This window comes from Gymnogyps californianus, chromosome 28 (genome assembly GCF_018139145.2).
Source record: "Gymnogyps californianus isolate 813 chromosome 28, ASM1813914v2, whole genome shotgun sequence".
Classification (NCBI taxonomy): Eukaryota; Metazoa; Chordata; class Aves; order Accipitriformes; family Cathartidae; genus Gymnogyps; species Gymnogyps californianus.
The window spans coordinates 4,926,026-4,990,665 of record NC_059498.1 but is presented as its reverse complement, the minus strand read 5'-3'; the positions used below and the strand labels follow the sequence as shown (position 1 = coordinate 4,990,665).

General features: G+C 46.7%; 3 protein-coding genes and 1 long non-coding RNA gene across 10 annotated transcripts; 1 reads left to right on the top strand and 3 right to left on the bottom strand.

The window, feature by feature from the left end:
• Positions 1-10,404: 10,404 nt before the first annotated feature.
• SLC35B1 (solute carrier family 35 member B1) lies at positions 10,405-14,681 on the bottom strand. The gene is made up of 9 exons (XM_050911822.1): positions 14,523-14,681; positions 14,229-14,332; positions 13,846-13,976; positions 13,279-13,309; positions 12,910-13,067; positions 12,437-12,563; positions 11,689-11,795; positions 11,264-11,417; positions 10,405-10,915 (listed from the first exon to the last, which is right to left on the bottom strand). The coding sequence occupies exons 1-9, from the start codon at positions 14,630-14,632 to the stop codon at positions 10,863-10,865; spliced, it is 975 nt and encodes a 324-aa protein (XP_050767779.1). The 5' UTR covers positions 14,633-14,681; the 3' UTR covers positions 10,405-10,862.
• Positions 14,682-15,732: 1,051 nt separating this feature from the next.
• On the bottom strand, positions 15,733-37,261 carry FAM117A (family with sequence similarity 117 member A; the record flags this gene model as incomplete). Its single annotated transcript, XM_050912065.1, has 8 exons — positions 15,733-17,434; positions 17,954-18,074; positions 18,438-18,666; positions 19,191-19,325; positions 19,656-19,769; positions 20,315-20,410; positions 23,954-24,120; positions 37,189-37,261. Coding segments are annotated over 8 exons (1,275 nt in total), but the record flags the coding sequence as incomplete, so codon positions are not given.
• A 911-nt stretch (positions 37,262-38,172) lies between these two features.
• LOC127026576 (uncharacterized) lies at positions 38,173-49,932 on the bottom strand. 2 transcript variants are annotated; one of them, XR_007767760.1, is made up of 5 exons: positions 49,782-49,932; positions 48,634-48,741; positions 45,906-46,045; positions 42,335-42,431; positions 38,173-39,763 (listed from the first exon to the last, which is right to left on the bottom strand). It is a non-coding gene; the product is annotated as an uncharacterized LOC127026576 (long non-coding RNA). The 2 variants fall into 2 exon arrangements; XR_007767759.1 differs by lacking the exon at positions 49,782-49,932 and adding an exon at positions 49,507-49,588.
• Positions 49,892-63,329, top strand: KAT7 (lysine acetyltransferase 7). Of its 6 annotated transcripts, XM_050911885.1 has the most exons (15): positions 49,892-50,079; positions 51,657-51,804; positions 53,118-53,294; positions 53,485-53,724; positions 54,294-54,376; positions 54,623-54,712; positions 55,432-55,530; positions 55,702-55,812; positions 56,688-56,879; positions 57,078-57,167; positions 58,082-58,222; positions 59,433-59,526; positions 59,712-59,858; positions 60,734-60,840; positions 61,517-63,329. In XM_050911885.1, exons 1-15 carry the CDS (start codon positions 50,065-50,067, stop codon positions 61,616-61,618), a joined length of 1,836 nt encoding a protein of 611 aa, XP_050767842.1. In that variant the 5' UTR covers positions 49,892-50,064; the 3' UTR covers positions 61,619-63,329. The 6 variants fall into 6 exon arrangements, with proteins under 6 accessions (XP_050767842.1, XP_050767844.1, XP_050767843.1 ...); XM_050911887.1 differs by lacking the exon at positions 53,485-53,724; XM_050911886.1 differs by lacking the exon at positions 54,623-54,712.
• Positions 63,330-64,640: the final 1,311 nt, after the last annotated feature.

Here is a 64,640-nt window from a genome sequence, read left to right as displayed (position 1 = left end):
TGTTTTGACACTAGTGTGCATATGAGAGTACCAAATTCTCAAATGCCTTCGCTTCGGGTATAATTCTCAGTATCATCTGAATGATACAAGACAGGTTGTTTTTTCTGCATGAAAAGAAACAGTAAATGCTAATGTACATATAGGTTTGGAGGTGTTACTTTTGTGTATATGTAAGTTTGATTTTTATGTGAAGCTGATTAAACTGATGTCTGTGAAAGAGTTGTGTGTAAGAATTTTAAATAGCTCCTGCTTTTTAATATTCACTTCCTCTTTGGTTTTAATTATTTTGTTCCTACGTTTTCCCTTTCAATTTACTAAAAATCTAGAAATGTAATTAGAGAGAGGCTGAACTCAGAGAAAGCTGCCAGCATTTCTACATCATGATTAAATGTATCAGCCATCCCTTTAGTGAGAGACTGAAAAACAGGATTCTCATAATTATCTCCCTGTTATCCAGGAAAGAATCTGCAACACGTACAGATACAGAGTTATTGAAAATGCAGCACTAATTAAAATCTCATATAGGCTCCTGATGATCGGGAGAGTGTGAAAACAGTTATTTAATTATTTCCTGTATTTGCTATCTTTGTTACAAAACCAAACAAAACCATTCTAAACAAAACCCATCTCCAATCACTGGGGAGACTTAATGAGGCTTTTATATATGCAACAGTCACACAAACATTGCTTGTTCACCTCTCCTTGTACCAGAGAGACATCTATATAACTCATTTTCCATATGTAATGCAAGAGGAATGCTGTGGTATGTTCACAAATAGTAATGGAATCATTGCTTGGTTTGAGAATATGCTTACTGTTTGTTTTAAATTTAAGACATAAAAAGAATCTTGATATTATAGGCTTTTATGGTTTCATTGTGAAATAGGAATATTTGTGTCATAGCCAATTAAAAATCTAGTATCTAATAGGTTATCCTTCCAGTCTGACTTCTGCTAGGGTATCTCCATCTTCTTGAAAATGTCATGCTCTCACCTAGCCCAGTACAAAGCCTACATTATTATTTATCTTGTCAAAGGGGTCTAAGCTTTGGCACTAGCAGAGCACACTAGAGGACAGTAAGTGCTGATATGGTTTGTGATGAAAGGAAAAGCTTCTGAGATACTGGCTTCTTTGAACCATGTAAGTCTGAGCATCCTCCAGGGAAAGGAAACTGGTGAGCTTTTTCTTTTGCAGCCCTTTTCCTCAAAATTTAATTTGCAATAGAATAGCAAGTACTGAGCTAGATAGAGTCCAGTATCCCCACTTTTCCTTCACTATAAATTAAGTAATCTACATTGTTGCATGGAGTAGGAGGGTAAGTTAAATATTACCCATCTTTTAAAACTTATAAAAGCGTAGGGAAGTTGAGCAGCTTATTCATACATATATATATATATATATATATATAAATATATATATAAAAAGACAAAATTGGGAAACCGGTCGCTTCTGGTTTCAAAGCAGAAATCCAGAAGAGTATAGGAATTAGGTGGGTTTTAGGCATCCAGATTCAAAACTATGACTGAAAACAATTCTTTTTCAACAGATGTATAAAATTACAGGTACCTAAATTTTTCAGGTTCTGCCCTTTCTGACCTGAAAGTTCACTTAAGTGTTGCCAGTTTCTGGTTATGCATGTGCTCAAAACCATCACTGCCTGAGCACTTAAGCAATTAGCTCCTACCTTCGTTGCATTTGGATCCAGTAGCACCTATGTCCCTTGGAGCATGAAAGGATAAATTTGCTCTAGCACAGCCACCACATACATACAGCTTTAAATTCAGTACAAAACACAATGACGATCAACGCTTCTATGAGAAAGTGCCTGCTGGTAGAGGTGGGACAGTCTCCTTTTTCACATACAAACCATTCTCAGGTCTGGGTTTACTGCTATGCATATTTCTTGTCAGAATTTGCTTTCCTGACTTCAAAATACTGTAAGATAACTTAACTTAGTCATTGTTGCTGTGATTAAAAACTACTTTTATTTGTGAGAAAACAAACATTGTTTAAAAAATCTTGACTTCCTTTGGAAGAACTCTGACTTGGAGATTTTAATTGCAGGGAATCTGTTCATAGTGCTATTTTTACATGTATTGGAAAAGTATCAAAGCTAATTTTTTAGAAGAGGAAATTATACTTTAAAATGCACTATTGTGAGAAAGTGACTCCCTAATGTCTTTGAGTTGGTGCTTTGTTTCTCGTTAGAAGCATCTCCTGTCTTCCCTGATGAGCCTGCTCTTGTTTTCAGTGCTGGTTTGCTTTAAGATGCTTTTGATCCTGTATTCATTAAAACCTGATCCTGCTGCTTCCCACCAGCCCTAATGGTCTGTGAAATTATTTTCCTTTCTCCAAGATGCTGTTAACTCTGCTAGCACCTGCAGAGTAGAGGAGCTCAGAACATTGTCAAAAGTCCTCCGATTTATTCAAACCAGCTTTTCTCCACAAACAAGAATTAATCTTCAATGTTATCACAGCAATCTTCCTTAGTGGAGAAGGGGGAACGGACTGCAACAGAGTCTGAAGGTTTTTATCGCTGCTGTTTTCCCCTTCTACAGGTACAGAGAGATAACTGGACAAAAGACTTGAAAATTGAGGATAAGATTCACTCTGTATAACAGAGCATGAAAGTATGAATGAGCATAAAGGGCTCAAACAGCTGGGAAAGAAAAAAAAGAGAGAAAAAAAAGAGAGCAAGTAAATCCAGTAAGAGAAAAGTAAGGAACAATGAAGAGAAGTGATGTAGTAAGGGGAGAACGTAAAAGTGCATTTGCAGTCTGGACCTTGCAGAGAATAACAACAGTTAAAGGAAAGGAAGGATTTTTAAGGTATCCACAAACTAAGAATTTTTCAATTACTCAGCATCGGGATTCATAACTAGATGACAGTTTAGTCTTGTTCTATTTTTTAATGCTGGTGGAAGAAAGGAGAGCTCTCTAAATTTGTGCTTTCGACACACTGATAAAGATTAATATTAGCTGTCAATATGCACTTTATTGCACAAATTCTAGCAAGTATTGTGACTTAAATATTGCTACTCTAGAACATTCTTACAGAACTGAAGAGTTTAATGTAGAGCTAATCAGTTCTTTGTATTTGCCTTCTCATTAGCCATGTCCTGCAATGACTATTACGGCATTAAGTTACTGCAACCAAAATGGCAGTAATGAGTATTCAGATGTTTAATTTCATTTGAAGATGCACTCAGTTATTGCATAGAAAATTGTTTTCTAGAACAGTGATTTCAAAATCAAGCATTCAGAAGCCATGAAGACCAGCCAGGTTGTCCATGCAGTATTTTGGTCCTATTGTAGAGATCTGTATGCTGTAGTCTTTTATTGCATGATCACATTATCTTTAACCTGATTTCCTAAGGAGACAAAGCTTATGTTGTTTCATGTTCCTATCTTTCTACCCCATCCCTCAATAAGTTCTAATTCAGCAGTGTCTTCCAACAAAATTCAAAAAAAGAAGTAGAGGTCTCAAAGATCATCGAATTCTACCACATTCCATCAAAGTAGGGGTTGGCTAGAGAAAAGGGACCTCTCCAAGTGCTCTAAGACATTACACTACAGTTTAATAAACACTAGTGTATGCGCATGGGGGAGAAACTCTGAATGTGCAAAGTATGGAGAAAGCTTAAATGGGAGCCACAGTCGACCACAAACCTCAAATCTGTAGGCAACTACGTGTTGCTAATTCCAGTACTTACAGAACTACTTTTTAACTGGACTGTGCTATCCCTTTCTGTGACTGGGTAAGTTTACAGATAATGAAATGAAAAGTTGCATCCTGTATGGGTTCCCAAGATTTATGTAACTCACACTTCCTAAAACATTTACTGACTGCAAAAATAATTTCTTCCTGGGCATTTCCTCAATTATCACCTAATGGTGTCTCGCTGCTTAGAAATATTAATGAAGCTATCTTAACCAGTACCCTCTGTGATTTTAAGTGATAATATGCTTCATGCAATATAGACGGGGGGGGGGGAAGACATCTTAGAATTTATCAAACCAGAGAAAATAAAGCTTATGTCAAAACTATGCACTAATTTAAAGTGCCCAACTTGATACATCTCAGGCCTCGTTATTTAGAGAAGCTGGTCATTCAGTTGTGCTTAGTGTGTTCAGATCTGAGTTTTACATCTCTCCAGGTGTGGCTGCGAACACTCCCTTTTCGCAGATCTAGTCTAGCTGTTCATACAAAAATAAACAAAACTTGGTAATCATTGAAACACTCTAGGTTATTGGATTGCCACACAGGTCCTAAGGCAGGGGCAGAATCTGCTAATCCACACTGGTGGTGTTTCTTAATCCTGAGACAAGGATTTTGTTTTCCCTGCCACATTCGCTGTAAAACTAATTAACAAATTATAGCCTATCACGTTCACTGAATGAGATCTCTCAAGACCTTGGGAGAAAGTGACACTACAATTCTGAGAATAAAGTAAATCAGAGCAGGCTGCAAATCTGTCTGCAAAGCAGACTCAGCTCCTCAAAGCTGATAAGGAATAAGAGAGGCAGCCTTTGCCTGGAAAGCAGTTTGCATTGTTCTGAGATGCGATTTTTAGAAGTTTAGCTAATGAATGTCAAGCAATCACGCAGCCAGAGGACACAAACTCAGCTGTCTTCTTTTTCCACTACCACAGAAACTGGAGACAATGATCCCTACTGTTTGAGTGTACTTGAGAGGGCTGAGATTTTTATTGCCTTCTAATGTTTAATTTTAGGTGGGAAATAGTCCTTTGGAGGACAGTTTTCTGCTGTCAGTGGGAAGAGGCCATTACCGATGGGCCTAGTATGGCCTCTGTTCATGTTCCAGGGCCACTGCAAGATTCCTTAGCGTTGTCTTTAAACACTGGCTGTTAAAAAGGGGAAATTACAACAACATTTGATTAAAAGGTGTGGGGTGCTAGTCCCACCTGCAGAAAAGCAAATCACTATGTACAAGGACCATTATCAACATCTATCTTTTCTGTCCCCAAAATTATGTATGCCTATTAAAATATTGCACTTCATTCCCATTTTCAAGTTTCAGTCAAGCAAAAGACTTAGTCCTCATTCCAACTGATGGAAGGCTTCCATGACTGACCTGGCTGGATTTTAACTTTTATGGATTCTTCAGCATCTGGTCTGTGCTATTAGCACTGCTCTCGGGAGTGCCTAGTGCTGCACAGTTGTGCTGCTCTTGGAGTAACTGAAGACGCAGTAAAGGACCTGAACCTACTTCCAGGAAGAAACACACCACCATCCCTGACTCTGGCAGTCGTCTTCTGCATTCTCCTAGCAAAACCCCTCTACTGAATGAGTCAGTATCTCAATAAGTACTGTCTATGAAAACCATGCTGTCTTCTGAACAATTTTTTTCTTTAAAACAGGTTAATTGCTCATAAAAAACTTTGGAAATAGGCTGTGAGCTTACCAAAGTAACTGAACTGTGATGACGAAGAAGTTATTAAAAGCGTTCAGGATCCTATATGTGCACAAACATACAAGAAGAATGAAAGTGACATTGCAAGCACTGCAGCAAAGTATAGCAAGAGAGAGGGAAAAAAAGCTATATAACCATTTTTGCTAATTTAATTCTGAAGCTTTGAATGCACTTTTCATCTTAATTTTTTCCTTAAAATATTTAAAACCTTAAATACCTCATTCCAGTGTGACATCCAGCTGGCTCAGTTTCAGTCTGAGGCAATTATTGTTTTTCCTGTTCTTTAGATGCATCCCTGGCTCACTGTTGCTGAAATTCTATTAGTTATGAACTGTAAATCTAAGTATGAAACGGTTTATTATAAGAGTATATATTTCAAATGCATATCCCATCCCTATTGGCCTTACAAACTTCTTCCTACTACTAGTTAGCATAAAGTTACTACATGCTAAAGTGGGACTCTAAAGCTAGCATGTGTTTTCCCTGATGGGTGCTATTTTGATTCTCATGTGCTTTTCAGTCCATGAAATCTGACAGGAATTCCCATTTCCTTTGTAAGACTGTGTGGAATCCTGCAGGATAAGCTCACGTAATCACCGACTCTTAACTGAGTGGCACAGCATAAATCCTAGTTGTTGTTATTTTTAAGTGGTATCTTCAAGACTGGCAATTCATTGATTTCAAAGCAGTAACGATAACTTCCCTATCCCTTAAACTGTTGTCATTTGAGCACGAGTCTTTACTATCCTGTGACCAGAAAACTGCGTTACAGAATTATATCCACCTCTACAAAATACATGCACATACAGTATCTACCTTATTCTATGTGCTCTCTAAACATTTGGGGTTTTTTAAACATCTGCTGGTGGAGTTGCAGAAGGAGCTCGTAAAAACAAGGAAGATGAAAGGAAAAGGAACGCAGCTGCCAAGTTTTCCCCCCTGCGGATGCCACGTCTCAGTTAGCAATGAAATAAAACTTCACCTTTCTTAGCTGATACATCAACGAGTTCCTCCTGGAGGGACAAGAGGCACAAACACTGCAGCAATGTAATCTGCTGTTTATTCTCAGTTCATGCGTGACTCTTCTCATCTCCCTGGAACCACCAAGAACTGACAAGGTTCCTAGGAGATTCTGGCAGAAATGTTTTCAAAAACGTCGACTGTGATGCCAACGGCTGCTGCCGTGCAGGAAGCCAGCTCTTTGTGTTACACGAGGACGAGAGGACATGCAGGTGTGCACATACTTATTTATACCCATGCTATTTGTAATGAAGGCCATTCTGCAGAAGAAGTGATGATTGTCTTAAAGCTTCTAACATCTTGGCTTCAATGTAGTCTCTGCTGACGGTCAAAAAGAATTAAGCAGAATAAAAATGGAAGACCTTGATTTCCACATTATGTTTTTACATAAGCACAAAGACTCTAGAAGTACAGTTATATCGCTAATTAAAGAGGAACTGGTTTTTTGTTGTTTTTCTCCTTGTATTCCTTGAAAACGATTGAAATAAGAGTTCCCCCTGCTGGTAACTGGCTGAGTCATAAATGGACTCAGGGTTAGGACTCCGGAGCCAACAAAAAGTAGAAGAGAGGAAGATGGAATCTCTTCATAACTTCTCAGTCTGACCTTCACGTTTTGCACTTGCAGGGCTTTGTCTAAGGCACTTAAAAAACTAATCTCCTACTCAACTGATTTCCCTTCCTCTTCTACTCCGAGAAAGACCAGTCACATCTGCTAAGGAAGGAGCAAACTACAAGCATTCCCTTTAGTAACTCCTTGGCAAGTCAGCCCAAACTCAAAACATTACACAGTGAGTGTTGAAAGCACCTACCATCTTGGCTGCAAAGGGTGATGTTTTACACTTTACAAAAACTTTTCATTTTGGAAAATATGGCATTATCACAAAACTATTGCTTGCTTACAGCTGGGGAAAGACAGACAGATCAAGCACGCAGGACTAAAAAGAACAAGGTAGTCTTTTTTTATTTAACTAGATTTGCACCCTTCTAATAAACTGGAGACTGTCTAACAAAAGCAGACAAACTGAATCATAGCAGAACTGGTGAAGCCCAGACTGTTGGTAGAGAACCTGGGCACTGTGCTTTAATTCCCTGAAACCCCTAAACTGCTTATAGGTGCACATGCTGCCACAGAATGCTTCCTTCTTTGAATAAGCAAAATATAACTTGCCAGCAGTAGTTAAAGATTCCTTTGCATAGCCATACCCTAGATGTTACGCAGTAAGTTCTGTCAACACTTTGTACATGGCTAATCTCTTACTTGAAGACAGAAAGCCTTTCCTGATACTTCACCAGAAATTCAAGCATTGCCTCTGAAGACACTTGCACTGTTTATAAAAAAAGAACAAAGCCAAAAAAATACTAAGCATCGTTATCCCTCTGCAAAAGCTGCCTCGAAGAGGAGCTACCATTTCTAATAGGAAAAAGTAACACGAAGGATAAAAACTTTATTGGATCCTAACGCAGTTCCTTTGGCGTTTACCTGTCTTTACTTAAAGAGACAGCTGAACTCAAGCAGGACCATACACCAAAAGCCACCAGGCAGGCTTCTCAAAACGTGGTAACCAGTCTGTCACTGGGGAGAGGTATTACAGCAATCCTCCTGGCAGCTCAAAGCTGGGGACCTGTTTTGTGGCAGTGTTGTTAGAACTGTCCAAGAAGAAAAGCCAGTGCTGATTTGAAAATAGCTTCTTGAATTGCTTTTGTAGCCTCCTCTGGGATCTTGCAGTACGTGAGGTCTGGAGAGAAGACAGCAAGCTGTCCAAGGAAATCCAAAGGATTAAGACTCAAGGTAAGTACAAGAGCTGCCTTTGTTTTAAGAAATTCTTATTGACTAAGAGTCGGAGGTGCAGCAAGAACCAAGCTGGAGCAATACCAGGAATAGGCTTTAGAGCTAAAGTGGGTCAAGGGAGCCTGCAGCAATCAGGAGAGAGAAAATCTCCTTTATTTTCTTTCTTCTTGGCAGACTGATCTTTAAATCTGTGCTCTGAATACAGACAAGTTGAAGATATTGGTAAAGACAGATCTTGGCTTAGAAAATAGACCCTAGAAGCTCCCAGCTTCATTCTTTCTGCTGGTCATCTAGGCTGCTGCGGTGTGGGGAAGGGCACAGACCTGTGGCTTTGAGCAAGAGTTCCCTTGAAACTATGTTGGCTCCTTTTCAACGGTTAAGAAAAGAATTAACAAAGTCTTTGGGTTTTGGTTGGGGGTTTTTTGGGTTGTTTTTTGGTTTGTTTTTGGTTTTGTTTGGTTTTTTTTTTTTTTTTTTTAAAAGACACGGTCTCTCCTAGAGCTACACCTAGACTTGGGACAAAAGGGGGAGAAGAGTTCAGGAAGACCAGTCTCTGTACACAGAAGAGGCAATTTGGCTTGAGATGCTGTAAATAAAAAGGAGATCACTGATAACAGACTGACAGCACAGTGGAGAAAGGCTGCTGCTATCTCACTCCCTCAGTTTCTGATCATATACTTTCTCAAGAGCTTTAGTCAGTATAGAATTATTGCTAATAAGCAATTCTGCTTCGGTGGAATCAAAATAGAGCGATTTCCCTTTGATTTGTAGCACACGCTCTGGAATAGAATAGTGGTTTGTAACAGCAATGACTCAAATATTTTTAACAGGCGACATGTTTGAACAGAAATTCCAAGATTATCACGAGGAAGTGGATGGTTGAGGGAGTGATTTATAATGCATTTTTCAGGTGTTTGTATTTGCACAGTGACGGGGGAGCTGTGTCTATTCCTACATTAGATTACTAATTTAATAGAAGGGAAAACAAGTCTGCAAAACTAACAGAATTGAGAGCTCGCCTAGAATCTTTTTGCTGCTTTTGGTTGCTGAGTTTGAGAATTGGTTAAATTTAAGATGGTGCTAAGAGACAGAGGAGCGCAAGTCCTATAAACACAGAGAAAAGACAGTTTTATGATTAAATCACACAAAAGATAATTAATTCTTATCTCTGCCACAGTGTTCATGAACAAGTCATGCAATTTCTCTGCTCCCTTTTATAAAATGGAAACAGTATTCATTACCTTAGAGATACTGGGAAGCATAAGTGTCTTCAGGGAAGCCAGAATCTCCGTACAGTAGCAGATGCCAGCGCACGGTGTTCATCAGGCAGTATTCATGGAGTTAAGTCACAGACGCTTTTACTTCAGGATTCGCTACTACTGAGAACATGTTTGTTTGCTACTTATCACTTGACCTTTAAGACAATATAAAGCTAGCCAAGAGCTGAAGGTGACACAGAAAAACCCATTAATAGCCTAGGGTTTAATTTTCCAAGAAATGTGTTGAATAGAACTATAGGATAGTAAGACAGACTAAATGAAAACCAGATTTGAGGCCAAAAAAAGTTGTAAGAAACACTGGAGGGGTGGGGGAAGCAGGGGATGGAGAGCGAGAGACTTACAACAGCCGCTCAGGAAAGAGATCAAGATCCCATCTGGAGGTGCAAAAGGCCAAAGCCACAGAACAGATGGAGACCAAGTGACAGCTGGTAGAAACATGCTTTCATGTGTAAAGTTTGCTCTTTGGAGAATTTTGCTCTCCAACTCTGAAGGCATCATTATGATAACAACTCCTCCCCGTAACAACACTGGGGAGCTAGCCTGTGCTCAGGAGCGGGTGTTCGAAAGCTCACCGTGATGGTGGTTAATTAACAAGGGCCCTTTCAACATTTAGAAGCTGTTGTCACGCAGCCTTGGCATAGCGGAGCGTCCTGTTCCTTCATCAGCAGGGGGGGTGAAAAGAATTCATTTGGGCCCCACTGGTTAAACAGGTTTCCTGTAAACTTCTACATATGCCAAGAGTTGTTTCTGTTTTAGAAGGGCTCGGATGAAGGATATAATGCATCTCGGTGTTTACACATATTATCTTAATGGAAGAGTGTCCAACTGGCTGCTCCACCAACTCAGTTATGGAAAAATCATACAATCAATCAGAAGAGGGGGTTGTCTTCAACACAGGCATTTAATCCAGGGATCCTTCCAGGCTGCACCAAAGAACTAACATAATTCTAAGACTAGCCCTCTCCTTGGAGAGGGGTGTGCTGTTTCTCCCCAAGATCAGCCAACAATACTGAAATTAAAGTTCTGGAAAAGTGGCCATTGTCACTTTTTCTCTAATAAAGATATGAAGTTTTTTTTCCTGTTAAGGCAAGAATTTCATCCTGCTGCTAGGATCTAGTAATGCAGCTTTGATTACAGAAAGAAAAAAAAAAAAAGGCGGTCAATTACAGTTAAAACTAAAGTATTACACTTTTAAGACAATTTAGAATTAAAAAACTAAAAAAAAAAAATCCAAACACTCCCCTTCTGATTACCTATCCTGAGTCCAGTTTCATAACAGATTTTGAGGTACAAGACAATAAATTAAAAGTTCATTCCAACTGCAGAGATCAACCATTTCCTCAATGCGATGTCTTCTTTACTCCCTTTCCAAATTTGGCATCGAGTCCAAGGCCTGCAAAGAGACAAAATAATCCATGTGCATAGAAAATTTCTTCACGTTCTTCAAACAAACCTAACTCCCGGAACTTTGTGAAAAAAATCAGCTTAACGGCACCAATTTACTAATGGTCACTCAAGAGGCAGTGACTTACCTCGCGTGGGGGGAAAGACCGAATAGATCTGCTAGAAGTCACGTTCCTCTTTTCCTGCACTGGTAAGGCTACTAACACGCTCTTCCATCGAGAGTGTTCTAATACAATTAGATTTTTTTGACCGGCATCTTTTGTTAGCTCTCCCCTCGCTGTACATCCTCTCTAAGTTACTAGGGGAAAGGCCTCAGGTGTTTGCTTCCCATACTTACCCAAGAACACCAGGACTGTCCCCACCCACTGCATTGTACTGATGGGATTGGCAAATAGAATGACGGACGCTAAAATGGTGAAGAACTTGCGGGTTGTGGTGATGATGGAACAAGTCAGAGGTCCGAAGTATACCACAGTCATGAAAATAAAACTCTGTAAAAAACAAATAGACGCCTTTTGTCACCCTGACTGGAAAAAGTACAACATATTTTCAGATGAAAAGCCGTTGAGCCAGAGCCGAAAGAATCTTATTTCAATCCTGATTATTTGCATACAAACTTAAACCGATTTTACTCTGAAGGTAGCCTGCACAGAAAGCAAGCAACAACCAAAGCAACGGAAAGCGAAGCAGCCTTACTTTGCCGTCTCCCAACTGGGTAAACACATCCCCGCGAAGACTGTGGAACAAGGGAAGCGTATTTACCTGACCCAGCGCACTTGTCAGGCCAAACAGCAGGATGTTGTAAATGATGCTGGGGTAGCGTTCCGTAAAACTCAAGAACTCCCAGAGCTCTCCAGTGAACAGTATCCCTGGAAGAAAGAGCAAGATGAAAAGCACGAATTACGAGCCCAGAGGCAGCCGGAGCAGCCGCTGCCTACGTAGTATAATTTCAGTTTATGCTCATAACCCAACTAGGAGCTACTAAAAGCAAAGACTAAATCCCACATGGTGGAAAACGAAGAGAACAGGAGAAAAAGTGACCACCTTCCTAGTTAATTAATGAAAGCGGCAATCGTTAACTGCAGATCCAATTCTGACAAAACAACCCCTAGCAATTAATTAGAAGGGCTACTCCCTAATTGGAGCAGAAAGCTACACTGATACGGTTTGCTTCTCTGCCGGCGCCAGAGAGCCGTCGGTGGAACGCGTCGGTGGTCAGGGCTGGAGCCCAGAGCTGGCCCGCAGGCAGGGCTCCTCAGAAGGCAACAAGCGCCGGGCAGCGACACTCGGCGTGAAGCGGTGGCCTCTAGTGGGCATGAGGGGAGCTCCGCTGAACAACCCTGACTTCTTAATATACAAACCAACCAACCCACCCAAAACAAAACATAAAGTTATTTGCAAAAAGTGTTCTAGGCGCATTTTTGGAGCTTGACACAACGTCTCTTCCCGCGGGGTGTCCCAGGGCAGTCTCTAGGCGTGGCGGCTGTGGTTTTTGCAGGGTGTTCCTTACCAGCCCCCAGGAACAAGGTGGACCATAGATTAACGTTCAGCATCATGTGATTGGAACCCGTTTGGTAGTGAGCTCTCATGTGGTCCTGCGATACACCAGTCAGCCCATCCAGGGTCAGTGACAGCAGCTAAGAAAAGACGAGACAGAGATAAGAGACGGCAAAGAAAACCTTCGATCTTTATTTCTTCTCCATGGGGAAAATCTTGAGCATTCTCCCCCTTTTTTTACATCCCAATTGCCTATTAAATAGCAATTACGTGGCCTCAGAACATATGCTACGAGGGATGCGCGTGTACTCACGCACTGATCTCATACCACAGGTTAACCCTCAAACCCGGGTGTCCTCCTGCAGAAGTGTTTCCACATCAGCTTCAGGGTACGCTCGAGGTACAAAAGGCACGGCCTTATCTGCGGTGGAACTGCTTGTTCCTCCTCACCCCTGCCGGGGTTATTTGTGCGTTGGCAGTACCCACCAGAAGGAGTTCTCCATAGCCAAAGACGTGGTCATCGCTCCCAGCCCCCTTTTTAGGCTTGTACAGAAACAGGGCCACGCCTGCGACTATCAAGAGGACGCAGAGATACTTGGCCGGTGGATACTTCTTCCGCAGCAAAGTCACTCCTAAAAGCATGACTGTAAAGAAGCAACATCACAAACCGCTCCCAAAACCCTCTCGTGGGATTTTCACTTGGCCCAACAGAACACCACACAGATAAAACACCGCTCGCGCTTCCCGCGGCAGAGCGGACGGAAGGGGAGAGGCGCTGTTTTGACAGCTGAGGTCCTGCTTGAGGGCACGAGAAATCCACGCAAACATACAAGAAGAAATGTGAAATTTGCTCACCTGGAATGGGCTTACAAGATTTGCCCAGGACCTATAAAAGAAAGACTATATTAACTACTGGCATACCATCGCCTGCCGGCGACGAGAGAGATCGTGGCAATACCAGGGTGACCGTACGGGATCAGACCACGCTGACGCGCCCCTCCAATAAATACCAGATACTTCAAAAAAAGATGACAAAAAAAACCCACCACAGGGCAACCGCTAAATTAACGGCTAAGATTTCAGAAATTGTCTCAAGCCCTCCACCGTTAGCACCAACTCCCAATTAGCAAATTCCCCTAATTTCTCGGGATTGCTATTCCCTTTCTGGAACAGCCTGAGCTCTTTTAACCCCTCTCCACGCACCCAGCGCTGACTGAACCACAGCGATACAGCCCCACAAACGCAGCTACGGGGAAAACAAGCGTCAAAAATCACAGTTTCCCCTCCGCGTCACTTCACCAGCCGGTTCCTCCGCAGCATTAGCTTCATCAGCACGGTGCCCGTTTTCGGGGTACCCCGAGCGTTAGCGGGGTACCAGAGTGCTAAGCTGTACATTGACGCCGTCTCCCCCTCGCCCCCCACCTGAGTCGGGTAGCTGACGAACTGCAGAGCCGAGTTGCTGGAAACCATAGCGCCCAGGTAGGAGAGCGAGCAAGCGGCGTACAGCCAGCTCCGAGTGCGATCCGCTTTGACGGCGTCGAAAAAATGGATCACTGGAAGGAAGACGATGAAGAAGAAGAAGAAAGTCAGGAGAGCTGCGAACAGCCGCCGCCATCACGAAGCACCTTAAGGACATCACCAGAGACGCGAGGGACAATCAACGCCGACGCTCCGCCGTAAGAGCGCCGGCAACCGACCCCTCCGACGGGTAAAAAACCCCGAGTACCGCCTCGCTCCCGAGTTTCCCGAGCAGCGGAGCCCCGGGGCGCCCAGGCCCAGCCGGCAGCTCCCGAGAGCCGACTTACGGAGCCTGGCGAAGGCGGCGTTGATCACGCACTGGATGAACACCAGGGTCAGGGCGTACTTGAACTTCTCCTGCTTCGCGCCTTCCCCGTACCGTCCCCGCGTGCTGCAAGAGCGGGACACGGTAAGACAGCGGCGGGGTCCGGCCCGGAGCCGCCTCCCCGGGGTACGCTGAGACACCGGGTGGGACCCAACCCGGGGAAGGCTCCCCCGGGCCGTGACCGCGCCGGGGCCCACAGCGAGGGCGGCCGCCCCCGGGGCTTCCCCGCCCCAGCCCCCCCCGGCCCGGCGCTCACATGCTCTCCTGCAGGATGCCGTAGTAGAAGTAGCAGGCGAAGACGCCCAGGAAGCAGACGGGCAGGCGGAGGCGCTCGGGCAGCGCGGCGCCGTTCGCGCTCGTTCCCATGACGGCGGCGCGGCCGCTCAGCGTCGGGGCCACGTCCAGCACCACATCCCGCAGCGCGACCGGCGGCGGCGGCGGCGGAGCGGGCTGCCTCATACGCCCGGCCTGCGCCCGCCTGCCGACCAGGACCCGCCCGGCCCGGCCCCGCCCGCCCGACGCGCTGCCGGGCCAGCCGCGGGGAGGAGGCGGGCGGGCAGCGCGGAGAACCGGGCGGGGCCGGCCGGGAGGGCGCGCCGAGCCCCCTCCCGGCGCCACTCCGGGGCCGCCCCCGCCGCGGCTCGGCCGCGGTCACGGCCGCGGAGCGCCCCTCGGGGCAGGCAGCGCCCGGGACAGCCCCGGATTGGGGACCTTCTCTGAGGGCGGCCCTTGCGGTGACGCAACCAGATGTGGAGCGCGGGGATTGGCCGCACGACCGGGGGCGGAGCTAACGGGCGGTACCTGGTTGGCGTTCCCGCCGTCGCCTGAGCGACTCGGGCACGGTGTACGCATGCGGGGTTTCCCCACCCTCCGGCAACGCCGCGCAGGTCCTGCCGCCCGCCCGCCCGCTCCTTCTGCCCCGGCCGGGGTCCGGCCCCGCGGCTGAGGCCTGGAGGGCGGGCGGCCCGGGGAAGCGCTGCCCCCGCAACACCCCGGAGCTGCCAAAACCCGCACGCGAGGGCCCTGCGCCCCGGCTATAGGATGAGGCAGTTTATGGATGTAGGCGTTTTCCTTCAGCCGACCGCGTTTCCTTTCCACGGCCTAATTTAGAAGCTGTATTCACGCTGCTAAAACGAGCACAGCTTCGTGTTTTAACACTTGGTGCTGCGAGCGCTCTTGGCTTCAGCTGAGGAACAGCGAGTCCCATGCGCTCTGCAGGGCCACCCGACACCCAGCACCCTCCCAGCGAGCCCCAGCCGGGCAGGATGGAACCCCAGCAGAGCCAGCCCGGCAGCACCAGCCCAGCCCAGGCGCCTGCCAGAGGAGTTCAGAGCTCAGCCTCAAGCTGTTGATACTGCTTCAGCAGAAAACAGGCTCTCAGCCTGTTCACAGCTTCAACATCTGTCCGCTAAACTCTCCCCAGACTCCAGTTTAGACTCAATATATATTAAATCCCAAAGTAGTACTCTGGATGCCTGAAATATTTATTTTGTTTCCTTTTAACTGGCAATACCAGCATCTGCAAAAAAACCCCTCTAAACACAAGACAAGAACTCCAAAGCTAACATTCCTCCTTTAAGCTTTGCAATACATACATAAAGTACAAACTTCAAAACAGCTGCAAAAATAGTGTCTTTGGAAGAAAATAGAGTTTCTACATCGGATACAAGAAAAGAGGCTTCTTCAATACAACCCAGAGCCTTTGCAACAGACACAAAATCAAATACTTTTGTTGTCAAGAGGCTTTACAATCAATGTTCCCGTGTTATCGCTTCACCTTCTAAGGCATCATGTCGGGACAGCACTGCTGGATGCGGCAGTGCTTCAGACCCCTGCCCAGCCGCGGTCACAGCTCCGTACACAAAGTCTCCCCTCCGCGAGGCAGCGGGGCCCCGGAGCCCCTCTCCATCCACCCCACCCCAGGGAGCCAGCCCCAGCCGGGCTGGCTGGGCTCACGGCTGGAAAGCAGCAGGTAGTTTCTCTACAGCAGCAACAACCCGCCTCGAGCAGGGACCTTTGTGCACTGCCAGTTTTCACTTCCATCCCCTCTTCCTGCAGCACGGCCAAGGCACCTGGAAGATCTCTGCCCACGCGTAAGGAAACCGGACAGGCAGCTCGTGTCTCTAATGCCTCCCTCGCCCTCAGTCACAGCAGCTTTCCAGAGCACGGATCTGTGGAAGCCTGCATTGTCACCTGCGCTCTCCCCATTTAGCATGGCATTCTTAAAGCTCCAGGCTTGTTTCAAGGGGTAAAGGTGTCCAGGGGAGGCACGGTCAGGGCTCCACTGCTCTCCAGCCCTCTCTGTGCTCCGAGGGAGACGAGCTGTCTTAATAACGCAGATACACAACATTTTCTGCTCCGATATATCCAAGGGCAGCCGTCCTACAGGCCCCTTCTCCCCCCTCCCCAGGGTTCAGCAATCCCGGACAGCCGCAGGGCTGAGGGGTGCTAGGAACCCCCACCTGAATCCTCCCAGCTCAACCTCACTCACAGAGCCACGGAGCACGAGTTTGCCTCTGCTCCCCGCAGCAGTGCCCGGCTGCTCTTCACCAGCAAAACAATCACACAGGAAACAAAGACAATTCAACGCAGGAAAGTGCTTTGAACAGGGGAGGCTCGGAGAAACAAGCCTCTCCAGCAGCGAGGAGTCCCGTGGCACACTGTACTTCACAGTTTCTCTCATCCTCGGAGGAAGCCTGCTGTGGTTCTCAATCCCAGGGCTGCCTCTCGGCTCTCACATCCCACCTTCAAGGCACTAGTCTCTACAGGCTGGCAGAGACACACTGAGGAGCCAGAGCTGTTGTTGCTGGCTAGCTTTCCCAAAGGCTTCACACCACCAGAGAGCTGTGGAAGACGACGCTCTCCTCCGGCTGGCCGCGCTTCCAGTGTTCGTAATTCAGTGAAGGAGACTTGGACACCTCGCTGAAGCTATCTACTGCGGCGTCCTTCCGCACCCCAAGGAACGGAGTGGGAGCTGTGGGCTGGCAGGATGTAAACGTGCCCGTGCCAGGGCTGGAAGAAGCTGGAAAGCCCCTGAAGAGGAAACCCACGTTTGGGAAGAGAGGCTTCACCAGGCTGACAGGGCAGAAGGCAGAACCGGTGGGGTTGAAGTGCACTTTGTTCTTATCTGGACAGGAAGGCTGAAAAGGCTGGTCAGGGCTGGGGGAGCTGAGGGAGAGAGACAGAGCGGACATGATGAGGAACAGACGCTCCCAAGGGCAGCGAGCCGCCGGTGCCTGCGGCTGCAGGGAAAACACCTGGAGTTGTGCACTCTTCAAAGAGCCTGACTAAAAGCTGAACTGCCTCTGTGAGCTGGACCGCTCGTCAGGCACAGAGTGGCACGAAGAGCCTGTTTTGTTTCGAAAGCACACTTATTTATAGGAGAACCACCTCTTCTCAAGAGGCTCTGCTGGCCGAGAAAAAACTACTGCCTGGGAAGGGCCAAGAATCACAAGATCCTTCCGAGCGTGCCCGAGGGTTAGCAATTCAGCTTTCAGCTCTTCTCACCAGGGCCTGAGCAGCCACGTTTTTTGTTGGGAGTTTTTCCTCGAGGCTGCTCCCTACTCTCAGAACAGGGGAGGGGTGGCAATTGCAGCAACGGAAGCCCCAGCTGCCCCCACCGCAGCATCCCCCCCGTAGGACCATCCTCACGCGAGTTCTCTTCTGCCAACAACTCCTCATACTTACGAAGCTTCTTCAAAGGCCCGGACCTTCTCACATCCCTCGGGAGGTTCCCGTTTAAACATGTAGCTGTGGTTGGGTCGAGGAGAAGAAGCAAAGGCCAGGACTGGTGAAGGGCTGCCCTCTTCTAGCAGGGAAAAGATACTTTTTGAGAAATTTTTAAAAGAATCCAACAGCACTCAACACCAGACATGCTCTTCTAGACCCTGGGGCTGCAGGCGACAATACCCCAAAGCTGTGGCATTTTAGCTGTGTAGTTCGCAGCTCACATCCTCCATCTAGCACTGGAAACCGCCCACCTGGAAGGTAATTACTGGAGCTTTAAAAGTCCACTACAGTTTAGCCAAATTGGCTGAGATCCTCTCTCCCATCTCAGCTGCAGCTTCCAAGCCAGCAGGCAGACAGGGAGGAGCCACTGCACCCAGGTTTTCATAGCAGGGGCCCCCTTTGTCTCCCCTGAGCTCCCAGCCCCTCTGCTTTCAGTGTTTACCTTTCTCCTTCGGATCCGGCTGTACCTCGTCTGCCGCAGAGGAGGGCTCTTCCGCTGCCAGCCTCACCGGGGTGCGTGGAGAAAGGCGGAGAGGCACAGAAGGGGAAGGGGAAGGAGAAAGAGAGAGGCTGCTGCAGCTCCCGCTGCTGGGCTCCAGAGTCAGGGACGTATCTCCAGAGCCTCTCTGGGCAGGCGCTGGCGCCCTGTGGCCGTCTGGGACGTCCAATATCTAGGGAGGAAGCAAAGTCTTAGAGGAGCAAGGAAGCCTTGTCACCAGTGAAGAGGTTTAACAGCAGTTGCACCTACAGACAGCAGCTACTTGGGGTGCTGGATCCGGATACAGGCAGAGCCTCCACTGCAGGGAGCGAGGCAGCCTTCTGCCACCAGAAGAGCGGCCCTTTGTATCCTGTAACGCACTTCAGTTCGTAAGCTGTCTGGGATCACTTCTCCCACATCTGCGCAGCACAAAGGAGCCTCTGGATGCCAGGCTGAGACTGTGTCTTAAAGCTGTCAATGAGGTGTCCTCTATCCTGAGATTACTACTGCCTGACCTCTTATAGGACCAGCAAGTTTTAAGGAGGGAAGCCAGTAGCCACGTGACCCAATTTAGACAGTTACATGCCTAGAACAAACTAAAACTAGACCCAAGAGACTTTCCCCATGGCCAAGAAACAGATACGGGCAGTGACTTTTGAGGAAAGGCTTTCCCAGACCACCCAGAAGATTCAGGGCAATCTTGTGACCTCCACTTACCCGCAAAAGCTCTTCATCTCCCTGCTCCTTCACAAACGCTTCCTCCAGTTCCTGGTTTAGCCCTTCCAGGCTCCTATGCAAGCAGGGGCTGAGCCTCAAAATGGGAGATGGAGAAAGGAAGCCTGAAGGAGAGTCCTGTAACGATTCAGAATCAAAGAAGTTGAGAGTTCTACCTGCACACGCTCAGCAGTTACATCCTGTTCCCACAGCTCTCCAGGGCTCAGCCAAAGCCTTCCAGGAGGCTGACGGGAGAAGACTGACAGCAGAGTCATGTAAACTCACTAACTGCAGACCAAAGCACAGGGACATGCTGAAGAGGTGCGAGAAGAGGAGAAAAAAAAATTCTCCCTTCTCAGGCATGAGAGCAGACGTCTGAGAACAGCTTGGACACCTGCCCAAAGGAGTTTGCTCTCCACCTCACTAGGACACACGGTGACAGCAGAGCAGGGGGAGACGTGAACGTACCCTGAGCGATCCAAGGACAGCATGGTCGCCCTGGAGTGGGGAGCTCTTCTCCTTTTCTTTGCCACTTCTGCCATTTAGCTTTGTTCGCTGGAGCTGTTGCTTCAGTTTGGCAATCTAGCAAACAAAGTTTCAGCTACAGAACCAGACGAGGCAACACACCTCCACCAAAAAGGATCATGCCGTGGCGCTCTCCTCCCCCTCTCTTCCAACCCACAAGGAAGTGCCAAAATAGAGACGGTTTCAATCACACAAGCAGCAGCTCCGGCCACCTCTCAAAGGATGGACCAGAAGTACTCACAAGGCCTCGTCACAAACTCCCCCGCTGCAATGTGGCCAGTGCCCTTCCCCTAGTGAATCTGGGTTATCCTCCACCTACAGAGCCTGAGGAACCGGGCCCCGCTGGAACCCGCACACGCCACGACACCGACGAGCAATGCACTGAGTTTCAGCGGAGCTACTTTACAATAGCTGCCTGCTACAGGAAGCCAACAAGATCAGTCTTTAGTTGAATCACAGAGCGTGAGGGATGAGAACAAGGGCTAAGGTCTCATCTTCAACAGTATCCTGTCCTCCCACTCCCCTCCCATGCAAGCAGGAGCCTCCTATACATGAGGAACTAACACAGATCTTGCTCAAGCATTGGGAGTGGTCTATTTTACCTCTCTGCGGTGATCTGTGCTACCCCAAGAAGCAGAACGCTTGTGAGCACTGGAGCTGGCTTTCCCCACTTCCGCGTCATGCCAGGACACCGGAGTCTGAAGTGATGAGAAACACGGCTGAGAATAATCACAACATTTACTGGTTTAGAGACTGGTGGTAGAGTCCTAAGAGTAAGCGATCAACTACTGCCCGTTCACAGTCCTGTTCCAGTCTCCCCGCATTAACACAACACTCAGTAATGTGCATTAAGAGATAGCCATCTATTTGTACTTGCCAAAACAAAGTTATTTTGGCCAGATTTGTGCCTATCAGGAAACTGGACCTCACAGACCTACATGGCAAGAGACCTGCCCAGAAGTCAGTGGCTTAATCACCACAAGTACCTGGCGAGATAAAGGGCACTAAACCATTACTCCGGAGAAACAACCACAACTGCCCCTCGCGCTGCTTGCACAGGCTCCCGTCCGATGAACGGTGACGTAGGGTTTCAGGCACTCGTTGTACGAAGCAGCATTACCGAGAGGAAAAGCCTCACCCAACTGTGAGAACACACAACTTGCTTCTGAGACCTCAGGCTCCCGTATCAGAGTTCAAAGGCGTAACCAAAACCAGAGTTTGGCCTGCAGACTGACTGCTGCTGCTGCTGCCGGAGCGCTGGAAGAACCCAGCTGCCTCTCCAGCTCACGTCCCTCCGTCTGCGGGGCTGGCAGTTCTGAGCTGACTCTCTTCATGCAGAAAAACAGCTTCAGCACCACGTTACACAGCTGTTTTCCAAGCAACAGCTACGTTTTGAATATCAATGGAAATCAGAAAGGGCTGTTAATCTGATCACCAAAGGGTGTGAACTTCCTTCCACTGAACTCAGCCCTCTCGGCAGAGACTCCAGGATCGGAACAGTCCCAAGGCACATCATTTTCAAGACCAGCCATCATTTTTTCCCCAACATCACATTTCAGTGCCTCTCAAAACATTCACCCTGTGTCGCTGCTGCCTGCCATTTCTGTGGGAGGCTTTGGATGATACTTCCCTCCTCCATCCTCAGCGACAGGCTGCCAGAAGGTGCAAGGGCCTGAGAACAGTTCCTCTCCAGGCAGCTTAACTGATCTCCCCAGAGGCTACTGCAAGAACAGCAGCTGTTTCAAACAACCCTGTTGAGTCACAGGGATGACAGAAGCCTCTTCTCTCAAAACAGGTTTTAAAATCTATTTAAACCAAAGGAACAAGGCAAGTTACCTAGAGAGGCAGCAGGTTTCCCTTCTGTAAAGGGATACAGGTGACTTCTAGGCAGAAATCCAACCCTCTCCTGACTTAACAGGCTCTGAATGAAACCCTCCTTACACACACCACTACGCAGAGCACACTGCGTTCCCTACAGCCAAAACCATTTGTTGTCTAGGTCTCCATTTTGCAATGCCCGTAAGCAGCAGCCATCGTGGCACAGAAGCGGTTCTATTCGATTTACAGTGTTCAGTTTGCTTTGAGAGAAGAAATCCGTTCAGCCCGACCCACTGCTCTGAGGTCCTGCTAAGCTCAGAGCAGTTGGTCGCAGCCATCCCCGTGCTACCCCTGAAGCGTGCCAGACAGAGCTGAGGAACAGACCAACGCGATAGGAAATCCTACGGCAAAGACCAACCTTGCAGCTTCAGCACATGGCACGTCTGACCTCATTTCCTACCTCAAATATTCTCCCCTGAACAACTCAAACATCATTATTTGGCCGTTATCCCAAAACACTGTGTCATTTTACATCCCAGTAGATCGCGCACGTAAGAAAGTTAAGGAGAAGAGGCAAAGGTCTAAGAGACAAGACCGCAGCCCTGTCCCACGTTACTGCAAGAAGCAAGTCTGTGGGAAGCTGAACTCCAGCTGCTAAGAACAGCCCTGCTTTGCAGGACGTGACAGAAACTCTCCTCGAGTCACTGGAAGCCTCCTGAGCCCTGTTAGAGAAGTCACTTATTGCAGCCTATTGCCGCGAGCCCCAGAGCACCGAGCACTGCACCAGCGCTCACAAAAAACTAGGGCCTAAAAAGGAAGAAAAGACACTGTTTGCAATAGGAAGGCCTGAAAATGAAAAGCGCATACGCGTCCCACCTCTCGCAGGCAGACTGTCAAGGCAGAAGGAAATTACAGAACCTTTTGTACTAACTGTGGCAAAACCGCTTCCTCAGAAAAAGGAGAGAAAAAAAATGCTTTGCACAGCAAGATAAAGCCACAAGCTCCAATCATACATAGTGCTGCCATCCTCACCCCCACACTGAGCACCTGCAGTTGTATCTCTCACTTAACCACCTTATGATAGCAAATCTACAGAGCTCTGCAAAACAGCTGATCAGTAGCTGAATAAGGAGGGAAGTAAACATGTACCGGCTAGCAAAGAAAGTCCCAAGTTTGATAACTATTAAGCCTGAAAACGTGGAAGGAGTGGCAAAGTCCTGGAGGTCACGATGAGGAACGTTTTGTGAATACACGGGGCAGCCCAGCACCGAGGACTTTATTCCCAGCTCTCAACAGCCGACTCATTTGACACACGGAGGTTCGTGTGTGAAACGGCAGAGATCACCGCTCATTTCACAGGCATGTTGCAAGGTAAAATTAGCATTTGCAAGACACTTGCAGATAACTGATGAAAGACTGCGGCACACCTGGCCTATTCACTGCAGAGAGGAGCGATCAGCTCCACGCTCAGATCAGCTCCACGCTCAGCGGAGTCTGAATTACCACAGTGGTATCTTCCGTTCCGGGAAGGAGGTGCCCCTCTTCTCCAACCCCTTTCCCCAAAGGGGCCACATGCAAGAAAAACTAATTAGCCCCAAAACACTGGGGTTAAGTGTTCCCACCATTGCTGATGAAGACAGAAAGGAAGAGTGTGCTTCCCTGACTCAAATAAAGTTAGACAAATTCTTTCCCTTCCTTTCCAGCATGCCCTCTGCCCTCAGCAGCGCTCTTGGGCACTGGAACTGAAACAAAAGCAGGCAAGAATACTTTGGAAAAGGACAATGGAAGTTGGAATCCAATTCAGAATTTCCTGCAAACAGCCCAGTAATGAATTGTTGAATAGCAAACATCAAACAGCAAGTTAACAGAGATTGAATGTGCTAAATAAATGACTTGTTAAGCAAACGGATGCCCTTATCCTTCTAAATTCTTTCACCTCTGCAGATAGGCAAGCACTGTTTGCTGCCATGCAGTAATATTTACAGGTTGCTAAGAGTTCCTCGAGGTCTGGAGCTTTTCCATTCTACAGTAGAGAGCTGTGCCGTTCGTGCTCGTGAGCCCTTCTGCGGGAGCACCCCTGACTTCTCGCAGCGTGTGGCACACAGCCCGCGAGTGTTATATAAGGACTTGGCCCAGAACTGCAAGCCAGGAAAAAAAAAAAAGTAGCATTGAGCCAGTACTGGAGAAGAAAGCCAGAGGCCATCTGCCTCCAAACAAGGCCAAGGAAATTCTAACTCTGCACCAAAGTGAAATCAACTGAAGCTGAGAAGCAAAAGGGGAAAAAAAGCCTTCCTAGAAAGTTGCAGCTGGACGGATGGAAATTTAACACCTTCCCCATTCACCCCCCGTTTACACAGCTTGTTTCAGTTCTGCAACCCTCTCCTGGCCCAGAGACTTCAGGGGCAGTCTGCAGGCGTGTATACCTGGGTAGCTTTGTCATTCATGCACGAAGTGGAAGCTCCTTCAGCATCCCTTGGCCACTGGCCCAACAGGTACGAGCCCACGATGGTGTCTAGCGAAGAGGTGCGCCGTACACGGGGCTGCCGGGGACGGCAGGTCTTCTCAACAGCAGCAGCACAGGGAACGCTAGCTAGACGAGGGGGAAAAGAAAAGAAAATTAGACTTCCAAAGCCAAGATTCAGCAAGAGCTACCACAATTAACAAGCCCACGTCCATTGCAAAGACCACAAGAAGGGAACTAGCCCATACAGCCTGGAGAAGTCCATTTACTTTTCAGAAACCAGAGTCCTATTGCTTCTAACGTGCCCGGTGAGTTCCCAGTGAGTTCTCCCACAAAAGCAGCAGCTCTTCCCTGCCAAGGCCGGGCGGCTGCCCAGCCTCAGCGCGGGCAGGTTTCCTGCTCCAAGTCAGCTATCGAAAACAAGCAGCAACAGAAACACCGCTTCAGTGGAGTGGGCCAGCAAGGGCTGGCGGATTGACTGCCCAATCTGCCCTCCTACTCACTCCTCTGCTCCGCTGCAGAGCGCCATATTAACGCTTATCACCAAGAGATTGCTCCTCTAGAAGCAGAGATTTTATTGCAGTCCTGAAGTGCCTGCTTGAAGCCATTGATTAGACATTCCAGTCGAAGCTGAGGGAGCTGCTACACAACCCAGTCAAATACTCGGCATGTCCACATTGCTTTTGCATGAGCACAGTAGAAAAAACTCCAAGACTACGCCGTCTATAAGGCCGTATTCCTTACTAGCTGGAGCACAATGCTCAGTCAGAGAATCCAGGCTCTTACCCATGGCAAGACTCAACAGCAAAAGGGAGCCTGTGTGCCTCAGTTTCCCCCAAGGAAGCATGCTGTTGCTCGCTTCCAGTTTCAAGGAGGCCAAGAGAACGTCTGCAAAGTTTTGGATCCTCCAGCGGGACTACGTGAGCACTTGGTGCATTAGTAGGGGCGTGCATTCATTCAGCAAAGACCAGAAAGTAAGATGCGCAACCTGTTCACTGTCATAACCCATCGCTGGCAGGGCCCAAGCTCAAATCCGGGAGCTCTGGGTCTGCCCAGCTCCCATGAGACGGCCACATTGCCTGTTCAGACATCACTTTCATAACAGTAGCTAGAAACAGGATTAGCAGAAGAGCTTTGTTAAATAACACTAGTTTAAGTTTGTGTGTCAACAATGATGCGCACCAGCGCAATCCCATCGCAAGGATGGAGAGCCAAGTGTCTCTCTTGGCAGGCTACAGCACGGGGAGACACACAGCGCGCGCTTTGCTGTGCCCTCCCCGTCTCCTCCATCGCATCCTGGCCAGCTCCAAACCAGATGTGATCAATGCATGGCCCATGGGCAGACACCACAGCTGCCCTCTTCTGCAGCCCGGTCGTCACCCTTGCAGCTGAAAAAAAGGTGTCATCGCCAAAACCAAAAAGGTAGCAAGAAAGAGGCAAGTTCAAGCCAGCAGGAAAGTTTGTTTGCATTTCGTTTTGATTAGACATGCAAATTACCACACACATTAGAACCAGCCCTGTGGCCTCCTGGCAAGATATTAAGGCCACGCACAGCTCTCTGCTCCAGGTGCTCTGTGTACAGACAGTCTCTCCCTCCTTCCCGAAATGAGGGCACAGCAGGCAGGTAGCAAGTTAACCACACTAAAACCAGCGTTAAAACTGTTAAGCGCTGTGTTGTGTTTGCCAAATACCACTGCATACAAAGGTGCTGCAGCAGCCACTGCAGGCTCAGGGCTGAGACCGCTCCAGGGACGTGACCTGCTAAATACATCCTTTTATCAGCTAAAATACCATTTGAGCAGCGGAATTCGAGTTCTAGGTGAGAAAAGGGTAGGAACAAAAAGCGACATGGGAGGGCGAGAGAAGCATTAGTCCTTGCATGACAGCCACACCTCGTAAGGTCCACAATGGATTAAAGGCTTATTGTGTTGGGTCCAGCTGGCATTTCAAGGCACACTCCCTGCTCCCAACAGTTAACAGTAAGACAGCTACCACTAACTAATTTAGAAACTCGTTAGTATTTGCAGCTTCCTCTTCAGTGCCTCATTGCCCCCACAGGCTATGTTACTTGCATCTCTCCATTACGTATGACTTCAGCTGTCTCTTCCTCTCACGCTGCTCTCTCCAACCAGGCTGCTGGCAGAAGAACTGAACGCTACTGCAAGAGGGCAGCCCCCTCTCCCACACTGCCTCGACAGCACACGTCCCCCACAAAGCTCTCCAAGAGGCCCCCTTCGATGGAACCATCGCACCCGGAGTCACCGGGGTCACACCTTCGTACTCCAAACCTTCAACAGGGCAACACAGGCAAAACCAGCCTGAAAGGACCTCGAGAACAGACATGACCGAGAGCAGAGGAGACGCGGCCTCCTACGGTGACCGCCGCATCGATTGCGTACGATGGCTGACAAACATCTAAAGCTATTCATCTACGAACAGCGAGAACTGTCGTTCCTTTCCGTGAAGTACAACTCCGCTACCGAACAATTCAGTTTGTTTTTAAGGAGCACCGGGAAGCCCGAAGGGCAAGGGGCAGCTGGGAGAGGGAGGGCAGGGTGCTGCTGGAAGCAGGTTGCCTCTCCTTACGGTGCAAAGGCTGCGTGCACGGCGCAGGGTTTCGGGCACAAGGAGGGCGGCGCGTGAGAGGCACCGAGGCAGGGTGGAGCGTCCTGTTTACAGCTCCGTGCTATTATCACCCCTCCGCACCGAGCCTGCACAGCTGCCACCTGGCCACCAGCTCTGGAGCGGGTCCAAGCCAGCTCCACAGCTGAGAAGTGTCAGGTTGTGGCGCTTTTACTTTTCATGTGACAGTAAAGCTGCTGCAGATAACAGAACCGTCGCCGTATCTCCAGGAGCCATTTGGCCGCCTCCAATTGCCGCGTGAGGCTTTCATGCGGCCACAAGTTAGAGACTGGCGCGATGCATGCGTTTAAAAGTAGAAAGTTTTCAGTGCTGGAATTCTAGATTTGCAGTGTTCCTGGTCTTTCCCAACCACATCAACATCAGTGAGCTCAGAGCTTCCTAAACAGTCTCTCTAGGCCAGCCAATCTCTGCATCTAAAAAGAGAAAATAAAAGTCTTCAGTAAACTTTTAAAAATTTCTGGGGTCACTTTTCAATACAGAATACTTACAGCTGAATCAAAAAACGATGGCAAGCAAAAATAAAGTTCCCATTGCTACTTTCTTTAGAGTTGTAAAATTTTCTTCCTTCCCTCTCCAGATCTCATCCTGGGGAAACTGACCCTTTCCTATCAGAAGAATGTTTAGGAATTTAGGGACATGCTGTTCAGACCCTGACATTTTTGGAATATGCCCCTGTAAAGGTCTCTCTTAAAGTGATGAAGCATAAAATAACAGTCCGTGTTTAAATATAATCAGCTTTCAAGTTAACCATGGAACGACGGGGCTGTCTGAGGCTTCGCCACACTGAGCAGCTTTCCCTGCATTCTGTACTATCAAGGCATACGTAATGGTTTCGGATGCAGCTTTCAGTTTATTGGCTCAAGCAAGAGTTGTAAGCTTTGAAGAGAGACTTTGTCAGGGAAGAGTTTAGCTGAGATGGAACCTAAGCAACTCTGTCATTAACTTATGCAAGTATCTTCCACCCCAGTGTAACAGAAATTACTGCTAATTATTTAAGTTCTGTATCAGCTTCCCCCCGTCTACACCTTTTAGTGCTCTTTACAACACATCAGCTTATTCAGATGATACTCCTGATTCGGGGGATGGCAGCAGTAAGATAACATAAATGCCGAAGTTGAATTTCTCATGGGCCTGTCAAACCACAGCAGGACCCTGTGACACAGAAAGATCTTTTAGACAAAACATTCACCCCAAACCAGGCTGCTGGATGTGTATCAGTGTCCCCTACTGCACCCCAGCACCGCTTCCTTGATCTTTAACATCTTCCTAGACAATCTAGCTGGGAGATCTCTACACAAAACATTTTTTTTTTTGCACAACAGCTACTTGGACAGAGCTCAGGTGGCACACGCAGAAGGGACACAACGCTGGCATTGCTGTGGTGGTTACCAGGGCAGGAGCTCCTACAGCAGAAAGGAAATAAGCTATCCTACCATGCCAGAGCACCAAAAGAGCACCTTATGTTCATCTTAAGGACTGTACTGCTTAACGAGTTACAGCTCTAACCAACAGTTTTGGTGTAGAGCAGGTCTTGGCCATAGCATCACCCCGAGCTCGCTGGCTCCGATCCGACAGAGCGGGAGGTGAGGCTGGTACACAGCAAGAAATCCAGTGTCCTCCCTTCTCCTCTTCTTGTTTTAAAATGTAACTGGACAAGAGACACGCGCAGGACTTCCAGAGGGTGTTAAGCACAGTGATCCACAAACCACGTCAGGGAATCACGCTTCGTCTAATCTCACTCTGCAAGATGGTACTTGATCAGAAAACATCTCTCCTCTGAGGACCAAAACCACTTTAACCGGGTATTTCCAGTGCAGTGACAAGCAGCAGAAGCGTTAGTGAAATAAAGATCAAAACTGAAGCGTCAATATGATAACCCCTTTCAGTCTCCTTTCAATTTCTCTGCAGTTTCGTCATAGTGAATCAAGTTACCTGACAGGTTGTTGCCAAATAGGACAAAAAATTCTCAGCAGCAAGCAAGCTTCAGAAATATATCCTCAGTTTTTATTTATTTTTTTTTCCAGCTGGAGCAGGTAAAGGAAAGTGTGTGTCCTGACTGCTGCACTGAGGAAATGCAACAGAATCAGTTATTTTTGAACAGTCCCAATCTCTAACGTAGCAAAGACTAAAAATCTTTACAGGGAAAGAATTGCCTTTTCCCAGCATTGTGCCTTTGCTGCTCTCTCTCCGCATTCAGAAGAAACGCGGAGATTTCAGAAACCATGCTTGCAACCATCGCAGTCAGCCCAGGCTCTTCCTCGTGGCACACCAAAGCGCTGCTACTGCGTGCTGTTTCTGCAAAAGCGCTCCCGGAGAGGACCGTAATCTATCACACAATCTGAAAGCAATGCAGGATTACGCAAGGAATAAATGCTTTTGCTCTGGGAATCCCAGAAAGCCTAAAAGGAGATGAACGGGCAGTTTTACTTGTTGTTAATGAAATTTAAAATCCTGTGCTTAGTACACTACAGAAATCCGCAAACGTCCTAGAAAAGAGAAGCATTTCACAGGAATTCACGGCATGGTCAGAGCTAGCTACCAAGACAGGAACGAAGGCAAGATCAAGAGCTGGAGAGGTGCTGGGATGAAAGTTCACAGAAACTGGAGAGAAAAAGAATATCCTTTCCACAAAGACAGCTACAGACAGGTCTTTTTAAGTGGAGGAGACAAGGGGAAGATCTCAAGCTTTAACCAGAAATGGAGTAGGAGATCCAGAGAAGCCTGCCAGAACACGCTTACTCAAGGTACCAAAAGACAAGCGAGGCTATAAATCCACACCATCCGAGGGGTCTCCGCAAAAACCCCACCAGAAAACAAAGCCAAGTAGGGACGCAGAGAAGATCTCCGGTACAAGACAGGCAGCAGGATGATTACAAGCAACCTCTGAAGGCCGGACAGTGTCTGCGTTTTCTAGGAAAAGAAAAATCTCACTTTATCGCAAAAGCAAGACAGTTAACGTTCAGTAGTAATGCAATGCAACAGGGAAGAAGAATGCAGTAAGACAACCAGTTGCAATTGATATGTATGGGTAGAGAAAAACAACAATTTGAATGTTAAGGGGCTTCAAAGAGGAGAATGAACCTGGAATTTATAGGCAGATTAAAAGGTAATGATACACACAACCCTCAGCCGCTCCTGCAAAAAGAGTTAACACGTCCACAGCAGCGACTTCTGGCACCAAGTCTTTTCACCTCAAGTCTCTGCAAAGGAAGTATTCTACATCTCTCTCTCTCAATATTTTAAAACTATAATCCCTTGCCTTTAAAGAAGATTTACAACTGAAGGGAAATTCACACCCATGCCAGGATGGGATTTCATAGCTCTTTGCTCATTTCAGTAAACATTAATACAGAAACGCAAAACCCTCAGAGCACTGAAATCCATTGCACCTTCCGGTGAAGAGGCAGAAGCTGTGGTTAAACCACACTGCCCCTCATGACTCTTGCTCAAACTGCATGCACACAGCCCAAGACACCCAAAAAAGCACCTGCCGTTCCCAAAACACAGCCCTCTCCGAAACCCCACAAGAACCTTTCTCTGCTTCAGCGCTTGACGGACACAGAAAGGAGCAACCCACCAAGGGGGGGCATCGGGAAAGCAAAAAAAAAAACCAAAAAACCCAAGGGCAAAGAGGATCCTACACCAGGTCAGGGAGCTGGCTTCCCATCTGATACAACCCAGCAATGACTTGCCCCGCAGGCTTTGCTGAACCGGCCCGGGAGCACAGGGAAAGAAATTCCAGGCTTTGTAATCCCTCCCCTGGTTACAAGCTGCGTTAAGAGTACAGCTGGAGCGAGCTGCCCAAAGGACACAGCATCTGCAGATATCATTGAAGGAAATTAATAGGGGACACTAGCAGTCCAAGCTGTCTCTTTTTTTTTTTTTTTTTGGATGCAGACGTTGTTAAACAGCAATTCCCTCCAACGCGGCTCAAGGCCTGAAGCCCAACACCCAACTGATGGAGGAAAAGAGCTGAACTCTTCACCTTTAACTTAATTCTTTCAAAGTTTGTTTTTCAAATGATAAAACAATCTGAAGAATTTCAACATCCTCAAAGTCTTTGGTTGAAGTGCACATTTCCTAAATCTAGCCTGATGCAAAGCACCACTTTGGTGGGATCTTCAAGCAAGCCCATCTCTTACCCGCTGATACAGGCTGGGAGTGCTTCTGGACCGGCTGTACACTCTGAAAATTAAGTAAGAACTAGGAAAAAAAAACGGATAGGCAGGCAGCCTCTCATGAACAGTAAGAGCGGTTTAGAAACAAGCAAAAACTTGTTCAAACGTCAGATCTTTAGGACTTGTTCACTCTGATCCTGGAGAATACAGATGACTAAGAAGCTACCAGGATCATCCATGTCACCCGTATCAGAAGAGTGAAACCCAAGCAACGAAGACAGAGCTGTGGGTTTGGGTTTTTTCCCTTTTTTGTTAACCCTACTTAAATAATTTCCTGATAAGCATCTAGAAATCAAGATCACTGCAAAAGGCAGGGCTCTCACTCTGAAGATGAGAAACCTTTGATTCTCAAGCCCTTGGAAATGCTCCAGTACAGATAAAACAAAGTAAAACGAAAACAGAGTAAGACATCCTTGATATTTCTACAGTTACAGACAAGGTGGAAAACAAGGAAAAAAAGGTTTCCTGTCCTTTATATACATATAACTGCCTAAATCACATCAACACTCTATGACAAGCCCTCCTCCCATACTCACAGTCATCTTCATGGCTAGTTGCAGTTAAGCCATCTGCCTGGAAGGCCCAACATGAAGCTACTGAAACAACTTTTCAGCAAAGGAAAAAAAAAAAGAAATCACACCACCTGATACACCTTCTGATTACCTTCCTAGTGCCTTTTCTAACTGGGAAGCAGGACACCAAAGCTAGTATTAGCTCAGTGTTACAGCTAGCCTAAACAGTGTAAGCACACCAGCATTATGCATACAACAGTTGCACACAGCAGCCTCAGGCTCCAGCATGCCAGGAACCGTACAAACTCTGTAATTCCTGTTCCTGAATGCTTCCAGCCTGAAAGGGTGGCACACAAACTATGAGAAACTGAGGCACGGGGAGGAGAAGCAGCTTGCCCAGAGTCATGCAGCAGGTTCCAGGCAAGCATGGAAACAATTATCTCCCGTTATTTTCAAAGAATGGGCTAACCACACAACCTTCTTTGATATTTTCCTCATTTCCTGTACAGTCAACCCTGCATTATCAGGTGGTTTGAATGGCAGCACCACAAGCTTAATTTTTAATGCAAAAAGGCCTGTTTAATATAAATTCCAAGAGGGATTGTTTTTACAGGCTCAACACTATTGGTCTTTCTTGGAGATCTTTCTTGTACAACTGTGAATCCCACTCAATCAGTATTGTCATCTTAAACTGCAGGAGCCACGAGGGAAGTGCCAAGATCAGCTCGGTGTAGTCAACGCTGCCATTTACGCAGTATTTCAACATCCAAGCTTTGCATAAAGAGAACTCACTGCACTTTGGTGCTCGCCATTATTTCTCTCACAGGGTTAGGCCAAGTACTTGTTTTTCCTTTTGCACCGCGCAGTCAGACCGTAAAAGGTTTACCACACCTGGAACAGAACTGCTTCTTCTCTGCACAAATAGGTGCCCAGGTTTCTTCAGTTCTGTACTCACCCAACAAATGTTGAAAACTTTGCTATGGTCCATGCAATTGTATTAGATAAGCCCCAGCTGAAAGAATGATTCACAAATAAAAATCCACCCAGGGTAAATGACCTGAGAGCTTCCTAGTTCCTCTGCAGCATTCTGCTACAGGAGGGACAGATCAAACTGACTGCACAGTCCCATCCCTTCCTCCCACAAATTTATTTTTAAATGTCATCTCCAGCATTTTAAAGCAGGGAAAAACTTGTTTCACTCACAGAATGTCAACACAAGTCAAGATTAGTTATAGAGGTGTCCTTTGTTTCCCCTTTCCCACACCCGTATCCAGAGGCTAACAAACTGGGAGCAGCAAGTTTAGATTGAAGGTATGATCTGTATCAGCCGAGGACTGCAACACCATGAATGGGCTCCAATTACCGTGTGAGAAACTCGTTCGACATTAAACAAAGCCACCTGCAATGCTTTGCCTCCAAACCCCAGCCACATATTGTACTCAGCCCTGTTCTGCACAAAGACTGATTTGAGTCCATAGGACAGAGGCAGGATTCTTCCTGGCCAGTGCAACAGCAGGCCAGCTTCAAGATTTTCCCATCCCTCAACCAGTCCCTACATGACTATTTTTCCCCATTACAGCTCCCTACCTGTGCTTAACCCTTTAATTCTATCAGCCTGCTTACCCACAGCAAAACCCTAAAGGCAAAGGCAGAATTACTTAATAGCGACGAATCCCAAAATTTGGAAATGCAAAGCTTGTCGAAGCAGCTGTTTGCACAGTGCAGCAGCACAATTTTCCCATGACAGTACTCTGCATCCCTGCTTGAGGGTTTTCGTTTCTCTTTTGGAGAGTTAATATCAACCAAGCTGCTACTTCTACTGAGATAGCCCTTCTCTAAGATGGACTTTTGCACTTTCAAGTTGGGTTGATATAAACCCATGATATTAAAAAAAAAAAGGATATAAACATTATGAACCCATGTGTCCCTTGTTCATTTGCTTAAGCACCCCCTGAAAAACTACAGGTGTTAAACAGCATAAGAGAAAACTCAGGAGCAGACACCACAAACATCTGGACCACTATTTCAGTAACGAAAGCCTTTATACCCATCCCTCAGGACGCAAAACCCCATCAGATACCAACTGCTAAAGCAAGCACAGTAAGGCCTGAAGCACTGAAGATATTCAGCTACTAAGATGGAGGCAGGGAGGAGACCACCACACATTACGTGATGCCTGCAGCAAAGGAAAGCAGCAGAGAAGGATATTCTTAACAGCTCTGCTGTATCACTACTATGTAGGCAGCAATCCCATAGCACTTTCAAGTGGCAAACAGACATTTTTATTCCTAACATTCTCCTTTTGCTAAACATACATGCAGACAGTATTGCCTATGAATAGTGTCCCACTCGTCTGCCTCTATAATATACACCAGGCACGGGTTTAATTCAGATACCAAATAAAGATATTTGGCAGTCTGCTCACTTCGTCTCTCTAGCAGGATCTACACAGCAAAAACAACTGGACATCTCAAAAACAGGCAAGTTCAGCAGGCAAGCAACAAAATCCCATCTAGATGAGTCAGCTCAGCCAACAGTAACTTCCCGAAAAGCTAAAAGGCACCACATAATTCTGGGGTTGTTGGGGTGGCGGTGGGAAAACTGGTGAATTTATCCGAATTCTGGTGAAGAGAGACTATCAATAAAGCTTTGGTTTCACGGAGGGTTGCTGTGAAATACATGAAGTGCAAGACACAGGTCTCGTCAAAGCCATTCATGAAACCCCCAAATCCACCATACAGGTTTGCAGGCGAAGACTTGCAGCTCTGCACCTCGCTGTTGTTCCTCTCCTGTGCCACACTGTCACCGATAAGCGGGTAGCGTTTGGCAGGCAGGCAGGCAGTTACCCTTTCTCCTCCCAAGAAATCTACTCCAACGCTATTCAGAAAAGCAGTTGGTAGGCAACTCCCGGTGCAGCTATTCATCCCATCTTACCCCCTACACATTTAATGAGGAGTGCACTGAAGGAGTCTGCTCAACTAGTAACATACGACACAGCTTTGCTTTTCCACCGTATTCCATCTTCTCCCTGCCTGTGCACGAACCAATTTAGATGACTAAGACTACTTACCCGCTCATGTTCACAACATGCTATGTTCACCAATGGGTCTGCAAATTTGAGCTGCAATTTAAATAATCCTATTCTTTCTAGTGTCATACTGAAAAAAAAAAAATAAGAGGCATAAAGACTTCTCAGTGTCTTGCTTGAGAAAATCAGGTTTCAGACCTGCAAGGCTCGATGAGCACTGGGGTAACACCCAGGCAGTGGATTCACAAGTGCGAAGGCACAGGTCTCAGGGAGGCTGAAGTCTGGATGCAAGCATGGAAACTCTCCAACCAGCACATGCTTCCGTGTGGGCTTTGGAGGAAACAACCGAGGCCACAAACAGCACGAGCATTGCCGTTAACCGATATAAACTTCAAAGTCTCCACAAAGCTCATCCCACCCCAGAGAACATGTAACCTCGCCAGCGTTACAGCACCTGCAGAGCTCTGACAGCCGCAGCAGCCGCCTCCGAGCCACCTAACCTGGCATAAATGGAGGCAACAGGGACAGGTCTGGCCTGCACCTGAAGAGGATCAAACACTAACACATTGCCTGCTTCACCACCAAAAGTCACATCACTGAAGAGAGAAGGATTTAAAAAAAAAACCCAACAAAAAAACAACAAACATTGACCCCAATGACACACATCAGATTCATCACTGGAAGTCCTGACATCCTGGACTTCTAAACAGCAAGTCAAGTCCTTTTAAAATATTCTTCGACCTCCTTCCTGGCAGCCCCCAGCTCTAGCTCTTCCTTTTAACAGAAGCCCTTTGAAAGGCTCAGCAGCTGCTCCTCATCTCAATGGGATCCTCTATTATCAGAGCAGCTGCAGGATCAGACCCCGCATCACCCCACACCTCTTCTTCTAAAACCCCAAGCCAGAACCACAGAGATCCCCAGCAGCCAGCCGCCACGCAGCCCGAGAGCAATTCAGAAAGTCAGCAGAGTCAAATGAGGAAAGATGTGACAAAGCAACAGATTTCCACGCTGAGCTCCCAAAAGGTAGGAGCAAAAGCGTGAGATTAGGAATCACCAGGATACCAGTTTTCGGTTAAACCCTGCCAGTTTACTGCTACAGCTCCCACACATGCAGGGAGCAAATTGAAGCTTACGAAGAGCGATGAGGCAGAGAGCAATGGAAATTTCAACACTTCCAAACTGTAGATGAAATGACTATGATCAAGAGGAAAAATTCAAGCTCCTAGAGCCTGAACAGTGAGGCACAGAGCCAGGAAGAAACGAAGACCAGCAATTCTGGTTCACCTCAGTGGCGCTCCAGCCGTTTTGCCCTCAGAAAGCTGCATGGTATTCACCACGCTCCGGAGTAGGTACAGCACAGAGCTCTAACACAACCAAGAGATCACAGGCAGCCCGGCTCTCCTTTCTTTGAGATTTGCTTTATTTTCTTCGGAACATCTGAAGCTACTGAGTAATTGCCCTATTAACGGCAACTTCACCTCCATTTCAGCATACTGCTGAGAGGGAAGGAGAGACTAGCACTCAAAAGAATTTATTTCATTAACTTGTTTCAAGTGTAAATTGAGCAAAAAGCTTTTTAATAGCTTCTCTGATCAATACCAACCCTGCCAGCGGCAGGAATGGCTGGAAGTCTCAAGCAGTGAAATGCAGGACGCTTCAGGAAGGGCCATTAATTCTCACTGTAGGATGGGCTGCAGCACTGTCCCCTGCAAAGCAGATTAAGTAGCCGCTACATTAAACAAGAGACCAGCACTCTCGACAGATACCACCGAGATCAGCTGGCCCAAAGCTTGACAAATATTTCTCTCTGTTCCACAAGTCTTGTTTAATCTTACATTTAACCCAAAAAGTGTTTCACTGCTATTTTAATACTCCTTGAGGTAATGAACAGCCAAGCAAGAACCCAACATCCAAACCCAGTGCCACGAACAGCCGAAAGCAATACGTACATAAAGGAAAGCCAAAGACTACTGTTAGGTCACCAGAAAGTTATATTTAAATAAGTATTCCTGAAGCAGTCAGAGAAGTCTCAGTAATGCAATTAGGGACAAATTGCCATCAGCGCAAATCAAATTATTGCTTGCTTTATCAAGCCAGATCAGCTGCATAAAACACAGGGCTCAGTTTTTTTGTGAAACCACCTCCAAATAGGCAACTCATTGTCACGGGAGACGGCAAGCAGCGACACGTCCTGCCTGCGAGGTGGCCAGCACACCAGGGAGATCCGTTGACCCCCACGGGGCTGGAGATCAAAGCTCACCCCTCGCGTGTGTGATCGCAGCCCACGGGCAGCGTTTTACGCGGCTCGGCTGTGTCGGGGCCGCGTCCCGCGGGGTGAAGTTTTCCTTCGCTCACTGTCCTTGGCGCCGTGTGCCCGGCCCCGGCCCCCCCCTCCCCGTTCTGTGTTCCCCTCTCCCCTGCCCTCGGTTCTCTCATTTCTCTTTCACTTCCACCCACGCAGCACCAATTAGGAGAAGCCGCCCGAGCACACGGTAGTTTGCGCTAATCCCGGCATTGCCTCCGCGGCCCCGGGTGGGACGGGAGGTGTCGGCGCCCACAGCACCGGGACACCCCCCCCCCCCGCCGCAGGGGCCGAGCACGGCTCCGCCTCGGCCCTATCTCAGTTGCCGGGGCCCGGGGCGAAGAGGGCGCTCCCCCGCGGGGGCACGTTGCGGGGCGGTTCGCACCAGGACCGGCCGCTCCGCGCCCAACGGGAACCGGCGGAGCGGCTCTTGGTGCCGGTTCGGAACCCCACCCCGGGTGCAGGGCACACGCGGGCTTCCCCCGCCGCAGCCCCGGCTGCGCCCCGGGGGTGCCCGCCGCCTCCCACCATTACCTGCCCGGCCCCCGTCTCCGCGGCGCTGGTGGAGCTGGAAGGGGACGGTGGCGCGGAGCGGCTGGAGCCCCCCGCCCCGCCGCGGCAGCAGCAGGAGCCGCCGCCCGCCCCCGCCATGCCCGGCCCGGCCGCGCCAGCCGCCGCACTGACCCCGCGGCGCCGCCAACGCCGCTTATCAGCGCTCCGGGGGCGGTGCCGGCGGGAGCAGCCCCGCCATCATTGGGCGTCCGCAGCCAACCGATCCGCCCTCGTTAACGGAAGCCAATGAGAGCTCTCTGCAAGCTCCTCCCCCGCACGCGCTGTAACGGCAGCCAATCAGAAATGCGGCCACCCTTCGTGCCAGAGCCAATCAAAGAGGGAAGACGTGCTCAAGCCGCGCCCTCTCTCCCTCCCCGTAGCGGCGGCAAAACCAATCGCAACAGGGGACAGCCGCGTAACGCCCGCTCTCCTGCGGGGGAACCAATCGCAAGCCTCCTCTAACGCCCCGCCCCTTCCTCGCGAAGACTAATCAGAGACGCCCGGCAGTGTTTGTGTTCTGCGTCCGGCGGTGACGGCGGCGGGTCACGCGGGCGGGCTCGGTTTCTCTTTCACCTTGGGACGGAGGGGAGGCCCGACCCCGACCCGGTACGGCCGCCGCCCGCCCGCCCCGCTCCACCGCGGCGGCGGCCGCCGCCTCCCTTCCCGCCTCATCCCCGGGGCACGGCGACAGCGGGAAGGACAAGGCCCAGCCATCCCGGGCCTTTGCAACCCCCGGGGAGGCGGCGAGCCGGGTGTTTCCCTCCCCCCTCGCAGCGGGGGCTACGCCGGACGCAGAGACGGAGGAGAAAGGCAGAAAAAAGCAGAAAGCTTAAAAATAATCGAGATTACAGTGCAGGCTGCCAGCACCGAGCTCCCGGGTCCCCCACCTACACCCCCTCCTGCCGTCTGACGGGAGCTGAGGCTTTTCTCAGCTTTTAGGGGTTCCCCCCCCCCCTTTACCTGAGCTCTGCCCCACGCAAAGCGAACCTCGCAGTCGCCGTTCGCCTTTGAACTAGAAAAACCCGTTGTGGGAAATTCTACTACAAGTTTTACTGCTGAGTGAACTTCCAGTTCTGTGTACCCCTCAGACATCTGAAATTCAAGTTATCTCACCGCAACCCTTCCCAGGCCAAATTAAGAGTTAAAAAATAAAAAATATATAGCTGGAAAAAGGAGAACAGAAATCAAAGTGTTGAAGTAGTTGTTTTTGGTGCCGGTCACGCAGCATGACTAGTTCTGTCAGACACAGGCACGGGCTGGCAGCTGTGGTTTCACGGGGCCGGCGGAGCCGGACGGGCGCAGTCCCTGGCGGAGGTGGGGCAGGGTCGGGCACACTGCCTCGCTGCTCCCGTTCTGCCGTGTGTACCCGGGCCGCGACTCGCTTCCCGGCCTGCTCGCTGGAGCCGAGCCCTGCGAACGCCAGCTTCAAGGGGAGCTGGAGGAGGACCCTTCTCCTTTGGCTCCCTGTCTTTCCCATCGCCTTTGACTCAGGTGAGCTTTGCCGAGCTCGTGTTTCCAGAAAACTTCTGTTCCTTCCGCTATCTGCCATCTCACACCACCTGCAGGAATCAACCGCTACTTAAGAGAGGGATAAAAACCTGGGAACACGGACCCGTTTGTGGGCCCAGGAAGGAGGCTGCGGGGGAATACAGCCTCAGGAATGACAAAGTCAAAGCTCTGGATAGGGCCATATGAAGAGAAATGGAATGCTCGGGATTTGGGGTGCCAAGGATTTGCGGGGAGGCAAAGTTGAAGCCCTAAGTACTAAAGATACAGTTTTTTCCCCAGTGCTAAGCACTTGGGAATCTGGCCCCACAGCCTTTTTCAAGCTTCGGTTCCTCCAAGGTGCCTCACCTCCACTTGTCCCTGCAGGCTCATACCTGGCAGGGGAAAAGGTCCTTCCGCCTGCCCAGGGCTCTGAGCCGCCGGTCATTCACCGTCCTCTGACCTCCTGTTCCTCAAGTATCATCTCTGACCATCTCTTCCATTGAAACCTTATAATTATGCCATGCTGTTTGATTTCTTGAAAAGACATCATGACCTGCAGGCTTTTTTTCCTTGTTCTAGTCCCCTAAAAACATATTTTTAGTCTAACTAGTCCTCAAATAAAGGTCATTATGTTTCACCCTTTCCACTCGCCATACCTCTACTAAACCCGCAAGCAGAGACTCTACCTGCTACGGGTCCAGGCCTATATTCTGCCTCCAGACGGACGCAGTTACGTGGGTTTAGGGAAAGGAAGCATCTCTCCAAGTGCAAAGGGTGGGGCTGATCTATCTAACCCAGGAGCCTGGGAAGCTGTGGCACAGCTAGATAAGAAGAGGGGGGAAAGGCATGAGGTGGCAAAGTAGCCCGGGCTTCGTGCCAACCTCTCTGGAGAGGAGAGGTTGTGACAGCAGCAGACAGTTGCTCTCTTCCAGTGGCTATCGCAGCAGAGCAGCACTCCCCATCTTCTTCCTGTATCTCTCTGCTCACAAGGCCGGCTGTTTCTATTTGCATGTAATCAGGCAACAGATGGGAAACTAGACAGTGCCATCTTCTTGCTTCTAGAAAAACCCTGTGGGGGGGAAGAGGTGGCGTATATTGCAATACCGCAGTTACTGAAGGAAAAGACAGAACGTACCTCCTGATGGAAGCAAAGATCAGACAGAAACCACAGCTTTGGTTATTAGATCTTAGTAAACAAACAAAATGCCACCCATCAAAAGTAATCATCCCTATCTCTTCTAGCAAGGAGTGCTGCGAGATCTCTGATAAGGTGGAAACCCAGTCACACAAGGAGGCACAATGATCTCTGCTCAGGACTGTCCTAAGGGTAGGGGAACATTCCAGAACAGCAGTAGTGTTAGGGGGCATTTCTGAGAGTTCACAGCATTCACCAGAAGACAGTTCCAAGTATTTCTCTGTTCAACCTAAAAATTAAGTTTTAAACTGAACAAGGGTCCTCAAGTGTCTGTTCTCCTAACAGTTCTTCCTATCCCAGCTCCCGCTGCAGCAACAAGGTCAAACCATACCTAGCTGACCTTTGAAACCTCGCTGCTACTCTGTATACAGACATTTCTTCAAGCCAAAGACACTCTTCCTGAAAATATTTCCTTCCTAAGGTCCATAGTAGCTATTAGCAAAGAAACAGGAAATTAAATGTAAGAAAAAGAAATGGAGAGGGAACTACCAAAGTACAGGTGTTCAAAGTAACATAAAACTGTAATGAAAAATAGTTATGAATGCCAAATAGAGGAGTTTTGACCATATTCTTTTTTCACTGACGGACTGGTAGATCAACTTTTCTAGGAACCCTTCAGAGTCAGTCCTTCCAACCTAGAAATTCAAATTAACCTTTCAGTTTCTCTGCCACACTGTCTTTTTAAGGCACTGCGATTTGAACCCAATACCCACAGCTGGAACAAACTAAAAATACTCACTCCTCTGTGCTGTTTTGTTTTAGCATAAAGAAGGTCACACAGCTGTGCCTCTGATTGTTCTCACCATATCTCATGCTATAAATACAGCAAGGAATACAAAAAGAAAAAAAGTGGTTCAGCACAACTAAGCTAAGCACCACTCCGTCTCAAGTCCAAGTTTTGCTTTCACCAAATGCTTCCCTCAAGGTTTAAAAACCCACATTTTGCTTTAATACGTAGGAAGAGGCAAGAAAGCACCAGCTGTTACCTATCAAATGGGCTACAGCCATTCTAGCCCAGATGAGCTGCACATTATCAGCCAGCCAAGTTTATCTGCAACAAGAACAGGCCTTTCTGTATCCTTCCCCAACAAAGACACACACCACAGAGTAAGCGTTATAAAATTAAAGTTCCTACATTCCTGCAGGCTACACTCTAGCCTACGCAATGCAGTCATCTCCCCCTAATTAAGGTTCCTAATGATGTGCTGCATAGTAGCAGAAGTAACACAATCTTTTACAACTGCTCAATGGCTGCAGGTCAAGGATCCAACTTCTTATCATACTCTGCCTGCTCGTTTCCATTGCTTCTGCCACAGCAGTTTCTGTAGCCTTCTCTCCTTGCACAGGAGGAGAGCTGACCTACCACGCCACCAGTTAACTATCCTCAGTTTGCAGAACCTCAGAAAGCCAGTCATTTCATCACGATCAGCAAACACCACAAAGCTTCAGAATTGTCAAGTGCATCTCATGGCTATGGACCGACCTATGCAGTCTGTTCCAGAAAGTCACCTTTTAACACTACAGCACTGTCCAGCTCCTCAGTATTTACAGGCATGCAGGAGAATATTTGCGTGTAACAGGCCTGGCCTTCCCTTCCCCATTGGACCCCTCTGAGTACGCCCTACTACACATCCCAGAACTGCTACCCACCGTTCTTTAGCTTTATGTCAGCGTCACTTGAGGAAGTGACAGGCAAATAGGAAACATGTAAGGCTGAACAGTTGCCACTGCAGTCCTGTCATTCTGGTCCAGCGCTCCAGTCCTAAATGAGATTATATTTCTGGCTGTTTGCTGTGGGTAGGAGGGAGGCAGCTTAAATTTAAAGTCCTGATCAGCTGAGCATGAACGTGGAAGATCAAAGGGTCATTCAGCATACAAGCTAAGCTTTCCCTCATTGTCCTTGAACAAAATTCCTCTCACTCTAAACTGTGGAGTAAAATGCCTGCCTGTCTGTCTCCCACTCTATCCCCAAGAGAGATGGCTGCATTTCACTACTGGACAGTTTCTGTACTCAAAATGTTTTGAGATGAAAAGCTCTAAAGAGCAGCAAGATAAATAAAACTGCAGTTTATTAAAAGAGACTAACAGATTATTCACCAGACCAGCCAAGCTATTTCACAGTCTGGTCATGCTTGCAGTGAAAACAGTGGGAGTTTTGGGAACAGAGCACAAGCCCTGCTAAGAGTAAGGAGACATTATGAAATAGATCATTTTCACTAAGTCATGGAAAGGCAGGAAGCCTCTCCTAATAGTATGAATCATCAATACACCAGAAAGAAAGAGTGCACTTAAAAGTAATCACTGATGTCCAGCACTGCCAACATCGTAATAGCGCATGTAAATGAATAAAAGGAGACCAAGGCGAGCAAGTCAGTCACGTACCGACAAATCAATTCAAAACAGGCAAGGGACTCAAAACTACAGCTGCAATAAAGCGTCTCATACCTGGTGCTGCAACATCCTCCGCTGCTGCCTGGGTTCCTGCTACCCACTACAAGAGCCATCTGATCATCCCACTGCTGTGACCCTGCAGCTTCTCCTGCTGGAAAACAGACACAGCAGGGATGAAGTTTATTATGCTCTTTGGGATCCTTTCATCATACACTTGCAGAAGTTTGGGTGCCTGATTTCCAATTTTCTTTTATATCACCATTAGTGCTGATGGCATTCAGGGCAATCCCCTGCTTTGTGCCAGGCCGCGCATCTATGCAGGAGCTGGCATTTGACTGTTCAAAGTGACACACAAAGGTTGTCCGCATCTAGGGGACACCAGGACTTGTGATCTATGCTGGGAGATCCCACTTATCTCATCCTAAGAGATGACCTTCTTTCTCCTCCCATGCCCAACCACATGGATTCAGGAGTTAGCCAACATCAGAGACTTAGTAAGATTTCCCAGAATAATATGGGCTGCATTAGATGTAAAATGTTCACCATTAAGGAATGACAGCTTGCTTCGGAGAATGTGTGTTAAAGGAAACTTCATGTTTTTAGGATAGGCAAACCCATGGTTTCTCAGTTTGCACAGAAGAGCGTCACCAATTAGAGCTCTACTTCACCCATCAGCTACTGTCTGGCAAAGCACGGCAGCTCCGTCACACAGCACTACCTATTTTCTGAAACCAAATTAGACTAGAAAGTGTTAGAAACGTGATATAGGAAAAAAGTTTACATAAAGGGCTGCATTTGGCACAAGAATATTATTCCCCCATAGATACAAGGCAGTCCCAAGACAAGCTCCCCAAGAAGTGCTGCTGAACTTTTCCAGAACATGGAACTTATGAATTTGGAAGCACAGGTAAATAAAACTGCGTGGTAACCACTGGCACAATGTAATTAGGAAAAAATGCAGACGCTGAAGAAAATAACCTACTTGGCTCACCTCGGAGCTCAGCAAGCCAGAAGTTCATATGGGAAGAAACCTTTTTTTTTTGCTATGAATAATTACAAAAACAGGAGTTTCAAAGGAAGTCAGCAGTTCCAGCTGGCACATAAACCTTATCCTAGGAACAGCCATTTTGCAGCAGCGCACTTCTAACGGGACACAAGCCCCCAGAAAGCAGTAACATCGCTCACCCCAATCTTTACTTAGCTGACAAATTTCTCCAAGTAAGACAATACGTTTTTTGTCTAATTAAAGGTATAAAGGACAGTGATCATATCGCATAATACACACTGGTGTAAAAGCTACTGCTCCCATCTCGTGATATGCTTCCTCCAGATATATCCTCCCATTCTTCATCCATTCTGTATTGTCAATTTGCACTCAGTTTGGTGTTTCTTTGGCTCCTTCAGTGTTAAGGCACAGAGCTAATCAGTCTCCTAGGAAACTAAGGGAAAGATAAACCTGCCTAAACAGAGAAGCTGCCAAATTGATGCTGTCCTGGTGCCCACGACAGATGCATATTTGATATTGGAGTAAAACAGACCATCCCAGCAATGGTGTTGCTCAATGTACCAAACTAGTAGTAGTCTGTTGTTCTCAAAATCGTTTTGTCTAGCTCTGGTTCTTACTTCCACCTTGTTTTACTACAATTCTTTCTCGCTCCTTGTCTGAAGGCTGCTTATTGACCTTTAGCTGAGCCTCCAAGTATACTCCACCCTTTAGTTTGGGGTGGCATTTGGTTTCTCTCTTACCTGCCTCCTATTTTCACTTTGGATCCAAACACTAGGCACATCCTAAATTATCCCTCTACCTCCATTACTGCAGGCAACTACCTGAGGCACAGAATACGATGATTAGGCACCACTCTTTAATCAGTGGAACAAGCAAAGACAAATTCTGTCCCTACTATACTCACATATAACCTGTTCTTAATATCCCCAAAGTTCTTACTACAATCAAGATATTCATGTCAGCTGGAAATTGAGCTACAAAGTCTGTGGCTAGTTGCCCACAGTACCACAGTACCACTTTTATGAAGAAGAACTGCCCACAGGATGGGCTCAGAAATGCCAAACAGGATAAAGTTTCGCCTTCACTTCCAGCATCAGTGCCATCTTTAGCGACAAATGTTTCTTACACCTGTGAAAGTGTGTGTCATTGGGCTGAACAACATGAACAGAGTTTTCCTTTAAGGAAGCATGCAGCGGACTTGATTGATTAGGAAGCAAGGCATTAACATCAGTGCCAGGCAGTTGGAGAGCACTGCCTAGACTGGAAGGAATGTATTAAAGGAGCAGATCACAAATCCAAAAGCAGACAAGCGAATCCAAAAAATAACCCATTTTGGCAGGAACAGGACGAGGATGGCATAAAAATATCTAGCCTATCAACAGGCTTTAGTCCTGCCAGGGCAAAATGTACTTTTATTGCAACTATTTAATAATTAGATTATACTATGAGAGCCAGGAAGTGTGGCTATATTCAGCTGTAACTAAGTGAAAAACTTCTGCTTTCAGCAAAACTCAGATTGGATCTTTTTTTCCATTACAATTAAAAAAAAACCCAAACATAGGCCAAACTGGATTGACCTTGCTCCTCATGCCAGAAAACACAGGCTCCACTCAGATGTCTGCATGCCAGAGCCCCAGGGAAGGAGCGAGTGCATGGATTCTGTTCAAGTTTACCGAAACACCCCTATCCATCTACAGCTCATTGCGTTCTGTAAGACCTTCAGCTCAATGCACGGTACATGGCCACGATTCTCCATACAGGGGTTTCTGTGACTATTTACACTACAAGTCAGTATCCGTTCAAATCTAAACCAGCTTCAGGCTTTAAAAAAAATAAACACAACACCCCCCTCAGCTGTTTGCTGAGCTATCTGCAAACACATCCTTCTCAAAACTGGAGCCCTCCTGATGTGCAACAGCTGATGAATTTTTTTTTTTTTTAAGGTGAAAGTAAAAAATATGATGCCAATCTGCAAATAAATGCCACAGGCTAGACTAACTTCAGCACTACGACTGTCTGAATTAAATACATTTGTTGCTGTTGGGTTTGCTTCTGAAGTGTACCAAGGCCCACTGGAGAGCTGGCCTCTTCAGCTGTAAACAGAAGTAAAGACTCAAAAATACGTAGCCCCAAGCTCGTTGCTAGCCCAGGTTCCACAGCAGATTTTCTACCACATTAAATTCTGTGCCTTGCACCTTCTACCATTTGTATACACATATCTGCATTTAACCTGTTCACACATCACTGACTATACTGTGTCAAGAACCAAGTTCAAGCTTCTCAGCTAGTGACAGTCAGAATAATTTAGGCTCCAAACCCCGCTTAGAGCCAGGCCAAAGTAGATCAGGTTGCTCAGGCCCTGTCCAAAAATACAGCCAGCAAACAGCCGCTAGCCCTCAGTTATTCTATAGTAAAAGTGCCCTTGTGAGAGACAGTGACCCACTCCCATACAGCTCTTTAAGACACATCAAATTGCATCAGGAATTCTTCAAGCTTTACATGCTTGGGTCAAGAGGTTCTCTGATGCTGCTCTATCTCCTAGACCTACCACACCTAAAACCCAAACATTTAAAAATATTAAGCTGGAACCCAAACCAGAGGGAAGCCAGCTCTACTCACCTTCGGAAGACGTGAAAGTAAAAGCAGCAGCCGTCCTGGATCTTCATATCTGTATAACACTGCTCTGGATATTTGCAGCACTTTATCATTATCCTAGTCTTTCTGTAACTCTAGCCCCCAGAGCTGGACTGAGACGATACCTAAAAGCAAGTAAGATTTATTCAAGTATAGCACTTCAGATATTTTTATGGTGTATTTTCATTATATAACGTTTTTCTCACTTGCTTTAAAACACGCTTAAGTAGGTAAAGTAGCCCTGCAGGAATGCATCATCGCAAATAACACACAAAGCAATTAAAGTGCTTTATAAATGTTAAAGTATTCAGCAACTGAAAAACCTGAAGTACTTTACAAGTGTTTATTCTGCTTCATAACAACTCCTACATAAGCAAGCCTACTTTATATTATCACTAATATAAGTGATGGCTACATTAAGATCCCGCAGGCAGCTCACTCAATGCCATGTCTCCAGAGCAAGTGGGAACCAAGGCAGGAGATTAGAGTTTTAAACCTGATTTCAACCTACTGATGCTTATACCTGTTTATGGAGATTTTTTGGTGACAATTCCCTTTTCATTGCCTATATTTTCTAAGATTTAGCAAGTGATACCTTTTTTTTTTTCATATGACAGTGAATGTACCTAAGCTTAAGTTCCAAAGAGTTTTAGTAAGGCTAAAGGCCTAGAGAGATTTCAGCAGATTCAGTGAGATCTTCAGGGCCAAGAGATTTCAGGTAGCTAACTCTGCTGACATCAGTGGCAATCTGGCACCTACATATATTCAATAACCAAGGATTTAAAAGACAAAAAAAAAAAAAAAAAAAAAAAAATCACTTTGTGTGATTTAACATAAAATTTCAAGTCATCAAGCACTTGCTAAACTTTCTTCTGCTGTAGCATCAGGAAATTCCTCATCTCCTACTTGGAAAATTCTGACAGAGTTAAGAGACTGCAAATCTGTCTTAACTTTATTAAAAGGAGCTTAACCCCGGTGGAGATCCTTGTAAGCAGAAGCTACGCCAGTTTTGCAGCCTGAAGAAATCGCTCCCTTTCTTCCCAAGCTGATTCCCAATTTCGGTAGCTTGCTCAGGGTGAAGAAGTGGTTTCATGCACTGACATGTAGCGGTGAGGCCAACATGGAAGGCACCTGCCAGCATACGCAGCCTCTCAAGTTACACGTCCCTTTGCGTTTTTCCCCAGAACGAGATCTGCAGTTTCAGCTCCAACAAATGCCAGGGCTGGAGCTTCCTCAGTACCAACCACTGGCACACGGCCAAGGGCTGTACACATCCTTCACATACAAATCAGTGAAAAAATAGATTTTTATTTCTGCCATAAGCCTCCTAAGTTTGGGCTGGATTTTGAACTGAAGTGTAGTAGCAGTAAGTTAAATCCTTGCAGTCTGTTCTACTGGTAGATACACACATACAGAAGAGTTCTTGCAAGCTCTGCTGTGGTCATAACACGATCTGATTGCTGCTCTTCTGAGAGCATGAGACAGCTTAGCAAATGTAAGGCCATCTTCCCTTCTCATTGCCCCCTTCCTCTACACACAGTGGATACTCTGGAGTTATGTCAATTCAGTGTTCAAACTGCACAGAGGACTTATTGTCCCCTGACAAATGGTAATGCAAACTGTAAGACAGCATGGGGAACTGGATTCCTGGCTTATATTCAAGTACTGCCACCTAAGAAAGTTATTAAACACCACCCACTTCTGTTCGCTTTGTTTTTCCAATAACATCCTGTTGGTGGTGATAAGTCCTGCTAACATGCATTAACATAAACAACTTATTTCAGACATAAGCTTCAGTAACACCTAGAAGCTCTAAGTAATATTTTATTTATCTGATACAATTAAGCGCTATAGCTGTCATACAATGCAGAGTTTTTGAAAGAGGAATCCTTTAGCTATCATCAACAGGCAACTATTTCAACGGGACGTGGTAACGTGCAACTTTTCACACGGTCATCATATTCTTTAGTCTTTTTCATTGAAGCAAATCTGCAACTGAATTTGGATTCAAGGTCCAAATATGTTATGTTAGAACCAGTCTTTAAGCAAATTGTCATTTTTCTACCACAGGCAGATTCCATTTAATGCAAGAAGAGATAAAAGATGAAGAAGTTGCAATCTACAAGCTCTTTGAAATCTTTTTTATTGCTCCTAACTGCCCAACATTTCCATTAGAGCCCTTCATGAGTCTGCAACATTAGACACATTCACTCTCGTGAGGCCTGAGCTTTGTCTCATAGAAAATACATGGGAGACAAGCAACTACAAAGTGTTCAGACTAACTCCTCCCTTTTCTTTCCATCAAGGAATAGTGCACTACTTTTCTTTGTTCCCATTCCTCTAGCCCTTTGAGGCGATGCTTTAGTTCATCCCAAATTTACCTGAAATTAAACATTTCAAGTCAGTCTAATAACTTGAGAGCATAATGTTCATTAGCCTAGCACGAGATTTTGGCTCAACTGCAATCTGAAATTCTATTAAATTCCAGGCAGTCTTTTCTTTTTCTTATAAAGTTGGAAGAATTCATGCATTTGTGCAGCAGTGTTTTCTCCTGCAGTCACATTTCAGTAGGTTTGCAAATTGGTTCACTGAAATAACCAGACTTACTAATGAGCTGTTCACGCACCCATAGTATTCCTGGGCTTAATGTGTACAATTTTTAGATCAGCGTATGCTTATTTGCAACCAATACATACACTCCCACTTCACATACCACACATACTGCTTCCCATGCCTCTCTGCTTGGGCAAAAACAGAGGTATTTCATCTTGACTTCTTCAGAAGGTTTGCCTTTCAACATTTCACAGGAGATCGGATACACCTAGGAGCAATAACAATTTGGAAGGAGAGAAAAGCTATTACTTGCATGACTAAGGATGACATGCAGTCATGAGGATTACAGGATTAGGCCCTGAGAATTTCATAATCCCTAAAGATAAGCATAGTTGGAAAGAAATCACGTGTTTGACTGAATACCCTTATTTTTCCCCAGGCCTTTACATAAAGCAATATACTGTTGCTCACAGACAGTGTTATCACATTGCCATTATTGATATATTACGTTTAGCTAGCTATCAGCCTAATCACAACCAGGGAAATAGCTCCCGCAGAGCGCTCGGCCTGTGCAGGGGACCACACAGGGGTGAATCTGCTGCCTCTCCGCTCCAGGCCAGCCAGAGGCCCGAGTTAGCGAGAGCCACCGCCGGGGACCTACAAGGTGCCTCATCAGCTCAGGGCAGAAACACGACCAGCTCACATTTGCCCGTGAGAGAACTATACAGGCAAAGCTTCACCAACAAAATCCCCCCCAGACGATATTTTGAGAGCGGAAAGATTAATTAACGACGACAACCTTTCCGAATGAGAGCCCAAAGCAGCACGGCCCTGCGAGGCCCGCCCAGGCCTGTTAGGCCCCTGCGACGGCCCGCCCCGGGCCGGCCCAGCGCGGAGCCAGGGCCCGGGAAAGGCCTCTCCCTCCAGCAGGCCGCACACAGGCCAGGCGGCGGCAGCCTCCTCAGCGGGAGGGGGGCCGGGAGCCGGAGACGCGGCGCTCCCCGCCTCCGCCTCAACAGCAACGGGGACTCACCGCCTTCCTCCACCCAATCACTCCGTGGACCCGGCGGCGCGCCTCTGCCCGGCCCCAAGATGGCCCCAGCGGGAGGGCTCAGGCTGCCCGAACCCAACATGGCTCCCTGGGGAAAACACCCGCTCCGGTCCCCGGGAGCCCGCTGACTTCACACCCGGACCCAAGATGGCCGCCGCCCCAGCCCCTTCCCCCCCCCCCGCCTTCCCCCAAGAGCCCTCAGCCCGATCCCAAGATGGCCGCCGGTAGCTTCACTGTCAGGGGCGCCGCCGGGATACCTGTCCGAATCCAAGATGGCAGCCCCCGCTGGCGTGAGGCTGGCTCGGGGTCACGTGACGGGGGGGTGTGGACCGTGTCCCGGCGGAAGCGTGAGGGACCGAGCAGGGAACAGGGACTGGCAGCGGCGGGAGCGGGCTGGCGCCGCCGGAGCAGACGTGCCGCAGGACGGGAGACACGGCTGTCACCACGGAGTCCGCCAGCGCTAACACGGCGGCGACCGCCGCTTCGCGGGCCGGGGGCGCCGGGGACCAGCCAACCTCGCTGCCCCCGCCCCCGCCGAGGATGCCGCGCAGGAAGGTGAGCGCGGCCGGGGAACTGGGGAGGCGCCCGGCGGGGGAACCGGCGAGCTCGGGCCGCAGCTTTCCACCCTCCCCCACCCCCTCCGCTACCTCTCACGGGCATAAAACCGGGGGGAAAATAGCGGCCTTCAGCCCCCAGCGCCCGCCCCGCTCGCTCCCTGAGTGGCTCCCGCACGGGCACGCTGGGCGCTGATTGGCCGTCTTGCTCGTCACTCATCGCCCCCAACGGTTACCGTTTCCCTTCCCCCGCGCCTGCAGCGCGGTCCGCCTCTTGCCTTTTCCGATTGGGCAGGCAGTTGGAGAGCTGGTCACGTATTGGTCGGACTGCCTTGCCGGGCTGGCCGCTGATTGGTTTCCGCGGCTGCCCATCTACGCCCCCAACGGTCACCTCCCCGCGCGTGCCTTGTTTCTCCCTCTTTCCCTTCCCCCATCCCACACCGCGCCCCCCCCCGGGTTGATGTTTCTGTGGGAGTGAGGCTTGCACTGATAGGCTGGCGGCTGCCGTCAGTCACGCCCGGCGGCCACGCCCTTTTGCTCTCCAAGCTGACATTGGCGGACTCTCCCTTTCGGCCCCTCCCACCCGCGTTGTGATTGGCCGGGACCGGCGAGTCTCCGCTGGGTGCAAAACAAAGCGGCGCGGGGGCCGCGCTCGCGCCACGGTGCGCGCGGGGCCTCGGCAGCCGCCCCCGCCCTTCCCCTCAGGCGGGCGCCGGCACCTGCCTCGGCCTCGTCGCCATCCCCTCAGGGCCGGCGGCCGCTCGGGGCTACCTCCCGCCCGCGCTCCGCGGGTCCGGCCGCCCTGACCAAGACCTATCGACGCCCCCACACCCTGGCTGTCCAAGTCAGGGCTGTCGGGCAGGGGAGGGATCTTCGGAGGCCTGGTGGCTGCCCGCCAACTCCTGAGGCCTCCTTGCTTCGGAGAGCCGCCCAGCCCACTGCGTGGTGCAGGGGGCCGCGCTGGTGGTCCAAGACGAGGTGAATACAACTGCATTCGCAGCCTCTTTTGGCCCAGCCTCTTCGCTCTGTGCCTTCATTTTCTCTGCCTTGCTTCCACCGGCGAGCCCTGACACTGCCCTGAATTGCTGAGTGGGGAAGAGTCAGTTTGGCCGTTGCCGGAGCCCATCTGTTTTCTCTGCCACCTGCTCCCCTGGTGCCTTGTGCTCTGCTGGGCTGCCTCTGCTCTTTTGAACAGGCAGATGGTGCGGGAGCGCTGTTGGCTTGGCAGGGTGAACCGAGAACGGTCAGCTCAGAGCATATCCTGTCCAGCCTTGAAACTTCATTTACCTTTTGCTTTAAATAAAATCGGGTGCTACTGTCATCTTTCTTAGTGGATCAGTTTGCAGAAACTTTTCATGATTGAAGGCACTGTCTGACACTGCATATTTATTAAACTAAAATATTTTCTCCAGAGTAATACACTTGACATTTATTAGTTTGCGTATGTCATTCTGTCAGCTTGAATTTAGCTATCTAGCATCAAATATTTTGTCTCCCTCTTTTTTTTTTTTAATAGTATAAATACAATATGCAAGTTTAAGTGCTCCTGTGCTAATGTCTGGGTCTGTGGTGTTGCAGAGGAATGCAGGCAGTAGCTCAGACGGAACAGAAGACTCTGATTTCTCTACTGATCCTGAGCATACAGACAGCTCTGAAAGTGATGGCACATCACGACGATCCGCCCGTGTGACCCGTTCCTCAGCCAGACTCAGTCAAAGCTCTCAAGGTAAATGCTTTATTTTCTTAAAGAAGGAAAAGAAAAGCAGCCTCTTAAGCAACAAGAGGCTCAATGTACTCCATATTCCTGACCTTTAGAACTTAAATGTGTGGCGTTTATACCTAAATAAAAATATGTAACGTTTTTCATTGGTTATTAATGTACCACAGCAAAAAGCAGTCTTTACATGTGCATATCACACAAATGAGGCGATATAATCTAAAGATTACACTGGTGGTGGAAGTCAAAACTCGAGCATCCTCTGTTCAAGAAGTAAAGCTGTCTACTTCTTAAAGGAAGTAGGAATCAAACACTGTGATTCTGCTGCCAGCTTTGCCTAATTTTTCTGAGACCTCTAAAAATTTGCTTTCCATCTAGACAGTTATATTGGTACTGGAGCCAAGCTAGAGAGAGGGTGTTTAGGGTTGAAAGTTGTTTTTGTTTTCTTTGTTTGTTTGTTTGGGGTTTTCTGTACTGCAAGGGAAGATACATTTTCATGACTTGCTGACGCTGACCCCACTCTGCAATAAATGTAATCAACATATTGCCAGTTACTTTGCATGCTTCTACTTTGGCATCCAGATTGTAAGAGGAAACATTGAATGTGTCCACCTCCTCATTTTTAGTGTTAATGTAGTCATTTCTTGGCTGTTAGTTAATAAGCTGCCATCTGGCATCAAGGGGAGGAAATTACAGTAGATAATAACTTCTTTCCATTGCTCCATGTATACACTTTGATAAAGAATCTGGTTTGCGACCAATTTTATTGCAGGTAAGAAATATGTGTGCATGATCATCTGGTAATTAGGTCTTAAAACAAGAGGAAAGGTGGTTTGGATGTGTATGGGATGCCTGTGATATTCTTAGGTTATGAAAGCATTATTTTCATGCAAAATAATTGTTTTATAGTCTTATGAGCAGTATAGGATCACAAAACCACACACAGGGTCCCAAATATAGCTCCACACCAGAAGCAATCTTGCTATTCCTAAGGATTATCTAAACACTGATAGTTCTTATCTAAACTAATGGTTCTTTAGCTTTCCAAATGGGAGCTGGTTTGTAATTTCTAGTAAACTAAGTAATTAAGTCCAGAGAAAGCTGATCTAATTCCAGGTTCCTCAGTGTTGGCAAAAGTGTCAAAAGATTTAAGCTCAGAAGAACAGAGCATATCTTTGGGATGACGTGCAGCGGTGAGGGGTAGGACAGAACTCTGTGTTGATACCCAGCTATCAGATGTTGGTATTACAGACTTCAGAGCACGTGTCAGGCAAGTCACAGTGGTTATTGTGGGTGTAATTATGGTGTTTCTATGGAATTAGATTCCAGCCCAGTTCGTAATCCGCCATCGTTTGGAGCAGAAGAGCCTGTCTATTCTACGAGGAGGGTAACCCGCAGCCAACAGCAGCCTACTCCTGTGACTCCAAAGAAATACCCGCTCCGGCAGACTCGCTCATCTGGGTCAGAGACTGAGCAAGTGGTTGACTTTTCTGATAGAGGTATGTAGGGTGCAGTGACGTCTTGCAAGTTTGCAAAATGCTATTGGAAAGAGTGTGTGACTCCATTCTCTGAGGGCACAGTATAATATCCTGAGGATAGAGGGTTTGAGACAGCTGTCCGGAGTTGCTTTACATATTTTTTTGAAAGCTTTCTTTCAGGCAGATTTGTAACATCTTGATCCTTATTCAGACACTAAAAATGCAGCGGATCACGATGAGTCTCCACCTCGTACCCCCACCGGGAATGCCCCTTCCTCAGAGTCTGATATTGATATCTCCAGTCCAAATGTATCCCATGATGAGAGCATTGCCAAGGACATGTCCATGAAGGATTCTGGAAGTGACCTGTCTCACCGCCCTAAGCGCCGCCGCTTCCATGAAAGCTACAATTTCAACATGAAATGTCCCACTCCTGGCTGTAACTCTTTAGGTAATTTCAGCTCCAGGATTAATCTGTTGGGTTTTGCCTTCCTGTTGTGATATTCAAAGTCCCGCTCAGTTGACTTACACGTCCTAACAATATGCACTTAATTAGGATCAGAAGTATTACTGAGAAGTGGGTATAGAGAAGGGATATGAAGCATATCTGCAGGTATATTCTTCCTGGAGGTGTTTTCTGGCTAGGAGCGTTTGGGGGATGATAGGGTAAGGAACAAGTTAGGAGTATGAGCACAGGTGTGGGAGGAAATGCAGAGTCTTGCAGGTAGGGTACTGGTCTCTGCCAGAAGCAGGTTTTCAGAAACAAATTATTGCAGACCTCTAATATACCTGGCTGCTTGCATGGAGTGCAGCTTTTGAGTTAGCATGAAAAAGATTTTCCTTCGTTGTTCTTAAAGCTTGTGCCATAAACCATGAAGTATGCTCCTTCTATCACACTGGTAATAAACTGAGCATGCTCTTTGAGAAGCTCATGTGAGGGATCTGCCCATCTGGGATACTTTTTAAACCTCTTCATGATCGTATGTTAAAAGTGGGGTTTTTTTTCCTGATCCTTTGCAGGACACCTAACTGGAAAACATGAGCGACACTTCTCCATATCGGGATGCCCACTATATCATAATCTCTCAGCAGATGAGTGCAAGGTAAATGAGTCTTCTGTTTTACCTTCCTCATGTTTTTTTGGAACAAAATGCCAAGACCTGTCATTTGTGAACAGAAAATAGAGTTAACATGTGTCAGCTGATGTCTTTAGCTGTAAGACAGCAGCATTTGTGTGTCAGATCATCTGTGAATTACAGTTCAGGAAATTCACCTAAACGAGAAAAGGAAAAGATGAAGGCTTTGATAGTAGTTTGCCGCAGCATTGACAAATGAGTTTTGGCTTCCAGGTGCGAGCACAGAGCCGGGATAAGCAGATTGAGGAGAGAATGCTGGCCCATCGGCAGGATGACAACAACAGGCATGCCACCAGACACCAGGTAGGCAATCTGCACATAATGGAGTGGCTGCTCAGTTAAAAGCGGAAAAACCTCAGCTTGTCGTTTCCAGCAACAATGATTTTAACTTGATCTCCCTTCTTCACTTCTCAGATAAGCTATTGTGCTGAGTCCTGACGCTCCCCGTTTGTCATCTCCAATTTGTTTCAGCAAGGGCAATTCATTGTATCCCTTAAATGAGAGACTGGAGCAGCTAGGGAGAGCAGAGAGGTGGCATTGGCCAGTAATATTACAAAGGAGGCTGGAGCTGTTCTCAGGATGATCTTTTCTGTGTGCTTTGATGTGTAGGACAAGAGAATTCCTGCAGAACTGTAAACTACAATTTTACTCTGACTAAATAGAAAAGAATAAAACCAGGGGAATTACATTTTTCAGTTCATGAGTCTTGGACTTGAGTCAAGGTGACTTAATGAGTCAGCTCTGAGCTTTTCCCCATGATTAAGCAGCGCATAAGGAGTGCACCCTGTCTTGTGGGACTGAGGTACATTGGCAAAGGCAAGCTGCGGTAGGAAGAAAAATATCTTATGTTACATACCTGTGTTGTACCTGCAGTGCCCTCTTATTAGCACAGGATTTGGTTCAGGTGCAACAAACCTCATAAAATGAAAGCCAGGACAGAGGTCCTTTAGGGTGGGAAGGTGAAGAAAAACGTTTGAAGTGGATGAAGCCTAGTGAAGGTTTCCACCTCTGGTTTCTTTCAGGCACCAACAGAGAGACAGCTGCGATACAAAGAGAAAGTAGCTGAGCTCAGGAAGAAGAGGAACTCAGGACTAAGCAAGGAGCAAAAAGAAAAATATATGGTAAAAGCAATAACTTTATTCTTTCATTCCCTCCTGTCTGGAATGAGACCACTAAGCGGGAGTTTGGCTTTCCCAGTCATCCTGCAACATTCTCAGCTAAAAAAGCTGCAAGATCTAACAGCTTAGTAGCAACATGGCAGCAAAACCTCCTATGATTTTATTGTTCTCTAGGAGCACAGACAAACCTATGGCAATACTAGGGAACCTCTACTTGAAAACCTGACGAGTGAGTATGACCTCGAGCTTTTCCGAAGAGCGCAAGCAAGGGCATCTGAGGACCTGGTGAGACTTCTAACTCATAATATATCTCATAGAAAATGTCTTTGTAAGAAACATGAATGCTTTCTGGGTTTTGTTGTACTTGTGCAGATAGAATCAGAGTTTGTAAGAATTGCAGCTACAGCCCAGCCGAGTGAGCAACGTTACACTAGGGATAACGTTTAAGTGCCAGTCATTCAGAGGGTTTGCTGAAAGTACAGCTGAAGCTAAGCATTTGCAGTCATGAATGCTGCAGTGCCTGCAAGAGGAATAATTAGTAACAGTCCCATTTAATAGGTGTTTGTTTTCAGTGAAAGAATGGACAGCTTCACCTGCTGCAACAATGGCTGAGGAGTGATGATAACAAAAGACAAAAGCCACCTTGACAGTAGCCGGTGACTGTGGAATGGAGTTCAAAACCCTGTCTTGCTTGAGGCTTCTGTAGGTGCTTTCCAAAGCTACCTTCCATCTCCAGAGATGAACCAAAAGATGCTTTGACACTTACCAGTGGCAAATGCATCTGGGATATCTAAGGCAGAGCATTAGGCTGTATCCTCTCCCTACAGATTAGGGAAGAAGCATGAAGTGGCAAGGAGCTTACATTGCTTTCATGACAGAAAGAGTATGATCCTAGTGTTAGCATGCTGCTAAGTGCTGATTCACAAGACATTGCCTGATGAAAGGAACAGTCAATAACTGTACTGCTTATGGACAGGGCTCAGACTGAGTTTGATTGAGGAGGGGTCTGTGGGAGGGGTTACTAGACGTGGTCACACTGAAAGATGAATTTAGAGGACTTGAAGTAAATTATTTTCTTGAGGGAAATAAATAGGGCTCCCTTCCTCTCTACCTACTTTTAAATTTTTTTTTAAATAATGATCCATTTTTTTCATTCATAGGAAAAGTTGCGGCTCCAGGGCCAGATCACAGAAGGCAGCAATATGATTAAAACAATCGCTTTTGGCCGTTATGAGCTGGATACCTGGTATCATTCTCCCTACCCAGAGGAGTATGCTCGTCTGGGACGTCTCTACATGTGTGAGTTCTGTCTCAAATACATGAAGAGCCAGACAATACTGCGCAGACACATGGTAAGGGCTAGGGCAGAGCTGATTCCTGAGTTTCAAATCTGATGTCAGCATGTAAACGTTTTAAAACATTGCTGTTAGCTCAGTTGCTTGCGTCAGGAGGTGAGAAGACTGCATGTTTCCTGGTATATCCAGTAGCTGTTGTAACCTTTTCCGCCCTTGAAACAGTAGTGTCACCCTAACTTTGTTTTCCTGTCATAGGCAAAATGTGTTTGGAAACATCCGCCGGGTGATGAAATCTACCGCAAAGGCTCCATTTCAGTGTTTGAAGTGGATGGGAAAAAGAACAAGGTAACTGATCATTAGGCCAGTCTTGAGTGTGGAGTCTATCTTTCAAATGTGCTGGGCACTGCTTTTCCTGTAGAGAAACAGGATGCAAACAGCCCTTTCTCCCTCTAATTGCAGAAAGGCTACTAGAGTCTGATCTGTCCATTCTTGCAATTCTGGCAGTAGTTTTGTCTGCATTTTCTGTGTGGTTATTCCTCAGCCCTGTTGTGCTCCAGCAGTTGCGTGTTGTCTCATACCGTGCTTGGAGATGTGTGTCGAGATCCCTTTCTGAAAGTTAGTGGGGAGATTTCTGTGCTTGGCCTCAGTAGATTGCTACTGCCCATCTCCCATTCACTGTGAATACTCAGCCAAATTTGGGTTAGAGTGAGAAGCAGCCTAATGTTATTGAGGGTCACCTCCTTAACCCTGAACTGAAGGGCAGAACATGAATCTGCACCTGCAGATTCAGTGCTAGGTCGTAGCACCATGCTTGTGCCCTGTCTCTAGTTGTGTCCGGTCTTGAAGGCTTTAGAGGAAAGAACAAAGAAACAAATTCATAAGCTAAATTCTGCACTGCCAGAAGTTGGGAGGAGTCTTTTCTAGTTACCAGAGATAACCTTGAAGCACGGGATTAATACAATACAGTGCAAGCAAGCAGAGATCCAACCTTCTGCTCCCCTTCACTGAGGATGTGATGTTTGGGGCATTCAGAGATTGATACCGCAAACATCAATTCCCACCCTTAGGAAGCTAGGCTTATCAAGTTTCATCACAAATGGAATTGTTTCCTGGCCCAGCTGCTCTGTTTGAAAGACTGTACGTCATTTCTCAGATGATTCAGAATTCTCTTGTCATTTCCCATGTACGCCTGTTTTTGTCCACTCTTGGGATGTTCCACTGTAATAAACAGGTGTATCCTATTCTCCTTTTGCTTCTAGATCTACTGTCAAAACCTGTGTCTGCTGGCAAAACTTTTCTTGGACCATAAAACACTGTATTATGATGTTGAACCTTTCCTCTTCTATGTCATGACAGAAGCTGACAACACTGGCTGTCACCTGATAGGATATTTCTCCAAGGTTAGTTGAAAATACATACATACGCATTACTACCTCACTAGAATGAGATTTAGGACACCAGTTATCAGTACTGAATCTCCCTTCTGAGTTTTTGCAGTCTCAGGATTTGTTGCTTTTAGGAATAGATAAAGTTTCAAACCTGATCTGCATGAATTGTTCTTACTGTTTGCTGCAGGGATTGCAGGTGCTTTGCTGTAGCATCTTTCCTTATTTCTAGCAAAAACCAATTCAGTTCAAATGAACTATTGTTGCTGGGAAGTATGGTGGTGTCTTAAATGCAGGCAAAAGTAATGATAAAGAAAATGTGAAGAAATGTAGAGAAAAATACATTAAAATAAATATTAGTCACCATGATTGCTTTATTTTTTAATAAAGTACTTGAAGGAATAAAAATTCTCAGGTGGAGAAGCTGAGACATAACTCAAGTAACTTAAGCAGATCCCACAAGTAAATCACTGGCCAAGCTTAGAGTAGGAGCCAGTTTTCTCAACTGTTTGCTCAGACGTGTTGCCTACCTAAAAAATAGCCAATCTGTTTGTTTCATCTCTGCTGCACATTGGTGAAATACATTTCCTGGTTGTTCTTACTTCAATACAGAAAGAGTGATTACCCTTCCGGACATGGTGATATCATGCAATGCAGTTATCAGTTTAGATATTTCAGTCAGTGAAATTCTATAGGTAGGAGAATACTCTCCCAAATAAAGTGCAGGAAACTATATTCCTTAAATCACCTGAGTCAAAACTGAATAAATATCTATTAAAAAAAAAATAATCTGAAGAAAAACCTGTGTTGATCTGAGGATAAGTGTGTCTGAGTCTCTTCTTTGTCTGAACATTTCCATATACACCATGTGCTTGTAATGCCGCTGTTATGTCGCTTTCTTGTTGCACGTAAACCTGGTAGATGACAGGTGGTAGTGAGAGCGTTACTGGCTCCTTCTCAGGTACAACTCCATGGCCGGCCACCCTAGGCTTAAAATTGTGCACCAAACACCCAATTTAATGGCTAGTAAAGTAAGACACTAAGCCAGGTTGGTAGCTGAAGGATGATCATGTTACTTGTTGTTAGGCAGGTTTTTCTACTGTTGCTCCTTTCACCTTGTATTGTATCAGTTGCACAGGCTTGTTCAGTCTGTTGGGATTATGATATACCCATTGTTTGTACAGATCTAGACCTGTTAATCTATCCTCTCTGTTCTTGTTTTTAGGAGAAGAATTCTTTTCTCAACTACAATGTTTCTTGTATCCTGACGATGCCTCAATATATGAGGCAAGGTTACGGCAAAATGCTCATTGACTTCAGTAAGTAGAGAGAGAAATTCTGGAAACATATTCTGTCCAACATGACAATTTCACCAAGAAATCTAACATATCTGTGGTGGTGGTTGAGCAGTTTTCATTGTAGCTGATTTCTGCATGTGCTAAAGAGGGCGACAGTCAGGAGGGAGTAGTTTAGGAAGGATAAATAGGTTTTCTTTCCTTTACAGGCTATTTGCTTTCTAAAGTAGAAGAAAAAGTTGGCTCTCCGGAACGCCCTCTGTCTGATTTAGGTCTCATCAGCTACCGTAGTTACTGGAAGGAAGTTCTCCTTCGTTACCTGCATAATTTCCAAGGAAAAGAGATCTCTATAAAAGGTATGTTTTCAAGCTAAATAAGGTTGTAGTGAATTGGTTCAGGAACATACCTGTGCATCTCACTCATTTTCCTCAAATATGAGGTAGGTCATGCTTGACTTATTCATATAGGTGTTTGTGTAGCAGCACAGTTAGTGGAATATTCCTGTAGCTGGGTATGGCTCCTTTCCAGTCCTGCCACCATGAAAGATAAGCCAGCTTGCAGAGTTTTGAAAGTATGTACTGGCTTCTTCTTTTAAAAAATATGTTTTCAAAAAAGATTCAGCAAAGAACTTTATCCATCTGTAGATTAGAATGTTAACTTTAAAAAGAAAAATAGCTCCACTGAGAGGCTTTCAAATGCTCTGGAAAAATGCTAAGACTGTTTGGACTTCTTTTAATAGCATTTTTATGTTTATGGCACCTAGGAGTATGCAGCATTTCATAGAGATATCAAGGTAGTTCTGAAGAAGTGGCTACATCTTCTTTCCGAGGATTACACCTTATTAACTTGGATCCTAAAATTAATATCTCTAAATCATTGTGATGTCTAGGCTGGCTTTCAGTTTTTGGGTGAGCTGGGCTGTTTCTGTACAGCTCTGCGTGGCTTGCATCCGTAGCCTGTGGCTCTTCAAGCTATTTGCAATCAATCAGTCCTCAAGAGTAAAATAAGCAAAGGCAGGTTGTATAGCAGTGCTACAGCTAACCAGGGTGGTCAAAGGGTACAAGTCCAGCAGCAACAGTAATACTGCGTGTACCTCCGTAGTATGTGCAAGGCATTTTGTGTATATCACTTCAAAAGGAGTTGCATAAAACTTGTAGTTGAAAACTAACAGTTACAGGCTATTGCGGAGGAATTTGTTTCTGTTCTAACGTAAACTGATACTGGTTTGCAGAAATCAGCCAGGAGACTGCAGTGAATCCTGTCGACATTGTTAGCACGTTGCAGGCGCTTCAGATGCTCAAGTACTGGAAGGGAAAACACCTGGTCCTAAAAAGACAGGTAAGATTTGTGATGGCTATTTCTGTATTTTTGTTTCCTTACATTTAGCTGTTAGATTCATATGAACTTGCTGAAATCAGTATTTCCTTTGCATTGTGCTGGCTTTTCCAGCCTTTTCATTCTAGTGGGGGAGCACTGTAATTTTCAAATGCAGGAACTGATAAAATATGACATGGGCATCCAACCTGATTCTTCAGTAGTGTAGAAATATGCTATATTGACCTTCCTTTTCTGATGTGTGGAGTAATGTTCATTGTAAGCAGCTTTTTAGGGGAGCAATGGATCAACGTTCCCATCATAGTCCTCATCATGCCTGCCCTTTATTGGGCAAATGGATGACATAGAAGTGAACTGAATTAATGGAATCCTGAATAAGTCCTGTTTGTACCCTCATTAGATATAGGACAAGGGGTTTATAAATCCCCAAATGTGACAGCTTCTCTCTTTGGTTTTCCCCTCCCTGAGACTTCACTTTATAGCTAAAAGTAGCCTTATCAGTGTGATTGGAAGGGCTTCTAGGAAGCACTGTGGAGGAAATGTTATTGTTGTCATGCTAAGCAGTTAGTAGGCTAGTCATCTTCAGATTTGTGGACTTAGATGTGTGGTGGTGTACCATGGATAATTCTCCGTCATGGATCATTTGTTTTAACCTGCCCTTTCATGCTCTTTTCCTTAGGATCTGATTGATGAATGGATAGCCAAAGAGGCAAAAAGATCCAACAGCAATAAGATAATGGATCCCAGCTGTTTGAAATGGACCCCTCCTAAGGGAACTTAGCTGTCTATCACTCCTGAAGCCAGTGAACCCCAGCAGTAGGAAGTACCCTAGGGATCTCTGTTGTATCTGTTGCTGTTGTGATTGGCTGGTACAGTACCCTCCCGAATGATCAGTTCCCCTTGGTACTGTTCTGGCCCAGATCTTTTGTGCACACCACAGACGCTAGTTCTGAGGAACTTTATGTTTCGGCCTCAATGAGGTTGCAAGGATTGGATCTGTATAGGACCCAAACAAAGCTCCTAGCAGCACTGGCCCAAGGAGTTCTGATATCTGGTACTGTACCTGTCCAGTCACTGGTCTTACCCTCATGTTCTTATTCCGATGAGGTTGTGTTGTGTCCTATAATCTGGTTGTTTCTTCCTTCAGGTTCCTTGCGTTCTAAGTAATGGAGGTAACTTCTGTGGCTTTTGAACAAGGTCTAATAATGCTTGTTTGGGGAAAGTCTGGTTTTCCAACAAGTTGCAGTTACACTGACTTCAGCATTTTTAACTAGTCCTGCCTAATGGACTGTTCCATTCCACATATCAAATAGTTGTAGTAAGATAACATGCCACCTCTTTCAGCAGTGTTTTCCATATAATGTAGCAGGTCTTCACATAGTTAATATTGTACAGTCAGAAGCTTGCATATCTTGTAACTGAGTGGTGTGATTGTTAGTGCTACCCTGGAGGACTCAAGGCTAAGTGTGTGAGAACATCATGGTCTGAGATGTTTCATAGAGTTGCTCTTGGTATATGCTCCTGGAGCTACTACAGTACCACGTCTGTTGGAGACCTCTGATTATAAGTTACTGTTTTTTCCTGGTTTATCTCTTGGAGTTAGTGGATTCCTTTACACAGAAGCAGCCTGTTCAGTGTATTTCACTGGAGAGATTTTTCCCAGAGCAGTCTTCCTTGAATTGTAGGTCTCTCTGTATTGGAGAGGATTTTTTTCCTCTAGACTGAAGAAATAAAAACTTCAGACAAATTTTTGCTAGCCTTGTCCAAACAGCCACAGAAACTCTACAATGCAAATATCGTCAGTTGTTGGATTGCCTACAGTGTACGTTCTGTGCATCAGTGGCAGCTCCAGTTAGCTGTGTGAATGGTTTGCTTCTCTGACAGTGCATTCTTGTTTGTCTTTGTAAAACAAAAAAGCTTTTACTTCCTCTCTCCCATCAGCACCACCGGAAGAAACTATTGTACAATGGCTTTCAAGTATAACCACTGTCCTTGTGCCACAAGTTTCCTATATGGCTCCAGTGTAATTAAAAGAGGGGACAATCTTGGGGTAGATGATGGCAGCATCATATAGTGCCGATTTCATTTAAACCTTCCAATGCTTCCTCATTGAATGGTGTCTGAAATGAAGCACTTGCAGTGTACTGCTAGGTAGGAGCCATTTCCTGTTAACCACTGACCCATCCCAATGTGGAAAAGTTCTCTACTGCTCTTCTGATGGTTGTCTGCCTTTCTCTGCCTCCTTAAAAAAAGAAAAAGAAAAAAGATCATCAGTACATGGTGTATACCTTGTGGGCATTACTGAATTTTGCTGTCTCATGCCCTTTGCTCCTGTATTGTAACTAACTACGGATACTCATGAAACTATCCAACAAAGTAGATCTCTTGTGGAGTAGGGAAGAAGGCCATTCTTGTGCAGAAGCTAAACCCTGTTCCCATGATGTGGTAGAATGTGCTATTCTTGTATCTACTTCTCAATAAAGCATGTTCTCTGCTCAAGTTTATGCTTTCTTCTTATTTTTTTCAGTCAGATGCTATTCTGCATCTCCAGTTAAGTGAAGCTGCTGCTTCATGTTGCAGGGGACTAATTTTGAACCCGTCTTTGTGCCTGGTGTATTAAGGATTGTGACTAGAGTGGCCTTTAGGTTGAACCTTTTGGAAATAAATAGCCTGTATTGTGTGTTCACTCCAGAGCTTACTGTGCACAGGAGGCTACCATGAGGAATATATGGATGTTGCCAGATACTGGCAACTTAAGTATGTCATGCAAAATGGGGATAGCGTCTGTCAACCTGAAGTTCATTGAAGGAGTTATCCTAAAAGTGATGGCCCTAGATTTTTAGCCTTTCCTTCTGTGCTTCCATGACCAGACCTTCTTGCTTCTTGTACTGTGGGGAGGACTTGGGGCAGTGAAGTCTCTGATCTTCAAAAAAGTCTTTGAAGTTCAGCACCTCTGTCAAGCATTTTGAGTCTTTGATATAATCTCTGATACAAAATGGTTAATTATACATACCTGCTCCAGCTCCCTCCAGAGATTCTGCTTTTCTACGTAACTCAATGGGAGTTAAAAAAGAGTAGGGAATGTTTTTGGTCTCTGGGCTCTAAGCTGCAGAGAGGCCAGGGTGCTGTTAAGAGTAAGGCTGACATGTTGGTGATCACGGCCTGGGACTCAAGATGCTCAGCTTACAAAGAAAGAGCAAACTAATTGAGATGGAATACCTTTGTAGTCTTGTTCTGATTAAGATGAAAACCAAGGACGCTTCCCTGAACAATGACGCTTGTTTACTCAAGTGACATTAAGGCTCTTCCTAATTCTGTCTTGTTTTCCTTAATAAGACAGTTTTTTTAAGCATTTGATTTGGGAGCATTGCTTTTACTTAATTGAGCACAGTTTTGCACAATACCAGTTGCCTTTTTTTGCCTTTTTTTTTTTTTTTTCCTTGCAAGTACAGAGAGATGCAGTGTGATTTAGTTTGTAGATAACTGGACAGAGAGACAAGAGGATAAGGGTTTTATTCCCTACACAGCTCTGCTGTGTGACAGCCAGCCCCTCTCTAAGCTTTTGTTTCCCTCCAGTCCTTATTCTGTCAAGTCTGTTTATGTTGTGACTTCTCTGAGGCAGTGACTCTCTCTGTATATGTACAGTTCTTAACACGATGGGGTCCCACGCTTGACTGAGACCTCTGGGTGCTTTGGTAATGCAAACACTAATTAAGTAGTGAGTCATACAGATAGCCATAAACATCTCTGGGTAACCAAGGGATGAGACATGCTCATAGTTTCACCCACAGTTTATTCATAGC

Excerpts from the sequence above, each read along its gene's own strand:
- SLC35B1 (XM_050911822.1), bottom strand. The coding sequence starts at position 14,632 with ATGGGAACGAGCGCGAACGGCGCCGCGCTGCCCGAGCGCCTCCGCCTG. Across the intron at positions 13,977-14,228 it reads CGCCGCCTTCGCCAGGCTCC|TGATCCATTTTTTCGACGCC; the intron begins GTAAGTCGGCTC and ends TCTTCCTTCCAG. Across the intron at positions 11,418-11,688 it reads TGACAAGTGCGCTGGGTCAG|AGTTTTATTTTCATGACTGT; the intron begins GTAAATACGCTT and ends TGTTTTTTACAG.
- KAT7 (XM_050911885.1), top strand. Across the intron at positions 51,805-53,117 it reads ACTCAGTCAAAGCTCTCAAG|ATTCCAGCCCAGTTCGTAAT; the intron begins GTAAATGCTTTA and ends CTATGGAATTAG. Across the intron at positions 53,725-54,293 it reads TCCTGGCTGTAACTCTTTAG|GACACCTAACTGGAAAACAT; the intron begins GTAATTTCAGCT and ends GATCCTTTGCAG.